The sequence below is a fragment of the Lissotriton helveticus genome, chromosome 2_1, assembly GCF_964261635.1.
Source record: "Lissotriton helveticus chromosome 2_1, aLisHel1.1, whole genome shotgun sequence".
Lineage (NCBI taxonomy): Eukaryota > Metazoa > Chordata > Amphibia > Caudata > Salamandridae > Lissotriton > Lissotriton helveticus.
Genome location: NC_136059.1, coordinates 1,147,141,437 through 1,147,213,525, shown reverse-complemented (window position 1 = coordinate 1,147,213,525; position 72,089 = coordinate 1,147,141,437). Strand labels below are relative to the sequence as shown.

Sequence of the window (72,089 nt, the reverse complement as noted above, 5' to 3'; positions counted from 1 at the left end):
AATTCTGAAATCACATTCTGGCAGGAACAATTTCACTTTCTTTAGTAAAGCTAGATGGTTTCAGGCAATCCTGGATTCCTTGAGGGTGAAGTCAGTGTCCAGGGTGAATACCAGTGAGTTGGCTCTGGGCGAGGTTTGGGTTTCAATTCATACAGGTTCAGGTTACTCTGTCACAATTGGGCTACTTCTTGCTTGCTGTGGCAAATAGCATGGATGCTGTCTCAGTCATGGTGAGTTTCCAGGTATTGATGTGGTCCAGACAGTGTTTGAGATGTTCAATGTCTGGAACAGAGACTTTCAAGTAGAGTTGTGTGCCATTGATGTTTTGGTGAGTTTGATGCTTTTCTTGGTGAAGCAAATCTCAAGTGACTCTGTTACATTCTCTTGTTTTAATGTCTTCTACTGTTTCTTTAATTCTGGTGGAATGTTGGTGACTCCACTGTGTATACATAGAAATGTAAAGTTCAGTTGGAGCTGGACTTTTCTGCCAGTGACATCTTAGGGTCTAATCTGTTAATAAACTACAGAACCAAACTTGTTTCCTGTTCATCTTACTTGCAAAAGTGGCGACGAGGGAGAAAACAACCCATTTGACCCTTTGATGTCTTCATTCTCCTTTAAAAAAAAAAAAAAAAAAAAAAAAAAAAATTTTATCTACAAAGAAAACGAGAACCAAAGAAACAATTCTACAACAAACAAAGCAAGATCTCCAGAACGATTTCCAGAAAAAGCAGCATCTCATACAGTGAGTTGTGTCTAAAATTTTTATTATTAACTTGTCATTTCGACTTTCACTGGAAAACGCTTGTAAATTCCGAAAAACAGCGTTTATCTAAACTATTATTTTGAGTTCCTTTGAAAGCGTTTATAATTGGTGAAAAACGACGTTTCTCAAGACATTGCCTCGTTTTAAAAATTATGTTGTTTTAATGTCTTCTACTGTTTCTTTAATTCTGGTGGAATGTTGGTGACTCCACTGTGTATACATAGAAATGTAAAGTTCAGTTGGAGCTGGACTTTTCTGCCAGTGACATCTTAGGGTCTAATCTGTTAATAAACTACAGAACCAAACTTGTTTCCTGTTCATCTTACTTGCAAAAGACTCCATATAGAGTTTGACAGTGGCACGTGTGCAGTGGGGTGAATGTACGAAGAGGAAGGGTTCCGGGCCAACCTAGATAGGAATACACACAGCAAAGTCATCATAGAATGGAAAGGGAAGAGGAGCTAGGAAAAGTAAAGAGAGAAAGTGAAGAAAGATTGAGGGAAAGGAGGACAGACTAGAAAGAAATAAAAGAAGTTAAAGGACAAATTGATCTGTTTCATTCCTATGGGCCTACAGGCCCATAGGAATGAATGGTAATGTATTCGCAGATTATGATTACCAAATTGGTAATTGAAAATTGCAAATGCAAAGCAAGGGTGTCAGGGGGCATAAGGCCCCACTGAAGCACCTCAAAAAAAGATGTAAGTGTACACATGTGCAGTACACACATGCCCTAAGGGTATGTGTGCGCTGCATGCCACTTTGAATAATGCACTTTTGTGCATTTTTCAAAGCATGCGCAATTCAGGGGCGTAACACGGGCTCCCGCAGCCCACGCGGTGCGGGAGGGCCAGAAGCTCCAGGGGGCCCCCTCGGCACTGCACTCTGTCCGGAGAGCTCCTAATTGAGCCCGGAGGGGGGCCCTCTACATACCTTGCAGGGAGGCCCCCTCAATTTTCGTTACGCCAGTGGCTCAAATTACCATCAACTTGAAGTTGATGATAATTAGCGTTTCCCAAATGCACCATTTGCATTTAGGAAAGGGTACATCCATCGGCATTAGGGATTCGCAAATTGTGATTACCTAAATTGCAAACAGAAAAGGGTACATGCATCAGAAAAGGCCTTTTTCCATTTGCAAACGAGCCGATTCTGTGAATCGGCCAGTTTGCGAACGGAAAAATGCTTGATGTATGTGCCCCTCAGTCTCTCCCACCTGCACTCCTATGTCAGAGGCTATGAAAACATATGGATATTGCAACTAATTCTAGTCTTTAGTGCATCATCGCTTGCTCTGCTGTTGAATAGAGAGGGTTACATTTAAGGCACTTTGCGTAGCCCATAAACTTCTACAGGGGAAAGGGCCACCTATCCTTGAGGATATGGTCCAATCCTATAAGGCCCCCCGCTCTCTCCGCTCTGACCATCAACATCTGCTGCAGGTCATGAGGGTGAGGAAAGAAAGAACTGGCGGAAGAAGATTCTCTATAAAGGTGGCCACCCTGTGGAATTCCCTCCCTCTGTATTTGCGCTCGGAAGCTAGTTTTTTACGGTTTCGTAAACTCTTAAAAACTTTTTTGTTCCCTGCCTGATTTCTTGTGCTGGTGTGACGCTGTTTTGTTCTGGATGAGCGCGGGGATGCCTAATGGTAACCAGGCGCTATATTAAAACTCGTAATAATAATAATAATAATAATAATATATCTGCCCAGTGGCAGCTAACCAATGATTTTCAGTACAGTAGGCCAACTCTTTTTACTCTCACACTTTCCCAAGGGTTATTGTATGTACAATCCTCCTGACACAGTTAAGGATTGGAATTTTCACTCAAAGCTTGGTCTTGCATACAAAAGTTAAAAGTTGAGGGTGGGTTAGGACTTAGTAATTAGTGATCTGAGCTCTGTCCGAAGATCTAGTCTTCTGGTGCTAAAGCTGCGTGAAGTGTCCCTGAAAGGTAGGGCAGTGGCACAGAGTGACAGCTAGAAGTCATAGCCATTTACGGTGTAGCAGAAATCCAGGAGAGGGTAAGGGTCTACTTGTCTCTGGCTGCAACCATGCAGGATACATGTGTAAATGTCTACGCACTGTAGAAGGAACTATGTTCACCCTTGGCACATTGGCTCTGTAGAATTGGACAATTGTGCTACAAATGCAAAGATGATCAATGTATCTGCAAATTGTTTTTAGCAGACGTAAGTGAAGTCTGGAAAGAGTGGTGAAAAATACATGAATAGAGACTTGTAGAGTCAATCAACTATGGTGACACTTTATTTAATAGAAAAGACCTTATACAGCACAGTTTTGGGACAAGCAAAATGATATTAAATATGATCAGGTAAAAGAAGAAAAAGAGACAGTGAGGCAGAGGTTATGAGACAGAGAAAGGTGGAAAGAGAGGTTTGTCACACAAATTATGCATGCAGGCTTACTATTATATATCAAAGTAATAGGCAAAAAACGATTCTGTAACAGCAACGTTTCCCACATAGAAATACATTTATTGCACCACATATATCAATGCACCATCAGCTGTATAATATGCATATTTTACCATAAATAAATGTGTTTCTAGCTGAAACTGATTAATTTTTTTTTAAGCTTGTGTGCAATAATTTTCAAAAACTGATCACATAGCTGCTTATGTAATATGTGCTTCTTGGTGCAGATAGTGTAAAGAAAGTGTAACTCTAAGCATTAATCACACTGAATGGTTCAGAGGGGGCGGTAGAGAAAAGCCCCTCCAAAAGTTTGCACTCAGCAATACCATTGCGTTCATATCAGAAGCAATACTATTCAAAATCATGGTTTTGGCCCTGAATTGCAACAGGAGCCTTTATCAATAGATGCAATACTTGAACACTGCAGAGCTCTAACAGTTCCTAATTGTATGCATGATTATTTCACCCAGTCTAGCTTCTTCTGTTGTATGATGGTACTTGTAGTCCTGAATTTATATATGAGAATGAGTACTTCCACTATACATTAAAAGGATACAACAAGCCACTGATGAGTACTGTGAGCAAATAGAGGAACAAGGCCAAAGAAAGAGTTTCTTTATAAGGCCACCACGGCTTGCAATATCCTGAAACATATCACAAAGGGTATTTTATTCCTTATAATACACAATCATACCATCAACACTTCCACAAACTACTAAAGTCCTTGTTGCCTTGCTCTTTTATATGAATAAAGTAGTTTGATTGCAGACATGAAAAATAAATAACATAGGTCAATTAAAAGAATGCTGTAGCTCGGAATGTTAAGAAACATGAAGAGAGGTTTTATCTTTTCTGTAATGACAGAAAGAATGCACAAAATAAACATGTTGTCATAAATATCTCCTTTCTGCCGATCATTGGTCATTTTAGAAAAACATATCAAAAGAATTGAAAGTCAATCCTCATTTTCCCTCCTTAAATTACAGTGGTAATTATTCTCTGGTATCTCTCTTTCACCTATGCTGCAGGCTCTCGAAGAGTAATTATGACCTCATAACTTAACTGTATTAACTTATTACATCTTAGAAGCTACATCATTTTCTTATTACAGGTAACTGGAGATATTACAACCAACTGTAATAAGAAAGTTAAAGACTGATTTTTATACAGGTATTGTAGGTACTCATGTATTAAAATTGAATAAAGAAGCCTACAAACACCTGATGGCAAAAAACATTGGACTGGATAAGCTACTAATCCATAGAAATGTGACTTGTGAACGATTTGACCTGTTAGATAGAATATGCTCTGTGCTCACTTTCTGCTGGATGGCTTTTTTTAACACAATAGCATCTTCTGCTCCAATTCTCCCAGAGTCTGACTGCATACCTTAGCATAAGAGGAACATGTCCTATACTTACTTCAAGCTTCAGCTTCTCTGCATTGTAAGAACACAACTTGGGCTAAGTGTGAGTGTAGATCATGAGGTGTCAGGGCTTCAGTGCCAAAGTGCTGAAGTCTCTTAGCTTCCAGCTGCATTTGCCATTTTTGGACAGAGTGAAAACCAAGCTCACTGGACACACTACCTCAGCATGCCAGAAAATGGAAGGATTATTTAATATACTGTTGTCCTAGTACAAGCTGGAAGCCTAACATCTTTTTCCTAGATAATATTATTTTTCTTAGTTTGTCTGAGGAACCCCTTTCTTTCTCTCCACTAGAGCTACCAACACTTACTTATCTTTCCCTTTGAAAATTTCCAGACTTGTTTTTGTTAGCAATACATGTGTACATTGTGCCAGAAACTGAGGTGGGTGAGCTTCTGAGGGCTTGAATCCTGCTTCAGCCTGACATCCACCAGCACACTCGAGCCAAAAATGAGGCAAGCTTTTATGGGGCTTCTGCTTGATGTCCATGCTCTCACTTTCATGCACCTCCCTTGCCCCCCATCCATCCCGACCTGTGCTGCAGATGAGATGCTTGTCATGGTTGTTTACTTCCTCCTGGGGGAGGAGATAAATTCAAATGGACTGATAATTAACTTCCCATATAGCACATGAAAGTGCTGCATGGGGACGCCTTATGAAAGTGGTTTCTTAAATCGTTTGACCACAAAACGGTTTCTACTTTACAATTGATTCCCAGGTTGTGTTTTTCTCCGAAAATAACACTCAAGGAGCATGTAAAAGGTTTTGCTTTGTGTGAGATTATTCCCTCCATAGTCTTATCTGTAATTGTGAGAAAGTGGAATATTAGTTGGGGTGGTTGTGAGACTCCACTAAGTCATAATATTACTATTCTGTATCAGGTCCTACTAGGTTTTTTTTTTTTTTTATAAAAGTTGTTTTTATTGTATTTGAAAGGAAGAACAGATTTAGATAAAAGACAGAAAGAAAAACAGGCGGCAATATTGCAGCAGTACAAGCATTAGTCTTGCAAATATGTCCGACGTACCCAGTGGAAGCCTCGAGCTACAGCTAACCGCACAAAGCGGAGTCCGGTAAAATAAGGACGGCTAAGGGTTTCAACCGCCAGACGATCCTCAATGTCTCTGCTGAGTTTCCCATGAGGAAGGGCAATCCAGTTACACTAAATACCTCGGGGGATTCCCGGGTAGGCAAGTTCCTCCCTCTGTCATGCAGTGCCGCAACTAATACAGAACTCCCCCCAACTATGTCCCCTTCCCATCTCCCCGTTGTCCCTCCTCCCCCCCCCCCCCAGGTGGTGGCGCCAACTCACAGTCTCTCTCTTCGCTACGCATCACTCGGGTAGTTAGACCTGGAAAAGGTGGAGTGCTCGTAAGGCCGATGGACAGACAGCAGATGGCCAACCATTTGATAAGAACTTGACTAATGGCCCCCACCGGAACATAAAGTTCTTAAAGTTGCCCAAGAAGATGTCCGCCATTCTCTCCATGCTCATCAATCTCCATAACTTCGCGTGCCATAGCGACATAGCCGGGGCCGTCGGTCTCTTCCATGCCGCAGCCAGTGTGAGCTTAGCCGCTCCCAAACATAGCCACATAATCTGTTTGTCTGCTTTCGTCTGATGCTCCAATAACGGATCTCGGAGACCCAAGATAACAAAGGATAGGGAGTCCGGGATCGGGTATCCCAACATGTCTTTGATATGAGATAAAATTTCGGTCCAAAAAGGACGGATGACTGGACAGTCCCACCAGATGTGGCGAAAGTCACCCAGTAAGCCACAGCCCCTCCAGCAGTGATCCGAGGTCGCCGGGAATATGCGATGGAGTTTTGAGGGGTAGAGGTACCAATCAAACATAGTTTTGAAATGGGCGTCTCGTAGATCCGTTGAGTGATTGTGGGTTTTAATGTCCCGCCAGAGACCTTTCCATTCACCTTCCGCTATGTCCCTACCCAGCTGACTTTCCCAGTTGTCCAGATAGCGGGGACGAGGGGAGACCACTGTGCCAAGCAAGAGCTTATATAAAAAGGAGATCGTTCCCTTCATCGTGGCGGTCCGTAAAATAAAGGCCTCGAAAGGTGAGGGTGGTCTCGTAGCCGCCTCTCTCAGACCGGGCGAGGTCGCCCAATGGATCAGCTGGGCATAACGGAAGTGTTCCGTGGGTGGCAGGCCATAGTCCTGCATGCAATTAGCGAATGTGAGGGGCTCCGTGCCATGGAATAGATGCGTAAGGGCCCTACAGCCGCCCTCCCTCCAAGCCCGAAATGGCCCCTCCTGCAGCGCCGGCGGGAAAGCCGGGTTGAAGTGCAAAGGAGTGAAGGGGGAGGGGAACGACATCCAGCGCTCGTCTCCCGACACCGTGTCCCACACCTTTAGAACAGTGCCTGTGGGCGTGCTGACGTAAGCGTTCCTAGGCCTGTCTGGCTTGGGCTTCCAAGCCAGGTCCCAGATCGACCTCCCAGCCACACTCCTATCCATGTGCAGCCAGTGTTTTTCAGATTCCTGCTGCGACCACTCCACCAAGACCCGCAGTTGTGCGGCCTTATAGTACAGGTGCATATCCGGGAGGCCCACTCCTCCCTCCTCCTTCGGGCGCCTCAGAGTCGTATAGGAGAGGCGTGCCCGTCCACCCTGCCAGATGAACTTCAGCAGGAGGGTCTTCAGCCGTCGGAAGAAATCCATCTCCATTGGTATGGGGAGGGCTTGGAAAAGGTACAGAAATTTAGGGAGGAGGACCATCTTGATGGCATGGATCCTGCCCAGCCAGGTAATGTATTTCGGCTTCCATCGATCCAGTTCCCCCCTCACAGCCGATAACATAGGCGGAAAGTTCGCTGCAAACAGGGAGCTAATAGAAGGTGTCAATCGGACCCCCAAATAGAGGAGGGAGGCCGACGCCCATGCCAACGGTGTAAGCGGTCGCAATCGCTCCAACTCAGCCGGCGGGAGTGTCAAGTTCAAGATATAGGATTTATCAAAATTAACTTTGAATCCGGCCACCTCTTCAAAGCTGGACAGTAGAGTTTGAATGTGCGGCAGAGATTGCCCCGTGTCCCCCACAGAGAGTAGCACATCGTCCGCAAAAAGGGAGATTTTATGTTGTTCCCCCGAGAAGGGGAGTCCCTTTATCAGCTCCTGCTCACGCAGCGCGATGGCCAGAGGTTCGATGCTTAAGGCAAAGAGCAGAGGCGAAAGAGGGCAGCCCTGTCTCGTACCCCTGGTGTGAGCGAAGCTGGCGGAGCGATGTCCATTAACCATCACCCTGGAGCAAGGAGTGCTATAGTTCGCGCGGATCATGGTAATGAATTGGTGCGAAAATCCAAAGGCCTCCAAAGTACGGAACATGAAGTTCCAGTCCACCCGATCGAAGGCCTTTTCCGCATCCAACCCCACCAGCACTGCTGGGAGACGGAACCTCGAGGCCTTCTCAATGAGGTGAATCACCCTCCTCAGGTTGTCATGCGTTTGGCGTCCCTTAATAAACCCTGATTGATCTGGGTGAATGATGGCCGGCATCAGATCCCGAAGCCTACGTGCAAGAATAGCGGAGTATAGCTTAGCATCTATGTTGAGTAGAGATATCGGGCGGTAGGACGAGCAGTGGGATAGGTCCTTCCCCGGTTTAGGAATCACGTAAATCATAGCCTCGGCCATGGAACCCGTGGTGCGACCCGTGACTGCCATTTCGTTGAAGAGGGGTACCAAAAATTCGCAAAGCTCTGTAGCGAAGGATTTGTAGAATAACGCCTTGTAGCCATCCGGACCGGGAGCTTTGTGAAGCTTAAGGTCCCTGATAGCCTCCAACACCCCCTCTCTAGAGATGGGGGCCGCAAGCAGTTCGTTCCACTCTTTCGACACTCGTGGAATGGGGAGGTCAGCCAGAAAGCGGGCCTGAGCTGCTCGGTCTAGGGAGTCACCCTTATACAGTGTCTCATAGAACCGGCCAAAGAGGTGTGCCTTATCTGCATCACTGTGGCGGAGCGATCCCGAAGAGTCCAAGATGCCACCTATATACTCCCTTTCCCTTTTATCACGCAGTTGACGAGCCAGATGTCTGCCTATTTTGTTCCCCTGAGAATAGGAGAGGCGCCGAAGCCGAAGCAGGGTGAACTCCGCTCGATTGGCATAGTGGGCCTTTAACTTACCCTGCACTGCAGTCAGTGGTCTCACAGTGAACCTAGAAGGGTTAACTTTGTGGGCCTGCTCTAAGGTAGCCAGTTTCGCCTCCAATTCCTCCCGCTCCTTCCGCCTCAACTTATTGAGGTTGGCGTTAAGGTGAAGGCACGTGCCCCTTATGGAGGCCTTACATGCATCCCAGGTATTAAAGAGGGAGGTGTCCGATGCCGGATTGAGAGTCCGGAACTCCCCTATTGCCTTGCGCAGCTCCTTGCAGGAGACGTCATCCCTGACAAGGGCCGGTGGGAAATACCATTTCTTCACTCCATCCCCCCTTGAGGGCCAGCGTAGTCCTAGTACCAGCAGGCTATGGTCCGATACAGATAGAGGGAAAATGCTAGAATCTCAGATATCCCCTTGAAGGGCCTGGCTCACAAAAATATGGTCAAGCCTGGAGTAGGAGTGATGAACATGGGAGAAGAACGTGTAGTCGCGCGATTGGGGTGCAGAAATCTCCAGCAATCAACCAAGCCAAGTTCACCAATCATACTCTGATTCTCAGAGGAAAACACACCAGCACCCGCCCTCTGCGCCCGTGAGCTGTCTAGATCTCTGTCCCAGACCATATTAAAATCCCCCAAAAGCACTATAAGGCCTTCGGCAAAGTCCCCCGCCTTGTCAAGCATGTCTCGGAGAAAGGTATTCTGCCCCGAGTTGGGGACATACACCACCACAAAGGTACAGGTCACTCCACCAAGCACTCCTTTGACCATAAGCCACCTCCCTTCCTTGTCACCGCTAATCCCCAAAGGTTGAAAATGTAGAGACGCTCGAAAGAGAAGCGCTACCCCTCTATGTTTAGTGGATGCAGAGGACCTATAGATTAGCGGGAAATGCCTATGGCGCAGCCGGAGTTCATCTTTAGGCGCCAGGTGGGTCTCCTGGAGTCCCACAATATCCAGGTGATGATCAGTAAGATATTTCCAAACTTTTTGGCGCATCTGAGGTGAGTTAAGCCCTTAGACATTCCATGTCCCAATACTAAGCGGCATCATGGAAAGTTAGAACCCACCCCTGCTTATTCAAGGCGAGTGCCATCCCACTCCTCCAGCGCCTAGGAAACATACCCGCCCGGCCCAGTGTCCCCACCTCCACCGGTCTGCGCCGAACTCTGTACCCCTTTCAGTGTCCGAAACCTCAAGGCCAGCCACAACTTCCACCCAGTCAACAGTCCCACCCATAGACCCGACAGCCAAGAGCCCCAAGAACACAGTAGCAGTGTGAGAAAAGCATACCATACATTCATACCAGGCGCCACCACCACCCAGCCCACCCAACCCCTTCCCGCCAAGCCCCCCACAACACCCCCAGCGCCCCTCCCCCCAAGTCAAACCCCAACTCAAAAACAAACAGATATACTTAGCAGTCCCAACGAATCGTCCCAGATCAGTGCAGCGCACAGAGTAGTCACTGGGAAGGGGGCGGGAGACTCCATGCGGGACTCCCAAGGCCTCGGTCCGGGGTGTCTTCTCACAAAGTACCACCATACCCACGGAACCTGAGTGCACGAGCCCCTCCGGCGCCCGCAGGCCAGCAGCCCACAATTCAGGCCGCTCCGGAGCTCTGCTGCGAAGTCGTCAATGTCGCTGAAGCAACGGAGGCCACCGCATCTCCCCTCTCCTGTAGGCTGGTCGCTCGATCAGGCCGCCCGCGATCTGACGCCGATCCCACTCTGTGCCAAGAGGAGGATCGATGTCTCCTTCTCGTCGAAGGGCTGCCTGCCCTTGAGGCCGGGGACTCATCCTCGATGCCCAGGAGCTCCTTTGCCACCTGTAGGGAGCGGATCTGTGCCAGCTTATTCTGCCATCGGAAAACTATGCGGAAGGGATGGCCCCATGAGTAAGGAATGTTGTGATTCCGCAGAAACGCCGTTACTGGCCTAAACTCTCGTCTTTTCTGAAGAGTCGTCGCCGCCAGGTCCTGATAGAGCTGCGGGCGGTGCTCCCGGAATTGCAGTGTCGGAACATCTCGCGCTTCCCTGAGAATTCTCTCCTTTAGCTGAAAATCATGGACACAAACGAGGATATCAGGGGGCGGTCCTCCTCCCCTCCGCGGCAGACCAACTCTATGGACTCGATCCATCCGAATCTCATGCACGTCCTCATCGCCCAGGATCTGAAGGAATAGCTCTTGCACATAGCCACGTAGATCACCCACTTCGCCATCCCACGGCATCGCTTGTATACGAATGTTATTTCTCCTAGAACGGTTCTCTAAATCTTCCGCGTGGGATTGCAGGTCTAAGTTCTGTTCAGTGAGCCGCAGCACGTCCTGCTGCAATTAGTGGACGTCATTCGCCATGCTGAGATCGTGATCCTCCAGCGTGGCCACTCTCTCCCCAATGCCGTCCATGTCTCGCCGTACCTCCCGAAGATCAGACGTCAGTTGCGCCCGGAGGTCCGAGATATCCTTCTTGATGGATTTAAAGAGGTCAGTCATGAAAGCTTTGGTGACCGGAGCCTCATCGTCAGACCTTTTGGGAGAGGCGCTAGGGCCAGGGGACGCCGGTTGTTGGGTGGTCTTCGGCTGGCCGTCTTTACCGTTCTTCCCCTTGCGCAAAACGGTAGACATTGCGGCCCCCTTTGATTTCCTGGGAGACACCACGGACGGCGCCCTCCCGCAGCAGTACAGAACCTCGCCAAAGTCCCTGCCACGTGCCCAGGTCGTGTGCCCAGAGCTCCAACTGTTGCTCCTAATCGTCTCAGTGAGGTAGGTAGACTAGGTCCAGTGGAGGCAGCCCACACAGCTCCAGCCCCTACACCAATGCCAAGGGAGTTGTCGCAATGCTGCGAAAAAGTCGAAAGTCTAGGGGACTGACCTTCCCCTGCGGCCCACACCACAAGCGGGCACTCCGACCAGCCAGGCCTCTCTCCAGTGACGTCCACTCCGTTCCACTCTGCGGACCGGACCCGCTCACCCCCGTGCTCTAGCAAAGTCTCATCCCCTAAGCTGGAGGGGGGGGGAGAGGAACCAAACTTGTGCCAAAAAGTCTCCTTTGCGGTGCCAATCGCTCCCACCCGGGGCAGATGTCTATCCTCACAGTCCACACGGCTCCCTCTTCCTTGCGTACCTGCAACGTGCACCGGCTCCCTTCTCCCTCCGAGGCCGTCCCAGCTTCAATCTACGGTCCGGGCCGCTGTGTAGAGGCGCGGGTCTCGGAAGCAGCGCAGACCGCCTCCCGAACTAGGCCTCAATCCACGGCCTCGAGCAGTCCGCTGGCCGCGCTGCAGCACCAGTTGTTCGCGGGCGATAAGCCCCGCCTCCTCCTAGGGCTCAGGGTCAGGGCGTCAACCAGGCTCTTCCTCGCCGCCGCCTGGCCCCCGCAGCGCCTTACAGCAATGTCCAGGTGCTTCCGCCTGCCACCGTCCGCCGAACACCACCAGAACTCCCCGCACTGCCGTCCCGTGCCACAGCTCGCAGTGCCGCACAGGCCTCGGGCACCGCCGCCGGTTCCGGTCCCGCGAACCCGGGCTCAGGGATCGTCGGGATTCGCACCACAGCTGGCCACCTCACCAAGAAGGCTCCAGAGCGACCAAAAGCCCCAGGGGGACGCCCGGGGCTAACGCTGGACAAAGCTTTGTAGGGCCCGGCACCGGAGGGGACTAGAAGCACGTCCTACTCCGTCGCCATCTTGGCCACGCCCCCCTACTAGGTTTTTTTAATCAAACCTTAGCTCAGTCCTTGGTAGCTGTGGCACACAGCAGTCAGGCTAAATCATTGGAAAAATATGTGTAAAGCCTTTATCAATACCAAAACAGTTGATAAGTAAGAGACACAAAACAATAAAAATCCAACTTAAATTCTTTTTTAAGGATTTTTTATCTTCAAATAGACAGCAAAACAAATAAAATCTGATGAAGGGAATGGGTGTAATGATTTTTTGCAAGATTTTCATATATTACTGCATTTCTTTGCAAAACGTTTCGTAAATCACTGCTCTTCACTCTTAGTTGTAGTCTATGCACCTCGAAAGTGAGGGTCTGGGCCAAAGGCAGAATTTCAGGCCAGCCGCGATGGAGCGTGGGCCGGATGCAGTGGCCGGGTTGGTCCCGTTCAAGTTTTTACTTTCACATTTAGAAACGTTTCTAGGTTTTTTTTGTCAACATGCTCATTGGTAGGGTCCTCCGCAGCTTGGTTCTAGTGTTGATTTTGACAGAAAAGTGAAATACAGTGTCCTGGTAGAAGCCTTGGTTCTTGAAAGGAGTTCAAGATTACCTACAAACTGGCATAGTAGAAGGAGTATATGAGCCTCTGATTCTGTGTCCAAAAACCGTTCTCTTTTCCTTTAAGCTCACAAGTTGCAGGTATGATGGAAGAAAAGTACACTATAGGACAAGCCAATGGTCCCGGACCTGGTGGACACCTCTTGGGGTTGAACTCAATCTCATGGAGTGCACCAGTGGAGGTCAGGGAAAGTCTAGTGGTAAGTGATCAGCCGGGTCCATTGCAGGCGAAGAATGTCTTTTGCTTTTATGTCCCTGAAGCGTAAGAAGAAGGCTAGCCAGATACACCTTGGAGTCTACTCATTGGTCCTAGGTACGAGTGGGGTCTAGCCCCGTGGGGTCTATCTATCCACAAAGTCATCAACAGGAGCAGCCCTTCTCTTTCTAAACTCCTGTCTCGGTTCAATAGGTGCAGTCCTTCTTAGCGCATTCTTTCTTTCTGAGGTCCACAGCTTCGGCAGGAGCAGTCCTTTTCTTGTTCTTTCCGAGTACCAGACTGTCCTGAAGCTGGAAGCAGTGGTGCCACTTTTATGCCAATTTCGAGTTTGAGGGTGAGGAGGACTCCCTAACCAATGAGGGTAAATTTCCCATGGGGCAACCCTACCTACTCGTACATCACATCCATGGAATGAAACAATCCCACAATGCATCTCTCTGCACAAATCCCAGATGTCAGAGCTGTGGGCACAACCCTGAGGTGTTTCCAGTACAACGAGCCACTCCTCCTGGAAAACCAGTTTTGCAATGGGTTTCCCCCTCTGGAAGAGATGCCACCTTGTCTACCTACACAAAGGAGAAGGCGAGCTAGAGAGTAACTTGTATTTGCCTATCAGAGACGGCTGCCTCTTTGAACCTGGGCCATCTGCGGCCACAGCCCTCAAACCATGCTATATGGTGGAGTTCACACCTTTCCCACTAACTGACCTTTTGTTCCCCTTTCTTTGGAGCCATTAACATCTCCTAGCAGGAGGGCAGCAGGTGACAACTGCTGTAACTAATGATAAAGGGCTACAAGAATTTTGGGTTAAGAAACTGGTGACTTTCTAAAGTTACTTAATATTAACAGTTACTTTAAATCTGACTTCACCGCCTTGTCCAATTTAATTTAATAATTAATTTAATACCTCAAAGTACTATATTTGGTGGCCCCCAAATGTAAGTTAGCTCTTAGTGGGTGGGTTAGTATAACCCTATGTTAGCCAGTGGGACTACCAGCCTTGTTTTAGTGAAAATGACAATTCTGAGTTTTCATTGTGAGGACATATAAAACATTAAAAAAAGCATGGCCTTCTTTTTAATATTTAGCACCTGGCATTATGGGCTTCTAAGGCCTTCCCTGGGGATGACTCATAAATACCAACAAGCATTGGCAAAGGCAATAGGTCATGCCTTTGTGAGAGCTATTGGCTTTGCCAATGTCTTTAAGCCATGTCGTAAAGCAAAATGGCTGCTGTGCAGTATGGCTAAACGTTCATTTGTAAAAAATAACTAGAAGAGCTTTGTTTACCTTTCTGTTTCATAGAGCTTTTTAAAAATATTTTTTATAGCACTTTTGTGTACAACTTTTAGCCATGCTGCACAGTAGGCATCCCTAATTAGGTTGATCCAGGATTTGAAGTACAAAGGAAACAAAGATTTACCCTCGATTACTGTTAAAGGGGAAAGCCAAATTCAAATACAGGGCTCCAAGTCCCACGCATGTGAAACAAGCTACTAGATAACATCCATGAGTGCAGTGCTCACAGAGGCGAGCCTCACAGAGGTGACACAGAGGATATATTCATTCTGTCCTATAGGTCTTTACTTGAATAGCTCACTCAGTTCATTTTATTTTCTGTGCATTCTGTAGTTTGTTGTCCTGTTTATCCCACTATAAAAACCAACCTTCAAGTCCCAGTATGCTAAGACTATGCCTGGAATGGATGAATGAATCCTACTTGGACCTGACAGCTTGGGAGCTATGCTTTAAACATGCATAAACATGCCAGAAGGCAAACAGCAGTCCCAAATGAAGGGCTTGAAGAAGCCTTTATACCACACACTCCTCAAAGGTGATAATACTTTGGTTGAACCAAAAGGGCCTCTCATATTTACGTGGGCGGAGGGCAGTTACAAATATGGGCTGCAACGCCTTGTTGCACTCCTCCCTCTCCCGCACATGGCTATACCCTGCCATGACACTCATCCCCCAGCAGAAGGAATGTGGGCGCAGCACTCAGCAAGGGAAAAAACAGGAGAAAACGAATGACAGAAAGAAGGCCTCCTACATTAAGTCTGGGTTGCAGCCAGAAGGAACATAACCTTAAGTCAATTGCGTACTCGATGACAGAAAAGAAGAGTATTATACAGCAGTGAGGGTATTTCCAAACTTTTTCAGTGAGCACTGAATTAACAAGCATTGGCATAGCCAAAAGGCCTCGCCTTTGGGACCTTACACGTTTTTAGCCATGCAGCACATTACCAGACTACCTAATGCATCACAAACGTAATACTGTACGTGCTGTGTAGATTGTAATTGCATTTATATAGCGCTTACTACCCCTGATGAGGCATTGAAGCGGTGTACGCTGGGCAGCACGCTGATCCGGAACCCAAGACTAATGGTTAGTTTAGTGTTATTAGTTACTGTTCGTTATTGGGATTAGTCTTGGGCACTCAAAGCAAATCATTCCATGCATTCATTTCAGTTTTTTGGGTGGACTAAAGTAATAGTCGTTGGTTCTGATCATTAGATAAGCATAAGTTGTTGGATTGCTTACAGTCCCCTGCTGGCACGGTTAGGTCTCATGGTTTTACAGACGGACAACCCCTGGATAGGTGGCTAGACAGGTCAAAAGATGGCAAAGTGAATGGATGGCTGGGTAGATGGATGGACAGGTGGAAAGAAGACAGAGTAAGGGTATGATAGATGAATGGGTAAAAAGATGAGTGAACGGATGGTAAAGTCGATGGACAAATGGATGGATGGGTGGATGGCAGAGTGGATGAATGCATGATTTCTGGATGGGTGGTTGGCAGAATGAAGGATGGATCGATGGATCGATTGGTGGATGGATGGATGGATCATGGAAGGGTGAATGGATGATTAGCAGAATGGATCGATGGATTTGGTACACTGCATGCTAATGGATATCCTGTGAGTAGGTGCAGGTTGCACCTGCGAAATGTTGGTTTTAAATTATACAAGCAGTAGTGCAATCTGGCCCTTTAATTACAAGTTCTATATCACAAAAACATTGCACTAGTGCAAAACATGAGAGCAAACCTAATTAACACAATGTTGCTACATGTTTAATGCAAAGCAGAACAAGAAAGGTTTTTGTACCAGAATTGCTATGCATATGTCAAACGTTATTGCATGTAAAGCAATTCAGTTGTTTAATTCTGAATTTAACAAAGAAATCTTAGTCAACAATTATGTAAAAAAATTATTTAACTGGTTCTGCATTATTGTTTTTACCAGTGTAATAAAAAACAGAACAAACTGATTTTGCAACAACATTAGGGTACGCTTTTACATTTGAAGAGAGCAGGATGTTTAAAAAAGCAATAACATTTGTTTGTTTCCTATTCAGTAAATGCTGCTGCTCGATTAACCTGTTATGACACAGCCTTGTCCCAGTCCACAGAGTGGCAATTTTAAAGTACTGAGTTGAAGCCCATGATATCCCACTGTACAAAGCTTGCTTCTATTTTTATTTATTTATTTATTTATAAAGTTTTATATAGCGCGAACTTGATCCCGAAGGGCTCATATCTACTCTACTACACCCTCTCTACTAATCTCTACTATTCTCTACTACTCACTTTATACTACACACTCTCTACTACACACTCACTACTCTCTACTACACACTCTCTACTACACACTCTACTACACACTCTCTACTACACTCTACTATACACTCTCTACTACTCACTCTCTACTACTCTACTACAAACTCTCTACTACACTCCCTACTACTCTCTACTACACACTCACTACTACATACTCACTACTACACACTCACTACTCTACTACACACTCTCTACTACTCTACTATTTTCTACTACTCACTCTATACTACACACTCTCTACTACACAATCTCTAGTACACACTCTCTACTACTCACTCTCTACTACTCACTCCCTACTATACACTCTCTACTATACACTACTACTCTACTACACACTCTCTACTACTCACTCTACTACGCTCTACTACACACTCTCTACTGCACACGCACTACTACACACTCACTACTCTACTCACTCTCTACTACTTACACACTACTACTCACTCTCTATTACACACTCTACTACTCTACTACTCACTCTCTACTACTCACTCTACTACTCTCTACTACACTCTACTACACACTACTAGACACTCACTACTCTCTACTACACACTCTCTACTATTCTCTACTATACACTCTATACTACACACTCTATACTACACTCTCTACTACACACTCTCTACTACTCTCTACTACTCACTCTCTACTACTCTCCAATACTCTATAATACACACTCTATACTACACACTCTCTACTACACACTCTACTGCACATGCACTACTACACACTCACTAATCTCTACTATTCTCTACTACTCATTCTATACTACACACTCACTACTCTCTACTACCCACTTTCTACTACTCTCTCTACTGCTCTACTACACACTATCTACTACTCTACTACACACTCTCTACTACTCTCTACTACACACTCACTACTGCACACTCACTACTACACACTCTCTACTCTACTACACACTCTCTACTACGCTCTACTATTCTCTACTACTCACTCTATACTACACACTCTCTAGTACACACTCACTACTCTCTACTACACACTCTCTACTACTCTCTCTACTACACACTCTCTACTACACACTCCCTACTACTCACTCTCTACTACTCTCTACTACACACTCTCTACTACACTCTACTACTCACTCTCTACTACTCACTATCTACTACAAACTCTCAACTACACACTCACTACTACATACTCACTACTACACAATCACTACTACACACTCACTACTCTACTACACACTCTCTACTATTCTCTACTACTCACTCTATACTACACACTCTCAACTACACACTCTCTACTCTCTACTACACACTCTACTACACACTCTCTACTACTCTCTACAACTCACTCACTCACTCTCTATTACACATGGGGGTGGGGTCGCACACTACTCACACACCGGCGGTGTCGCCCCTAAGAACTCTGGTCAATGTAGTAAAGTGTTCGCGATGCATCATCTTTCTCTTCTACTATCTTCGCTGTCTTCGCCATCCCTGGACACGTGTTTCGGGGTATTACCCCTCATCAGCAGGGATAGGCCGTGTACTGGGGTTGCCGATGGCTGCCAATATCTGCCAGGTATAGTACCACTCAGGCGCGTAGATGCGGGATCCCAGGCTCGTCAGCCCGCTGCTCAAGGGAGCTTTAAAGTTACAAATGGGGGTGGGGTCGCACACTACTCACACACCGGCGGTGTCGCCCCTAAGAACTCTGGTCAATGTAGTAAAGTGTTCGCGATGCATCATCTTTCTCTTCTGCTATCTTCGCTGTCTTCGCCATCCCTGGACACGTGTTTCGGGGTATTACCCCTCATCAGCAGGGATAGGCCGTGTACTGGGGTTGCCGATGGCTGCCAATATCTGCCAGGTATAGTACCACTCAGGCGCGTAGGTGCGGGATCCCAGGCTCGTCAGCCCGCTGCTCAAGGGAGCTTTAAAGTTACAAATGGGGGTGGGGTCGCACACTACTCACACACCGGCGGTGTCGCCCCTAAGAACTCTGGTCAATGTAGTAACGTGTTCGCGATGCATCATCTTTCTCTTCTGCTATCTTCGCTGTCTTCGCCATCCCTGGACACGTGTTTCGGGGTATTACCCCTCATCAGCAGGGATAGGCCGTGTACTGGGGTTGCCTATGGCTGCCAATATCTGCCAGGTATAGTACCACTCAGGCGCGTAGGTGCGGGATCCCAGGCTCGTCAGCCCGCTGCTCAAGGGAGCTTTAAAGTTACAAATGGGGGTGGGGTCGCACACTACTCACACACCGGCGGTGTCGCCCCTAAGAACTCTGGTCAATGTAGTAAAGTGTTCGCGATGCATCATCTTTCTCTTCTGCTATCTTCGCTGTCTTCGCCATCCCTGGACACGTGTTTCGGGGTATTACCCCTCATCAGCAGGGATAGGCCGTGTACTGGGGTTGCCGATGGCTGCCAATATCTGCCAGGTATAGTACCACTCAGGCGCGTAGGTGCGGGATCCCAGGCTCGTCAACCCGCTGCTCAAGGGAGCTTTAAAGTTACAAATGGGGGTGGGGTCGCACACTACTCACACACCGGCGGTGTCGCCCCTAAGAACTCTGGTCAATGTAGTAAAGTGTTCGCGATGCATCATCTTTCTCTTCTGCTATCTTCGCTGTCTTCGCCATCCCTGGACACGTGTTTCGGGGTATTACCCCTCATCAGCAGGGATAGGCCGTGTACTGGGGTTGCCGATGGCTGCCAATATCTGCCAGGTATAGTACCACTCAGGCGCGTAGGTGCGGGATCCCAGGCTCGTCAGCCCGCTGCTCAAGGGAGCTTTAAAGTTACAAATGGGGGTGGGTTCGCACACTACTCACACACCGGCGGTGTCGCCCCTAAGAACTCTGGTCAATGTAGTAAAGTGTTCGCGATGCATCATCTTTCTCTTCTGCTATCTTCGCTGTCTTCGCCATCCCTGGACACGTGTTTCGGGGTATTACCCCTCATCAGCAGGGATAGGCCGTGTACTGGGGTTGCCGATGGCTGCCAATATCTGCCAGGTATAGTACCACTCAGGCGCGTAGGTGCGGGATCCCAGGCTCGTCAGCCCGCTGCTCAAGGGAGCTTTAAAGTTACAAATGGGGGTGGGGTCGCACACTACTCACACACCGGCGGTGTCGCCCCTAAGAACTCTGGTCAATGTAGTAAAGTGTTCGCGATGCATCATCTTTCTCTTCTGCTATCTTCGCTGTCTTCGCCATCCCTGGACACGTGTTTCGGGGTATTACCCCTCATCAGCAGGGATAGGCCGTGTACTGGGGTTGCCGATGGCTGCCAATATCTGCCAGGTATAGTACCACTCAGGCGCGTAGGTGCGGGATCCCAGGCTCGTCAGCCCGCTGCTCAAGGGAGCTTTAAAGTTACAAATGGGGGTGGGGTCGCACACTACTCACACACCGGCGGTGTCGCCCCTAAGAACTCTGGTCAATGTAGTAAAGTGTTCGCGATGCATCATCTTTCTCTTCTGCTATCTTCGCTGTCTTCGCCATCCCTGGACACGTGTTTCGGGGTATTACCCCTCATCAGCAGGGATAGGCCGGGTACTGGGGCTGCCGATGGCTGCCAATATCTGCCAGGTATAGTACCACTCAGGCGCGTAGGTGCGGGATCCCAGGCTTGTCAGCCCGCTGCTCAAGGGAGCTTTAAAGTTACAAATGGGGGTGGGGTCGCACACTACTCACACACCGGCGGTGTCGCCCCTAAGAACTCTGGTCAATGTAGTAAAGTGTTCGCGATGCATCATCTTTCTCTTCTGCTATCTTCGCTGTCTTCGCCATCCCTGTACACGTGTTTCGGGGTATTACCCCTCATCAGCAGGGATAGGCCGTGTACTGGGGTTGCCGATGGCTGCCAATATCTGCCAGGTATAGTACCACTCAGGCGCGTAGGTGCGGGATCCCAGGCTCGTCAGCCCGCTGCTCAAGGGAGCTTTAAAGTTACAAATGGGGGTGGGGTCGCACACTACTCACACACCGGCGGTGTCGCCCCTAAGAACTCTGGTCAATGTAGTAAAGTGTTCGCGATGCATCATCTTTCTCTTCTGCTATCTTCGCTGTCTTCGCCATCCCTGGACACGTGTTTCGGGGTATTACCCCTCATCAGCAGGGATAGACCGTGTACTGGGGTTGCCGATGGCTGCCAATATCTGCCAGGTATAGTACCACTCAGGCGCGTAGGTGCGGGATCCCAGGCTCGTCAGCCCGCTGCTCAAGGGAGCTTTAAAGTTACAAATGGGGGTGGGGTCGCACACTACTCACACACCGGCGGTGTCGCCCCTAAGAACTCTGGTCAATGTAGTAAAGTGTTCGCGATGCATCATCTTTCTCTTCTGCTATCTTTGCTGTCTTCGCCATCCCTGGACACGTGTTTCGGGGTATTACCCCTCATCAGCAGGGATAGGCCGTGTACTGGGGTTGCCGATGGCTGCCAATATCTGCCAGGTATAGTACCACTCAGGCGCGTAGGTGTGGGATCCCAGGCTCGTCAGCCCGCTGCTCAAGGGAGCTTTAAAGTTACAAATGGGAGTGGGGTCGCACACTACTCACACACCGGCGGTGTCGCCCCTAAGAACTCTGGTCAACGTAGTAAAGTGTTCTCGATGCATCATCTTTCTCTTCTGCTATCTTCGCTGTCTTCGCCATCCCTGGACGCGTGTTTCGGGGTATTACCCCTCATCAGCAGGGATAGGCCGTGTACTGGGGTTGCCGATGGCTGCCAATATCTGCCAGGTATAGTACCACTCAGGCGCGTAGGTGCGGGATCCCAGGCTCGTCAGCCCGCTGCTCAAGGGAGCTTTAAAGTTACAAATGGGGGTGGGGGTCGCACACTACTCACACACCGGCGGTGTCGCCCCTAAGAACTCTGGTCAATGTAGTAAAGTGTTCGCGATGCATCATCTTTCTCTTCTGCTATCTTCGCTGTCTTCGCCATCCCTGGACACGTGTTTCGGGGTATTACCCCTCATCAGCAGGGATAGGCCGTGTACTGGGGTTGCCGATGGCTGCCAATATCTGCCAGGTATAGTACCACTCAGGCGCGTAGGTGCGGGATCCCAGGCTCGTCAGCCCGCTGCTCAAGGGAGCTTTAAAGTTACAAATGGGGGTGGGGTCGCACACTACTCACACACCGGCGGTGTCGCCCCTAAGAACTCTGGTCAATGTAGTAAAGTGTTCGCGAGGCATCATCTTTCTCTTCTGCTATCTTCGCTGTCTTCGCCATCCCTGGACACGTGTTTCGGGGTATTACCCCTCATCAGCAGGGATAGGCCGTGTACTGGGGTTGCCGATGGCTGCCAATATCTGCCAGGTATAGTACCACTCAGGCGCGTAGGTGCGGGATCCCAGGCTCGTCAGCCCGCTGCTCAAGGGAGCTTTAAAGTTACAAATGGGGGTGGGGTCGCACACTACTCACACACCGGCGGTGTCGCCCCTAAGAACTCTGGTCAATGTAGTAAAGTGTTCGCGATGCATCATCTTTCTCTTCTGCTATCTTCGCTGTCTTCGCCATCCCTGGACACGTGTTTCGGGGTATTACCCCTCATCAGCAGGGATAGGCCGTGTACTGGGGTTGCCGATGGCTGCCAATATCTGCCAGGTATAGTACCACTCAGGCGCGTAGGTGCGGGATCCCAGGCTCGTCAGCCCGCTGCTCAAGGGAGCTTTAAAGTTACAAATGGGGGTGGGGTCGCACACTACTCACACACCGGCGGTGTCGCCCCTAAGAACTCTGGTCAATGTAGTAAAGTGTTCGCGATGCATCATCTTTCTCTTCTGCTATCTTCGCTGTCTTCGCCATCCCTGGACACGTGTTTCGGGGTATTACCCCTCATCAGCAGGGATAGGCCGTGTACTGGGGTTGCCGATGGCTGCCAATATCTGCCAGGTATAGTACCACTCAGGCGCGTAGGTGCGGGATCCCAGGCTCGTCAGCCCGCTGCTCAAGGGAGCTTTAAAGTTACAAATGGGGGTGGGGTCGCACACTACTCACACACCGGCGGTGTCGCCCCTAAGAACTCTGGTCAATGTAGTAAAGTGTTCGCGATGCATCATCTTTCTCTTCTGCTATCTTCCCTGTCTTCGCCATCCCTGGACACGTGTTTCGGGGTATTACCCCTCATCAGCAGGGATAGGCCGTGTACTGGGGTTGCCGATGGCTGCCAATATCTGCCAGGTATAGTACCACTCAGGCGCGTAGGTGCGGGATCCCAGGCTCGTCAGCCCGCTGCTCAAGGGAGCTTTAAAGTTACAAATGGGGGTGGGGTCGCACACTACTCACACACCGGCGGTGTCGCCCCTAAGAACTCTGGTCAATGTAGTAAAGTGTTCGCGATGCATCATCTTTCTCTTCTGCTATCTTCGCTGTCTTCGCCATCCCTGGACACGTGTTTCGGGGTTTTACCCCTCATCAGCAGGGATAGGCCGTGTACTGGGGTTGCCGATGGCTGCCAATATCTGCCAGGTATAGTACCACTCAGGCGCGTAGGTGCGGGATCCCAGGCTCGTCAGCCCGCTGCTCAAGGGAGCTTTAAAGTTACAAATGGGGGTGGGGTCGCACACTACTCACACACCGGCGGTGTCGCCCCTAAGAACTCTGGTCAATGTAGTAAAGTGTTCGCGATGCATCATCTTTCTCTTCTGCTATCTTCGCTGTCTTCGCCATCCCTGGACACGTGTTTCGGGGTATTACCCCTCATCAGCAGGGATAGGCCGGGTACTGGGGCTGCCGATGGCTGCCAATATCTGCCAGGTATAGTACCACTCAGGCGCGTAGGTGCGGGATCCCAGGCTTGTCAGCCCGCTGCTCAAGGGAGCTTTAAAGTTACAAATGGGGGTGGGGTCGCACACTACTCACACACCGGCGGTGTCGCCCCTAAGAACTCTGGTCAATGTAGTAAAGTGTTCGCGATGCATCATCTTTCTCTTCTGCTATCTTCGCTGTCTTCGCCATCCCTGTACACGTGTTTCGGGGTATTACCCCTCATCAGCAGGGATAGGCCGTGTACTGGGGTTGCCGATGGCTGCCAATATCTGCCAGGTATAGTACCACTCAGGCGCATAGGTGCGGGATCCCAGGCTCGTCAGCCCGCTGCTCAAGGGAGCTTTAAAGTTACAAATGGGGGTGGGGTCGCACACTACTCACACACCGGCGGTGTCGCCCCTAAGAACTCTGGTCAATGTAGTAAAGTGTTTGCGATGCATCATCTTTCTCTTCTGCTATCTTCGCTGTCTTCGCCATCCCTGGACACGTGTTTCGGGGTATTACCCCTCATCAGCAGGGATAGGCCGTGTACTGGGGTTGCCGATGGCTGCCAATATCTGCCAGGTATAGTACCACTCAGGCGCGTAGGTGCGGGATCCCAGGCTCGTCAGCCCGCTGCTCAAGGGAGCTTTAAAGTTACAAATGGGGGTGGGGTCGCACACTACTCACACACCGGCGGTGTCGCCCCTAAGAACTCTGGTCAATGTAGTAAAGTGTTCGCGATGCATCATCTTTCTCTTCTGCTATCTTTGCTGTCTTCGCCATCCCTGGACACGTGTTTCGGGGTATTACCCCTCATCAGCAGGGATAGGCCGTGTACTGGGGTTGCCGATGGCTGCCAATATCTGCCAGGTATAGTACCACTCAGGCGCGTAGGTGTGGGATCCCAGGCTCGTCAGCCCGCTGCTCAAGGGAGCTTTAAAGTTACAAATGGGGGTGGGGTCGCACACTACTCACACACCGGCGGTGTCGCCCCTAAGAACTCTGGTCAACGTAGTAAAGTGTTCTCGATGCATCATCTTTCTCTTCTGCTATCTTCGCTGTCTTCGCCATCCCTGGACGCGTGTTTCGGGGTATTACCCCTCATCAGCAGGGATAGGCCGTGTACTGGGGTTGCCGATGGCTGCCAATATCTGCCAGGTATAGTACCACTCAGGCGCGTAGGTGCGGGATCCCAGGCTCGTCAGCCCGCTGCTCAAGGGAGCTTTAAAGTTACAAATGGGGGTGGGGGTCGCACACTACTCACACACCGGCGGTGTCGCCCCTAAGAACTCTGGTCAATGTAGTAAAGTGTTCGCGATGCATCATCTTTCTCTTCTGCTATCTTCGCTGTCTTCGCCATCCCTGGACACGTGTTTCGGGGTATTACCCCTCATCAGCAGGGATAGGCCGTGTACTGGGGTTGCCGATGGCTGCCAATATCTGCCAGGTATAGTACCACTCAGGCGCGTAGGTGCGGGATCCCAGGCTCGTCAGCCCGCTGCTCAAGGGAGCTTTAAAGTTACAAATGGGGGTGGGGTCGCACACTACTCACACACCGGCGGTGTCGCCCCTAAGAACTCTGGTCAATGTAGTAAAGTGTTCGCGAGGCATCATCTTTCTCTTCTGCTATCTTCGCTGTCTTCGCCATCCCTGGACACGTGTTTCGGGGTATTACCCCTCATCAGCAGGGATAGGCCGTGTACTGGGGTTGCCGATGGCTGCCAATATCTGCCAGGTATAGTACCACTCAGGCGCGTAGGTGCGGGATCCCAGGCTCGTCAGCCCGCTGCTCAAGGGAGCTTTAAAGTTACAAATGGGGGTGGGGTCGCACACTACTCACACACCGGCGGTGTCGCCCCTAAGAACTCTGGTCAATGTAGTAAAGTGTTCGCGATGCATCATCTTTCTCTTCTGCTATCTTCGCTGTCTTCGCCATCCCTGGACACGTGTTTCGGGGTATTACCCCTCATCAGCAGGGATAGGCCGTGTACTGGGGTTGCCGATGGCTGCCAATATCTGCCAGGTATAGTACCACTCAGGCGCGTAGGTGCGGGATCCCAGGCTCGTCAGCCCGCTGCTCAAGGGAGCTTTAAAGTTACAAATGGGGGTGGGGTCGCACACTACTCACACACCGGCGGTGTCGCCCCTAAGAACTCTGGTCAATGTAGTAAAGTGTTCGCGATGCATCATCTTTCTTTTCTGCTATCTTCGCTGTCTTCGCCATCCCTGGACACGTGTTTCGGGGTATTACCCCTCATCAGCAGGGATAGGCTGTGTACTGGGGTTGCCGATGGCTGCCAATATCTGCCAGGTATAGTACCACTCAGGCGCGTAGGTGCGGGATCCCAGGCTCGTCAGCCCGTTGCTCAAGGGAGCTTTAAAGTTACAAATGGGGGTGGGGTCGCACACTACTCACACTCCGGCGGTGTCGCCCCTAAGAACTCTGGTCAATGTAGTAAAGTGTTCGCGATGCATCATCTTTCTCTTCTGCTATCTTCGCTGTCTTCGCCATCCCTGGACACGTGTTTCGGGGTATTACCCCTCATCAGCAGGGATAGGCCGTGTACTGGGGTTGCCGATGGCTGCCAATATCTGCCAGGTATAGTACCACTCAGGCGCGTAGGTGTGGGATCCCAGGCTCGTCAGCCCGCTGCTCAAGGGAGCTTTAAAGTTACAAATGGGAGTGGGGTCGCACACTACTCACACACCGGCGGTGTCGCCCCTAAGAACTCTGGTCAACGTAGTAAAGTGTTCTCGATGCATCATCTTTCTCTTCTGCTATCTTCGCTGTCTTCGCCATCCCTGGACGCGTGTTTCGGGGTATTACCCCTCATCAGCAGGGATAGGCCGTGTACTGGGGTTGCCGATGGCTGCCAATATCTGCCAGGTATAGTACCACTCAGGCGCGTAGGTGCGGGATCCCAGGCTCGTCAGCCCGCTGCTCAAGGGAGCTTTAAAGTTACAAATGGGGGTGGGGGTCGCACACTACTCACACACCGGCGGTGTCGCCCCTAAGAACTCTGGTCAATGTAGTAAAGTGTTCGCGATGCATCATCTTTCTCTTCTGCTATCTTCGCTGTCTTCGCCATCCCTGGACACGTGTTTCGGGGTATTACCCCTCATCAGCAGGGATAGGCCGTGTACTGGGGTTGCCGATGGCTGCCAATATCTGCCAGGTATAGTACCACTCAGGCGCGTAGGTGCGGGATCCCAGGCTCGTCAGCCCGCTGCTCAAGGGAGCTTTAAAGTTACAAATGGGGGTGGGGTCGCACACTACTCACACACCGGCGGTGTCGCCCCTAAGAACTCTGGTCAATGTAGTAAAGTGTTCGCGAGGCATCATCTTTCTCTTCTGCTATCTTCGCTGTCTTCGCCATCCCTGGACACGTGTTTCGGGGTATTACCCCTCATCAGCAGGGATAGGCCGTGTACTGGGGTTGCCGATGGCTGCCAATATCTGCCAGGTATAGTACCACTCAGGCGCGTAGGTGCGGGATCCCAGGCTCGTCAGCCCGCTGCTCAAGGGAGCTTTAAAGTTACAAATGGGGGTGGGGTCGCACACTACTCACACACCGGCGGTGTCGCCCCTAAGAACTCTGGTCAATGTAGTAAAGTGTTCGCGATGCATCATCTTTCTCTTCTGCTATCTTCGCTGTCTTCGCCATCCCTGGACACGTGTTTCGGGGTATTACCCCTCATCAGCAGGGATAGGCCGTGTACTGGGGTTGCCGATGGCTGCCAATATCTGCCAGGTATAGTACCACTCAGGCGCGTAGGTGCGGGATCCCAGGCTCGTCAGCCCGCTGCTCAAGGGAGCTTTAAAGTTACAAATGGGGGTGGGGTCGCACACTACTCACACACCGGCGGTGTCGCCCCTAAGAACTCTGGTCAATGTAGTAAAGTGTTCGCGATGCATCATCTTTCTCTTCTGCTATCTTCGCTGTCTTCGCCATCCCTGGACACGTGTTTCGGGGTATTACCCCTCATCAGCAGGGATAGGCCGTGTACTGGGGTTGCCGATGGCTGCCAATATCTGCCAGGTATAGTACCACTCAGGCGCGTAGGTGCGGGATCCCAGGCTCGTCAGCCCGCTGCTCAAGGGAGCTTTAAAGTTACAAATGGGGGTGGGGTCGCACACTACTCACACACCGGCGGTGTCGCCCCTAAGAACTCTGGTCAATGTAGTAAAGTGTTCGCGATGCATCATCTTTCTCTTCTGCTATCTTCCCTGTCTTCGCCATCCCTGGACACGTGTTTCGGGGTATTACCCCTCATCAGCAGGGATAGGCCGTGTACTGGGGTTGCCGATGGCTGCCAATATCTGCCAGGTATAGTACCACTCAGGCGCGTAGGTGCGGGATCCCAGGCTCGTCAGCCCGCTGCTCAAGGGAGCTTTAAAGTTACAAATGGGGGTGGGGTCGCACACTACTCACACACCGGCGGTGTCGCCCCTAAGAACTCTGGTCAATGTAGTAAAGTGTTCGCGATGCATCATCTTTCTCTTCTGCTATCTTCGCTGTCTTCGCCATCCCTGGACACGTGTTTCGGGGTTTTACCCCTCATCAGCAGGGATAGGCCGTGTACTGGGGTTGCCGATGGCTGCCAATATCTGCCAGGTATAGTACCACTCAGGCGCGTAGGTGCGGGATCCCAGGCTCGTCAGCCCGCTGCTCAAGGGAGCTTTAAAGTTACAAATGGGGGTGGGGTCGCACACTACTCACACACCGGCGGTGTCGCCCCTAAGAACTCTGGTCAATGTAGTAAAGTGTTCGCGATGCATCATCTTTCTCTTCTGCTATCTTCGCTGTCTTCGCCATCCCTGGACACGTGTTTCGGGGTATTACCCCTCATCAGCAGGGATAGGCCGGGTACTGGGGCTGCCGATGGCTGCCAATATCTGCCAGGTATAGTACCACTCAGGCGCGTAGGTGCGGGATCCCAGGCTTGTCAGCCCGCTGCTCAAGGGAGCTTTAAAGTTACAAATGGGGGTGGGGTCGCACACTACTCACACACCGGCGGTGTCGCCCCTAAGAACTCTGGTCAATGTAGTAAAGTGTTCGCGATGCATCATCTTTCTCTTCTGCTATCTTCGCTGTCTTCGCCATCCCTGTACACGTGTTTCGGGGTATTACCCCTCATCAGCAGGGATAGGCCGTGTACTGGGGTTGCCGATGGCTGCCAATATCTGCCAGGTATAGTACCACTCAGGCGCATAGGTGCGGGATCCCAGGCTCGTCAGCCCGCTGCTCAAGGGAGCTTTAAAGTTACAAATGGGGGTGGGGTCGCACACTACTCACACACCGGCGGTGTCGCCCCTAAGAACTCTGGTCAATGTAGTAAAGTGTTTGCGATGCATCATCTTTCTCTTCTGCTATCTTCGCTGTCTTCGCCATCCCTGGACACGTGTTTCGGGGTATTACCCCTCATCAGCAGGGATAGGCCGTGTACTGGGGTTGCCGATGGCTGCCAATATCTGCCAGGTATAGTACCACTCAGGCGCGTAGGTGCGGGATCCCAGGCTCGTCAGCCCGCTGCTCAAGGGAGCTTTAAAGTTACAAATGGGGGTGGGGTCGCACACTACTCACACACCGGCGGTGTCGCCCCTAAGAACTCTGGTCAATGTAGTAAAGTGTTCGCGATGCATCATCTTTCTCTTCTGCTATCTTTGCTGTCTTCGCCATCCCTGGACACGTGTTTCGGGGTATTACCCCTCATCAGCAGGGATAGGCCGTGTACTGGGGTTGCCGATGGCTGCCAATATCTGCCAGGTATAGTACCACTCAGGCGCGTAGGTGTGGGATCCCAGGCTCGTCAGCCCGCTGCTCAAGGGAGCTTTAAAGTTACAAATGGGGGTGGGGTCGCACACTACTCACACACCGGCGGTGTCGCCCCTAAGAACTCTGGTCAACGTAGTAAAGTGTTCTCGATGCATCATCTTTCTCTTCTGCTATCTTCGCTGTCTTCGCCATCCCTGGACGCGTGTTTCGGGGTATTACCCCTCATCAGCAGGGATAGGCCGTGTACTGGGGTTGCCGATGGCTGCCAATATCTGCCAGGTATAGTACCACTCAGGCGCGTAGGTGCGGGATCCCAGGCTCGTCAGCCCGCTGCTCAAGGGAGCTTTAAAGTTACAAATGGGGGTGGGGGTCGCACACTACTCACACACCGGCGGTGTCGCCCCTAAGAACTCTGGTCAATGTAGTAAAGTGTTCGCGATGCATCATCTTTCTCTTCTGCTATCTTCGCTGTCTTCGCCATCCCTGGACACGTGTTTCGGGGTATTACCCCTCATCAGCAGGGATAGGCCGTGTACTGGGGTTGCCGATGGCTGCCAATATCTGCCAGGTATAGTACCACTCAGGCGCGTAGGTGCGGGATCCCAGGCTCGTCAGCCCGCTGCTCAAGGGAGCTTTAAAGTTACAAATGGGGGTGGGGTCGCACACTACTCACACACCGGCGGTGTCGCCCCTAAGAACTCTGGTCAATGTAGTAAAGTGTTCGCGAGGCATCATCTTTCTCTTCTGCTATCTTCGCTGTCTTCGCCATCCCTGGACACGTGTTTCGGGGTATTACCCCTCATCAGCAGGGATAGGCCGTGTACTGGGGTTGCCGATGGCTGCCAATATCTGCCAGGTATAGTACCACTCAGGCGCGTAGGTGCGGGATCCCAGGCTCGTCAGCCCGCTGCTCAAGGGAGCTTTAAAGTTACAAATGGGGGTGGGGTCGCACACTACTCACACACCGGCGGTGTCGCCCCTAAGAACTCTGGTCAATGTAGTAAAGTGTTCGCGATGCATCATCTTTCTCTTCTGCTATCTTCGCTGTCTTCGCCATCCCTGGACACGTGTTTCGGGGTATTACCCCTCATCAGCAGGGATAGGCCGTGTACTGGGGTTGCCGATGGCTGCCAATATCTGCCAGGTATAGTACCACTCAGGCGCGTAGGTGCGGGATCCCAGGCTCGTCAGCCCGCTGCTCAAGGGAGCTTTAAAGTTACAAATGGGGGTGGGGTCGCACACTACTCACACACCGGCGGTGTCGCCCCTAAGAACTCTGGTCAATGTAGTAAAGTGTTCGCGATGCATCATCTTTCTTTTCTGCTATCTTCGCTGTCTTCGCCATCCCTGGACACGTGTTTCGGGGTATTACCCCTCATCAGCAGGGATAGGCTGTGTACTGGGGTTGCCGATGGCTGCCAATATCTGCCAGGTATAGTACCACTCAGGCGCGTAGGTGCGGGATCCCAGGCTCGTCAGCCCGTTGCTCAAGGGAGCTTTAAAGTTACAAATGGGGGTGGGGTCGCACACTACTCACACTCCGGCGGTGTCGCCCCTAAGAACTCTGGTCAATGTAGTAAAGTGTTCGCGATGCATCATCTTTCTCTTCTGCTATCTTCGCTGTCTTCGCCATCCCTGGACACGTGTTTCGGGGAATTACCCCTCATCAGCAGGGATAGGCCGTGTACTGGGGTTGCCGATGGCTGCCAATATCTGCCAGGTATAGTACCACTCAGGCGCGTAGGTGCGGGATCCCAGGCTCGTCAGCCCGCTGCTCAAGGGAGCTTTAAAGTTACAAATGGGGGTGGGGTCGCACACTACTCACACACCGGCGGTGTCGCCCCTAAGAACTCTGGTCAATGTAGTAAAGTGTTCGCGATGCATCATCTTTCTCTTCTGCTATCTTCGCTGTCTTCGCCATCCCTGGACACGTGTTTCGGGGTATTACCCCTCATCAGCAGGGATAGGCCGTGTACTGGGGTTGCCGATGGCTGCCAATATCTGCCAGGGATAGTACCACTCAGGCGCGTAGGTGCGGGATCCCAGGCTCGTCAGCCCGCTGCTCAAGGGAGCTTTAAAGTTACAAATGGGGGTGGGGTCGCACACTACTCACACACCGGCGGTGTCGCCCCTAAGAACTCTGGTCAATGTAGTAAAGTGTTCGCGATGCATCATCTTTCTCTTCTGCTATCTTCGCTGTCTTTGCCATTCCTGGACACGTGTTTCGGGGTATTACCCCTCATCAGCAGGGATAGGCCGTGTACTGGGGTTGCCGATGGCTGCCAATATCTGCCAGGTATAGTACCACTCAGGCGCGTAGGTGTGGGATCCCAGGCTCGTCAGCCCGCTGCTCAAGGGAGCTTTAAAGTTACAAATGGGGGTGGGGTCGCACACTACTCACACACCGGCGGTGTCGCCCCTAAGAACTCTGGTCAATGTAGTAAAGTGTTCGCGATGCATCATCTTTCTCTTCTGCTATCTTCGCTGTCTTCGCCATCCCTGGACACGTGTTTCGGGGTATTACCCCTCATCAGCAGGGATAGGCCGTGTACTGGGGTTGCCGATGGCTGCCAATATCTGCCAGGTATAGTACCACTCAGGCGCGTAGGTGCGGGATCCCAGGCTCGTCAGCCCGCTGCTCAAGGGAGCTTTAAAGTTACAAATGGGGGTGGGGTCGCACACTACTCACACACCGGCGGTGTCGCCCCTAAGAACTCTGGTCAATGTAGTAAAGTGTTCGCGATGCATCATCTTTCTCTTCTGCTATCTTCGCTGTCTTCGCCATCCCTGGACACGTGTTTCGGGGTATTACCCCTCATCAGCAGGGATAGGCCGTGTACTGGGGTTGCCGATGGCTGCCAATATCTGCCAGGTATAGTACCACTCAGGCGCGTAGGTGCGGGATCCCAGGCTCGTCAGCCCGCTGCTCAAGGGAGCTTTAAAGTTACAAATGGGGGTGGGGTCGCACACTACTCACACACCGGCGGTGTCGCCCCTAAGAACTCTGGTCAATGTAGTAAAGTGTTTGCGATGCATCATCTTTCTCTTCTGCTATCTTCGCTGTCTTCGCCATCCCTGGACACGTGTTTCGGGGTATTACCCCTCATCAGCAGGGATAGGCCGTGTACTGGGGTTGCCGATGGCTGCCAATATCTGCCAGGTATAGTACCACTCAGGCGCGTAGGTGCGGAATCCCAGGCTCGTCAGCCCGCTGCTCAAGGGAGCTTTAAAGTTACAAATGGGGTGGGCTCGCACACTACTCACACACCGGCGGTGTCGCCCCTAAGAACTCTGGTCAATGTAGTAAAGTGTTCGCGATGCATCATCTTTCTCTTCTGCTATCTTCGCTGTCTTCGCCATCCCTGGACACGTGTTTCGGGGTATTACCCCTCATCAGCAGGGATAGGCCGTGTACTGGGGTTGCCGATGGCTGCCAATATCTGCCAGGTATAGTACCACTCAGGCGCGTAGGTGCGGGATCCCAGGCTCATCAGCCCGCTGCTCAAGGGAGCTTTAAAGTTACAAATGGGGGTGGGGTCGCACACTACTCACACACCGGCGGTGCCGCCCCTAAGAACTCTGGTCAATGTAGTAAAGTGTTCGTTATGCATCATCTTTCTCTTCTGCTATCTTTGCTGTCTTCGCCATCCCTGGACACGTGTTTCGGAGTATTACCCCTCATCAGCAGGGATAGGCCGTGTACTGGGGTTGCCGATGGCTGCCAATATCTGCCAGGTATAGTACCACTCAGGCGCGTAGGTGCGGGATCCCAGGCTTGTCAGCCCGCTGCTCAAGGGAGCTTTAAAGTTACAAATGGGGGTGGGGTCGCACACTACTCACACACCGGCGGTGTCGCCCCTAAGAACTCTGGTCAATGTAGTAAAGTGTTCGCGATGCATCATCTTTCTCTTCTGCTATCTTCGCTGTCTTCGCCATCCCTGGACACGTGTTTCGGGGTATTACCCCTCATCAGCAGGGATAGGCCGTGTACTGGGGTTGCCGATGGCTGCCAATATCTGCCAGGTATAGTACCACTCAGGCGCGTAGGTGCGGGATCCCAGGCTCGTCAGCCCGCTGCTCAAGGGAGCTTTAAAGTTACAAATGGGGGTGGGGTCGCACACTACTCACACACCGGCGGTGTCGCCCCTAAGAACTCTGGTCAATGTAGTAAAGTGTTCGCGAGGCATCATCTTTCTCTTCTGCTATCTTCGCTGTCTTCGCCATCCCTGGACACGTGTTTCGGGGTATTACCCCTCATCAGCAGGGATAGGCCGTGTACTGGGGTTGCCGATGGCTGCCAATATCTGCCAGGTATAGTACCACTCAGGCGCGTAGGTGCGGGATCCCAGGCTCGTCAGCCCGCTGCTCAAGGGAGCTTTAAAGTTACAAATGGGGGTGGGGTCGCACACTACTCACACACCGGCGGTGTCGCCCCTAAGAACTCTGGTCAATGTAGTAAAGTGTTCGCGATGCATCATCTTTCTCTTCTGCTATCTTCGCTGTCTTCGCCATCCCTGGACACGTGTTTCGGGGTATTACCCCTCATCAGCAGGGATAGGCCGTGTACTGGGGTTGCCGATGGCATCCAATATCTGCCAGGTATAGTACCACTCAGGCGCGTAGGTGCGGGATCCCAGGCTCGTCAGCCCGCTGCTCAAGGGAGCTTTAAAGTTACAAATGGGGGTGGGGTCGCACACTACTCACACACCGGCGGTGTCGCCCCTAAGAACTCTGGTCAATGTAGTAAAGTGTTTGCGATGCATCATCTTTCTCTTCTGCTATCTTCGCTGTCTTCGCCATCCCTGGACACGTGTTTCGGGGTATTACCCCTCATCAGCAGGGATAGGCCGTGTACTGGGGTTGCCGATGGCTGCCAATATCTGCCAGGTATAGTACCACTCAGGCGCGTAGGTGCGGGATCCCAGGCTCGTCAGCCCGCTGCTCAAGGGAGCTTTAAAGTTACAAATGGGGGTGCGGTCGCACACTACTCACACACCGGCGGTGTCGCCCCTAAGAACTCTGGTCAATGTAGTAAAGTGTTCGCGATGCATCATCTTTCTCTTCTGCTATCTTCGCTGTCTTCGCCATCCCTGGACACGTGTTTAGGGGTATTACCCCTCATCAGCAGGGATAGGCCGTGTACTGGGGTTGCCGATGGCTGCCAATATCTGCCAGGTATAGTACCACTCAGGCGCGTAGGTGCGGGATCCCAGGCTCGTCAGCCCGCTGCTCAAGGGAGCTTTAAAGTTACAAATGGGGGTGGGGTCGCACACTACTCACACACCGGCGGTGTCGCCCCTAAGAACTCTGGTCAATGTAGTAAAGTGTTCGCGAGGCATCATCTTTCTCTTCTGCTATCTTCGCTGTCTTCGCCATCCCTGGACACGTGTTTCGGGGTATTACCCCTCATCAGCAGGGATAGGCCGTGTACTGGGGTTGCCGATGGCTGCCAATATCTGCCAGGTATAGTACCACTCAGGCGCGTAGGTGCGGGATCCCAGGCTCGTCAGCCCGCTGCTCAAGGGAGCTTTAAAGTTACAAATGGGGGTGGGGTCGCACACTACTCACACACCGGCGGTGTCGCCCCTAAGAACTCTGGTCAATGTAGTAAAGTGTTCGCGATGCATCATCTTTCTCTTCTGCTATCTTCGCTGTCTTCGCCATCCCTGGACACGTGTTTCGGGGTATTACCCCTCATCAGCAGGGATAGGCCGTGTACTGGGGTTGCCGATGGCTGCCAATATCTGCCAGGTATAGTACCACTCAGGCGCGTAGGTGCGGGATCCCAGGCTCGTCAGCCCGCTGCTCAAGGGAGCTTTAAAGTTACAAATGGGGGTGGGGTCGCACACTACTCACACACCGGCGGTGTCGCCCCTAAGAACTCTGGTCAATGTAGTAAAGTGTTCGCGATGCATCATCTTTCTCTTCTGCTATCTTTGCTGTCTTCGCCATCCCTGGACACGTGTTTCGGAGTATTACCCCTCATCAGCAGGGATAGGCCGTGTACTGGGGTTGCCGATGGCTGCCAATATCTGCCAGGTATAGTACCACTCAGGCGCGTAGGTGCGGGATCCAAGGCTCGTCAGCCCGCTGCTCAAGGGAGCTTTAAAGTTACAAATGGGGGTGGGGTCGCACACTACTCACACACCGGCGGTGTCGCCCCTAAGAACTCTGGTCAATGTAGTAAAGTGTTCGCGATGCATCATCTTTCTCTTCTGCTATCTTCGCTGTCTTCGCCATCCCTGGACACGTGTTTCGGGGTATTACCCCTCATCAGCAGGGATAGGCCGTGTACTGGGGTTGCCGATGCCTGCCAATATCTGCCAGGTATAGTACCACTCAGGCGCGTAGGTGCGGGATCCCAGGCTCGTCAGCCCGCTGCTCAAGGGAGCTTTAAAGTTACAAATGGGGGTGGGGTCGCACACTACTCACACACCGGCGGTGTCGCCCCTAAGAACTCTGGTCAATGTAGTAAAGTGTTCGCGATGCATCATCTTTCTCTTCTGCTATCTTCGCTGTCTTCGCCATCCCTGGACACGTGTTTCGGGGTATTACCCCTCATCAGCAGGGATAGGCCGTGTACTGGGGTTGCCGATGGCTGCCAATATCTGCCAGGTATAGTACCACTCAGGCGCGTAGGTGCGGGATCCCAGGCTCGTCAGCCCGCTGCTCAAGGGAGCTTTAAAGTTACAAATGGGGGTGGGGTCGCACACTACTCACACACCGGCGGTGTCGCCCCTAAGAACTCTGGTCAATGTAGTAAAGTGTTCGCGATGCATCATCTTTCTCTTCTGCTATCTTCGCTGTCTTCGCCATCCCTGGACACGTGTTTCGGGGTATTACCCCTCATCAGCAGGGATAGGCCGTGTACTGGGGTTGCCGATGGCTGCCAATATCTGCCAGGTATAGTACCACTCAGGCGCGTAGGTGCGGGATCCCAGGCTCGTCAGCCCGCTGCTCAAGGGAGCTTTAAAGTTACAAATGGGGGTGGGGTCGCACACTACTCACACACCGGCGGTGTCGCCCCTAAGAACTCTGGTCAATGTAGTAAAGTGTTCGCGATGCATCATCTTTCTCTTCTGCTATCTTCGCTGTCTTCGCCATCCCTGGACACGTGTTTCGGGGTATTACCCCTCATCAGCAGGGATAGGCCGTGTACTGGGGTTGCCGATGGCTGCCAATATCTGCCAGGTATAGTACCACTCAGGCGCGTAGGTGCGGGATCCCAGGCTCGTCAGCCCGCTGCTCAAGGGAGCTTTAAAGTTACAAATGGGGGTGGGGTCGCACACTACTCACACACCGGCGGTGTCGCCCCTAAGAACTCTGGTCAATGTAGTAAAGTGTTCGCGATGCATCATCTTTCTCTTCTGCTATCTTCGCTGTCTTCGCCATCCCTGGACACGTGTTTCGGGGTATTACCCCTCATCAGCAGGGATAGGCCGTGTACTGGGGTTGCCGATGGCTGCCAATATCTGCCAGGTATAGTACCACTCAGGCGCGTAGGTGCGGGATCCCAGGCTCGTCAGCCCGCTGCTCAAGGGAGCTTTAAAGTTACAAATGGGGGTGGGGTCGCACACTACTCACACACCGGCGGTGTCGCCCCTAAGAACTCTGGTCAATGTAGTAAAGTGTTCGCGATGCATCATCTTTCTCTTCTGCTATCTTCGCTGTCTTCGCCATCCCTGGACACGCGTTTCGGGGTATTACCCCTCATCAGCAGGGATAGGCCGTGTACTGGGGTTGCCGATGGCTGCCAATATCTGCCAGGTATAGTACCACTCAGGCGCGTAGGTGCGGGATCCCAGGCTCGTCAGCCCGCTGCTCAAGGTGGCTTTAAAGTTACAAATGGGGGTGGGGTCGCACACTACTCACACACCGGCGGTGTCGCCCCTTTGAACTCTGGTCAATGTAGTAAAGTATTCGCGATGCATCATCTTTCTCTTCTGCTATCTTCGCTGTCTTCGCCATCCCTGGACACGTGTTTCGGGGTATTACCCCTCATCAGCAGGGATAGGCCGTGTACTGGGGTTGCCGATGGCTGCCAATATCTGCCAGGTATAGTACCACTCAGGCGCGTAGGTGCGGGATCCCAGGCTCGTCAGCCCGCTGCTCAAGGGAGCTTTAAAGTTACAAATGGGGGTGGGGTCGCACACTACTCACACACCGGCGGTGTCGCCCCTAAGAACTCTGGTCAATGTAGTAAAGTGTTCGCGATGCATCATCTTTCTCTTCTGCTATCTTCGCTGTCTTCGCCATCCCTGGACACGTGTTTCGGGGTATTACCCCTCATCAGCAGGGATAGGCCGTGTACTGGGGTTGCCGATGGCTGCCAATATCTGCCAGGTATAGTACCACTCAGGCGCGTAGGTGCGGGATCCCAGGCTCGTCAGCCCGCTGCTCAAGGGAGCTTTAAAGTTACAAATGGGGGTGGGGTCGCACACTACTCACACACCGGCGGTGTCGTCCCTAAGAACTCTGGTCAATGTAGTAAAGTGTTCGCGATGCATCATCTTTCTCTTCTGCTATCTTCGCTGTCTTCGCCATCCCTGGACACGTGTTTCGGGGTATTACCCCTCCTCAGCAGGGATAGGCCGTGTACTGGGGTTGCCAATGGCTGCCAATATCTGCCAGGTATAGTACCACTCAGGCGCGTAGGTGCGGGATCCCAGGCTCGTCAGCCCGCTGCTCAAGGGAGCTTTAAAGTTACAAATGGGGGTGGGGTCGCACACTACTCACACACCGGCGGTGTCGCCCCTAAGAACTCTGGTCAATGTAGTAAAGTGTTTGCGATGCATCATCTTTCTCTTCTGCTATCTTCGCTGTCTTCGCCATCCCTGGACACGTGTTTCGGGGTATTACCCCTCATCAGCAGGGATAGGCCGTGTACTGGGGTTGCCGATGGCTGCCAATATCTGCCAGGTATAGTACCACTCAGGCGCGTAGGTGCGGGATCCCAGGCTCGTCAGCCCGCTGCTCAAGGGAGCTTTAAAGTTACAAATGGGGGTGGGGTCGCACACTACTCACACACCGGCGGTGTCACCCCTAAGAACTCTGGTCAATGTAGTAAAGTGTTCGCGATGCATCATCTTTCTCTTCTGCTATCTTCGCCATCCCTGGACACGTGTTTCGGGGTATTACCCCTCATCAGCAGGGATAGGCCGTGTACTGGGGTTGCCGATGGCTGCCAATATCTGCCAGGTATAGTACCACTCAGGCGCGTAGGTGCGGGATCCCAGGCTCGTCAGCCCGCTGCTCAAGGGAGCTTTAAAGTTACAAATGGGGGTGGGGTCGCACACTACTCACACACCGGCGGTGTCGCCCCTAAGAACTCTGGTCAATGTAGTAAAGTGTTCGCGATGCATCATCTTTCTCTTCTGCTATCTTCGCTGTCTTCGCCATCCCTGGACACGTGTTTCGGGGTATTACCCCTCATCAGCAGGGATAGGCCGTGTACTGGGGTTGCCGATGGCTGCCAATATCTGCCAGGTATAGTACCACTCAGGCGCGTAGGTGCGGGATCCCAGGCTCATCAGCCCGCTGCTCAAGGGAGCTTTAAAGTTACAAATGGGGGTGGGGTCGCACACTACTCACACACCGGCGGTGTCGCCCCTAAGAACTCTGGTCAATGTAGTAAAGTGTTCGCGATGCATAATCTTTCTCTTCTGCTATCTTCGCTGTCTTCGCCATCCCTGGACACGTGTTTCGGGGTATTACCCCTCATCAGCAGGGATAGGCCGTGTACTGGGGTTGCCGATGGCTGCCAATATCTGCCAGGTATAGTACCACTCAGGCGCGTAGGTGCGGGATCCCAGGCTCGTCAGCCCGCTGCTCAAGGGAGCTTTAAAGTTACAAATGGGGGTGGGGTCGCACACTACTCACACACCGGCGGTGTCGCCCCTAAGAACTCTGGTCAATGTAGTAAAGTGTTCGCGATGCATCATCTTTCTCTTCTGCTATCTTCGCTGTCTTCGCCATCCCTGGACACGTGTTTCGGGGTATTACCCCTCATCAGCAGGGATAGGCCGTGTACTGGGGTTGCCGATGGCTGCCAATATCTGCCAGGTATAGTACCACTCAGGCGCGTAGGTGCGGGATCCCAGGCTCGTCAGCCCGCTGCTCAAGGGAGCTTTAAAGTTACAAATGGGGGTGGGGTCGCACACTACTCACACACCGGCGGTGTCGCCCCTAAGAACTCTGGTCAATGTAGTAAAGTGTTCGCGATGTATCATCTTTCTCTTCTGCTATCTTCGCTGTCTTCGCCATCCCTGGACACGTGTTTCGGGGTATTACCCCTCATCAGCAGGGATAGGCCGTGTACTGGGGTTGCCGATGGCTGCCAATATCTGCCAGGTATAGTACCACTCAGGCGCGTAGGTGCGGGATCCCAGGCTCGTCAGCCCGCTGCTCAAGGGAGCTTTAAAGTTACAAATGGGGGTGGGGTCGCACACTACTCACACACCGGCGGTGTCGCCCCTAAGAACTCTGGTCAATGTAGTAAAGTGTTCGCGATGCATCATCTTTCTCTTCTGCTATCTTCGCTGTCTTCGCCATCCCTGGACACGTGTTTCGGGGTATTACCCCTCATCAGCAGGGATAGGCCGTGTACTGGGGTTGCCGATGGCTGCCAATATCTGCCAGGTATAGTACCACTCAGGCGCGTAGGTGCGGGATCCCAGGCTCGTCAGCCCGCTGCTCAAGGGAGCTTTAAAGTTACAAATGGGGGTGGGGTCGCACACTACTCACACACCGGCGGTGTCGCCCCTAAGAACTCTGGTCAATGTAGTAAAGTGTTCGCGATGCATCATCTTTCTCTTCTGCTATCTTCGCTGTCTTCGCCATCCCTGGACACGTGTTTCGGGGTATTACCCCTCATCAGCAGGGATAGGCCGTGTACTGGGGTTGCCGATGGCTGCCAATATCTGCCAGGTATAGTACCACTCTATACTACACACTCTCTACTACACACTCTACTGCACATGCACTACTACACACTCACTAATCTCTACTATTCTCTACTACTCATTCTATACTACACACTCACTACTCTCTACTACGCACTCTCTACTACTCTCTCTACTGCTCTACTACACACTATCTACTACTCTACTACACACTCTCTACTACTCTCTACTACACACTCACTACTGCACACTTACTACTACACACTCTCTACTCTACTACACACTCTCTACTACGCTCTACTATTCTCTACTACTCACTCTATACTACACACTCTCTAGTACACACTCACTACTCTCTACTACACACTCTCTACTACTCTCTCTACTACACACTCTCTACTACACACTCCCTACTACTCACTCGCTACTACTCACTACTACACACTCTCTACTACACTCTACTACTCACTCTCTACTACTCACTATCTACTACAAACTCTCAACTACACACTCACTACTACATACTCACTACTACACAATCACTACTACACACTCACTACTCTACTACACACTCTCTACTATTCTCTACTACTCACTCTATACTACACACTCTCAACTACACACTCACTACTCTCTACTACACACTCTCTACTACACACTCTCTACTACTCTCTACAACTCACTCTATACTCACTCTCTACTACTCTCTATTACACACTCTCTACTGCACTCTCTACTACACTCTACTACACACTCTCTACTACTCACTCTCTACTACGCACTACTACTCACTCTCTACTACTCACTCTCTACTACACACTCTTTACTACACATTCTCTACTACTCTACTACACACTCTCTACTACTCACTCTACTACTCTCTACTATGTTATATGTTATATGTGTATTTATTACGCGCACAACTACTCCTGAGTATCCTGGCGCGGAGCAAAACCACAAAGAAGCCAAGACAAAAACAGCATAACATAACATTTTTTAGTAAGCTTTATTAAAAAGGTGAGTTTTGAGGAGCTTTTTAAAGCTGCTAAGATCTCTGGTATCCCTGAGGGTGAATGGGAGGGAGTTCCAGAGGGTAGCCGATTTGACCGAAAAAGATTGGCCGCCCAATCTGGTTCGCCGGAAGCGAGGGATTACCAACCGGCATTGAGAAGCCGACCTGAGGTGTCGACTAGGGACATGGAAAGTCACTCTTTTCCTGAGATAGGCGGGGCCAGTATCATGTAAGGCTCGGTGCGTGAGAACCAGAGCCTTAAATTGAACTCTTTGGGCCACCGGCAACCAGTGGAGTGTGGCCATTTGTTGTCTTATGCTACTGCGGCTGGAGATGCCTAGCAGAAGTCTCGCGGCTGCATTTTGGATGAGCTGCAACTTGTTAACCAAAAAGGAGGGTGAGCCCAGATAAAGAGAGTTGGCATAATCCAGGCGGGACAGTATGAGGGCTCTAGCAACCGTTTCTTTGGCCGACTGGGGCAGTAGAGGGAAGAATCTGCCCAAAGATTTAAGGGTCCCAAAGCAGGCACCCGTCAGTCTTTTAATCTGCTCTGAGAACCTCAAATCTTCATTGATCTAAATGCCTAGATTCTTGGCTGGGCCACCTTCAGAGAGGGGACGGGGGAAATCAGGAGGCCAAACTAGTTCAATGAATTGGTTTGGAAATTGGCCATATAGTAGGATCTCCGATTTTCCCTTGTTGCATTTAAGTTTGGCACAGGCCAACCAGGTAAATACGGCCGCCAGGCACTTTTGTGCTGCAGCCGTTTCTAGTGTCGAGTTACCCCAGGTGAACAGGAGCTGGGTGTCATCAGCGTAAGCCATAATTTTTGCACCCAGCTCCTCAGCCAGGTAGATCAGCGGGTCATATAAATGTTGAAAAGAAGTGGGCTCAGTGTTGAGCCCTGTGGGACCCCGGTCTGAACAAGCCTGGCCGAAGAGGAGTATGGGGGCATCCAGACTTGCTGGTAATGGGAGTCCAGGAAAGACTCCAGCCAAGACCACACAGCCCCGGTGAGGCCGATATCAGTAAGGCAGGCCAAGAGGAGTTGGCGAGGAACCGTATCAAAGGCTGCAGAGAGGTCCAATAAAATTAGCGCCGCTCTGCCACCCTTGTCTGTGCACTCCCTAATGGCTTCCACCACCTCCACCAAGGCTGTCTCCGTACTGAAGGAGGCCCTGAAGCCCGACTGGGCCGGGTGAAGTGCCCCAGACTCTTCCACAAAGGCGTTCAACTGCCGAAAAACAACCTTTTCGCAGACTTTCGCCAATGCCGGGAGCAGGGAAATGGGGCGGTAATTGGCTGCGATGAGGGGGTCTGCTGATGGCTTCTTCAGGAGAGGCAAAAGTTTAGCTTGCTTCCACTGCTTAGGTACCACTGCCAATTGCATTGACCAGTTTACCATAGCAGTGACCTCTGACCCTGTCCTTGCAGCCTTGTTCAACTCGGTGAACAAGGCTGCAAGGACAGCCAAAACGTGTTCGGGTCAGGCCGGAATAAATTAATTTTGAGCCAGCTACACTTGGCGTCGTGGTCATCTTTTGGAAACAACAAGGATAACGCGCAGTGCATTTTACGGACCTGCTCCAGTGGGGTCTGAATAACAACGCGACTCTCGTGGAAGGCAGCGGTTCATACACAGGAGAACGGAACAAATATAAATATATATATGCATTTATATATATGTATACGCGTATATATACATATATATATATATAAACATGGAATCCTTATTGGCACCCAAAAATCCTAATGATGTGGATGATAGTGATACCCCTCGCTTGATAATGCCATTTAGCAAGCAGGAGAGAAAGATCAAATCGATCATCAAAATTAATTGGCCCATCGTTATGACTAATGGAGTTTTAGACAGCAGATTGCCTGATACCCCGACCATAACTTACAGGAGGGCGAGGAGCATGCGCAACAGATTAGTGAGAGCAAATCCAGAATTAGGTAGTGGCAGTACCTGGCTAAAATCCAAAGATGGGTTTTACAAATGCTCAACTTGTCGGGCGTGCAAATTTGGGACCAATACAACCCATTATGATACTCCTTTCTCCAATTTTCAGGCTGCGATCAAAGGCAACTACAGTTGTCGTACTGAGTATGCTGTGTATGCCCAGGCGTGCACCTGTGGCTTGCGTTATGTGGGTAGCACCAAGCTGCAGGTGCACATCAGGATTTTGCAGCATCTAAGGGCAATCGTAAATAATGATAATACCTATCCGGTTGCACGACATTTCAGAATTACACACAATAATAATCTAGCATGCCTTAGTTACTTTGTGATCGACGCAGTGGCCCCCCCCTTAGAAGGGGTGGCAATAGAGAAAAAATGTTAAGGAGAAAGGAGACAGGTTACATAGTAGAACTTGATAGTAAACATCCTAATAGGTTAAATACAACAGAAGATTTGCATAATTTCTTATAATATCAACTTAAGATCAATATTAAGTTCCTGAAGCCTCACTGAAACTGATATTCCTTATACGAATTGAATAACGAATGTTATAAGGACCTGATGAAATGTTTGTGAAATCTTATATGAGATTTACACACATGGATTATTTTCTAGTGATGAATTTCCCGATATGACCAGACAATGTATATTCTTTTTTTTTTGTTAAACCACTTGTGAATTAATGTATATACACTCTTTTGTGAGGGTTAGTGTTTGACGGTTTTTTATGTTTTTTATTAAATACTATTTAGTAGAAGATGGACCTTTTAAGGTATAAGGTTGTGGTTATCACAGAGTAAAACACGTTTAGTATATACACATACCACATTGACTCATGGATGTATATTGTAAATAATTGTGTGTAAAGATTTGATATAATAGAAGTATAGATCATGGATATTGCAATTTGGTTTAAGTAATCATGAAGTGAAAGGTGCTAATGTAAATTCAATGTCTTGGCAATAATTAATGCATTGGCTCTAAAAATCTGCATACACAAACGGAACATTTTTTAAATACTACTTAAGTCAATGGAATAGGATGCACACATCAAAATGGTTTAATTAATCTTGATGAAAAAGAGTAATTGCATCTTATTATGTTTGAGCATCTTTATAAGAGTTCAACGATGAGTCGAGCAAATTGCATTAAGCAGTTATAATTAATTGTCACTTTTGATTTTAAATATATGGATGCATTTTAGGTGTACATATTTTTACATATGTATTTATTGCTTATCATAGGTTTTTATTGCACCAGCCACTATTATTTTTATCTTTACTACCATTTATGCGGTCTAAAAATAATGTATTTATGAAGGATATATTGCATATTGCTATTCTTTGATCAGACAATATAATTTGTATCATGTATTTACACAGCTACAATTTTACGTTTTAAGTAGTAATATTTAAAACTGTTAAACATTTGAGAAGTAGAGCGCTGTAAATAGTATTCTTTCTATGTCCATAAGTGTGGTCATGTGACTCACAGAAGGAGGTGGCACACAAAATAAACTTTAAAAAGAAGGGCTGACGCGGTGCTCGTTGTGTGAACAAGAGCACTTGATGCTCGAAACGCATCATCTAGAAAGGTTGGAATAATAAAAACATGTCCTTGCCTGAAGCCGTGGGGTCCGCCTCTTCATTTCGCCCGTGTGGAGGTTTTGAAGATCGTTGTGTTGATATATAAACATATATATACATCTGCATATGTATATCAATACATGCATACATAGACATATTTGCATACATATGCATGTTATGTACATAAAAGTTCGAAAAACACTAATAAAAGCAAAGCTAAAAAAAAACTAATTACAAACAGAATTGCTTTAACTTAAACAAGGGCGAGACCTATTGCAGTTTCACTGCTTGTTTCCCTTTTGGTTTTGAGACCTGTAGTTGTGTTATTGTAAAAGAACAAAAGGGAGCTTGGTAACAGGTGCTGCCAAATAAAGTGACAAAAGATGGTTGCCTCTGTGTCCTTATTCGAATTGAAACTCTTCTTCTCAATAGTCAGGAAAGTTTACATTTGTAGGTATTATACAGATAATACATGCCAACATTTAAGGACCAGGAAGTGGGAGATTTAAAAGAAAAAATCGGGAGAATGAAAATTCCCCATTGATTTCTGATGTAGAAAATGCAATTTCAGGCGGGAGACAGCTAAAATAAAGCCATTTTTGGCTTTTAAAATCGGTAGTCTCCCGCCTGAATCGGGTCTGTTGGCATGTATGCTCAGATATATGCAACAGTTTGAATATTAATTAATACTCTATTGAAAGATGGCGCCTGCGGGATCAAAAACAGGTCTTGTCCTTCGTCTATCATCGACAAGGTCGCAGTAGAAAGTGATTTGACTGGAGGTGAAAACGTCGTCCTTCTGCAAAGAAATAAAGGAAGGACAGTAACGTAAAATGATGTTTGGTACACGCTTGTAAACATAGTAGGCATTTTTCCACCAGAGTACTGAAGTGAAACTCGCTTCAAACGTCGCCCAATTGAACAAGTCACTAAATATATTTTTTCCAGCAACATAAATGCCTTTGTATTCGAAATGAGGAACCATGAAGATAACGCTTGCGTATGTATGATCACACAGTTCTGTAGTATTGAGATAGAATACTTATCAACATACACAATTGAAAAACTATCATGTCTGATTTTATTGGAAAGTCCTGAAAAAAGCGTAAGTTATTTCATCGTACAGGAGCAGCTGTTATCGTCAAACGTGTTGGTGTAATTCCAAGATGGCTGCCTTGTTAATTCCCATTATTACGGGTGGCCGCGTAGTCTTCTCGCTGTCGCTGACACTCGAACGGTTCAACTCTGACTTCGGTTAGACTGCTCGGTGCCTGCTTGTTTTGGGGAAGCCACTAATATGCCGGGCTATACCCCGGACGAGAAGCTGCGGCTGGATCAGCTGCGAACGCTTCGACGCCGCTGGCTGAAAGACCAGGAGCTGAGTCCGCGAGAGCCTGCACTACCCCCCAAGAAGCCATGGCCCGTTGAAGCCTTCTGGCAGCGATTTTTGGAGCCCCGCACTTTCTGGAGGTTATCTGTAAGTGACTCATGTTGGGACCATTAATAGCTCGAGATGATTGGGGGGTGCACCTGGTTAATAAGGGACGGTCCAATCCATCATTCTTACCGTGTGCCTACTTGACCATCTGGTAACTTAGCACTTAAGCAAGACTCGGAATGTCTTGGTGTGCAGCCTTAGGTAAACCGTATTTATGCCAAGATCTCATGTGGGTTTCGGTATACTGAACAGTATATAGCAGTGTGATATTTTAATAATGGCTTCTCTAGAAATGATTTTTATGGGAGCCACCACCAAAGAGCAATCATTAAGAGTATGACTGTATTTGTGTTTGTGTGTATGTATATGTGTATATATATATATATATATATGCTTCATTTCCGCCTTCCTAATTGTGATATATTCTGAAATGTTCGCACAGTTAATTTACAGGCATTTACATTTTGTTTTGTACTATAAAAAAGCCTTTCCTTTCACACCCCCAGATTGTCCGTTAAATCCTCTCACTTTAAAGTCAGAGAAAGAAAAGTAAACACCAAGCTCTCTTGGAAGACAGAGCCTGACATTTGACCTCTGTCTTAGAATGCACAGCAAATGTGACGAGATCAGAACAAAATTTAAAGGCCCGTTTACCGAAAGTGAGCACTCATGGATGAATGCCGTAACTAGGCTGTGCTCCAAGTAAGGGACAAAGTCATGCTGGACAGTCTAAAACAAATAAAGCCAGCAAATAGAAAGCAAGAGCATGTGTGTTGCAAGCCACAAAGCCCGGGTAAATAATGGGCGGATTGCATTTTTAGGTCTACTTTCAGAATGTCCCCAAAGTAGTCGTTAGTAACCAGATAGCAACTCTGTCTGGTAGGCTTCGACCTAACATACAAGTTAAGGGCAGGTCGAAAGGTAGCTCAATCCCAGAGTAAAATATTTTCATCCTCATCCTGGACTCCCTTTTTTTTCAAGAGATGCTTTATTAACTGTGAAGTTATTAGAAGTTCGATCTCACAAGTTTAATGCAATCATTGTTTTTAGTTGTATTGTGGAGTAATCAATATATGTTTGTGTATATCTTTGTTTCAGATGTTCAAGGCCTACAATGCTGGTGTGTTTACTTTAACTCGATTGCTTATACCTGCCTGGATTGTTCACTACTATGTGAAGTACCATATAATGGTAAGTAGGTTACTGATATTTTTGAGGTTGTATTTTTAATATAAGCATATCTAGATTAATTATCACTTCTATTAAAACAGGTATCTCCAAATATTTCTGTAGTGAAAGCTACTGCTGATCAGTGAAAATCACTACGCGCTACTGAAGGCAAAGCCACACGTGCATTGTTACCATGCACCCCAACGCCTAGCTTCATTAACTTTAAACCTAATATCCATAGAGTTAGAAACAATACTTTGAATACTTTGACTAGGGGCAAACATTAAGACGTAATTGGCTTAATTGAAAGTGGAGAAAAACAGTAAGACTTAATATTTCTCTTCACTTTAAATGTCTCCCATTTAAAAAAATGACTTTTTTACCTACAGATATAACATAGTGTCTACTGGCCTCTTGGAGCAAGAGTCCTCCTTTTTAGGTCTCGCCTGTCAATGCGCATGCACATTGAGCAGAGCGAGACTATAGGGGCTTAAACAGAGCTTACCTAGACTGGCGATTTGATGCAGTGCATGTGTACTTTTAACTTAATGCGCAAGCGCAATTAGTTAAAATGCGCGTGCACAGCATCAAATCGTCAGCTTGGTGCCGCCAGTAGCTCTTCCCGCTCCGCCCCCTGCTGCATCAAAGGCTTTGCGCTCTGCCTCAGCCCAGCCATTCTCCTCCCCTAATTACCCCCTGCTGCATCAAAGGCTTTTTCACGGCCGGCCGTGCTTTCAGTTTCACGGCCGGCCGGCCGTGTCTCCTTTTCTTTTTTCATTAATTGAATGCGCTCACAGCTGCAAAGGTCTGCGCCCTCCGTCACTGGTAATCTCCCCATCTCTTGCCCACAACAAATGGATAACCAAAATGTATAAAACCGCCTCATGAGTGCTGCAAAGCCCACGGCCCCCCTCCCCTCCGACAAACTTTAAGAAATCCAGGAATGCGGCTGATTTCATCTGTCGTTAAGAGCCCGCAGCTTCTCAGAACCAGCTTGCTTTTTTTTTAGTCATGCCATAAGTATGCATGCGCTATATCCACTTCCACCACCACCACCGCATCCACCATCACCACATCCACCGCATCCACCGCATCCACCACCACCGCATCCACCACCACATCCACCATCACCTCCACATCCACCATGACATCCACCGCCACATCCACCACCACATGCACCACCACCGCATCCACCACATCCACCACCACATCCACCAACACATCCACCACCACTTCTACCACCACCGCATCCACCACCACATCCACCACCACCATCACCTCCACATCCACCATGACATCCACCACATTCACCACCACCACATCCACAACCACCACATCCACCACCACCCCATCCACCACCACATCCACCACACCCACCACCACATCAACCACCACATCCACCACATCCACCACCACTTGCACCACCGCCACATCCACCACCACTACATCCACCACCCCATCCATCACCACCGCATCCACCACCACCTCCACCATCACCGCATCCACCACCACCACATCCACCATCACCTCCACATCCACCATGACATCCACCGCCACATCCACCACCACCACATCCACCACATCCACCACCACATCCACCACCACTTCTACCACCACCGCATCCACCACCACAACATCCACCACATCCACCACCACATCCACCATCACCTCCACATCCACCATGACATCCACCACATTCACCACCACCACATCCACAACCACCACATCCACCACCACCCCATCCACCACCACATCCACCACACCCACCACCACATCAACCACCACATCCACCACCACTTGCACCACCGCCACATCCACCACCACATCCACCACCACCACCCCATCCACCACCACCGCATCCACCACCACCTCCACCATCACCACATCCACCATCACCACATCCACCGCTTCCACCACCACATCAACCTCCACATCCACATCCACCGCCACATGCACCACCACCACATCCACCACATGCACCACCACCGCATCCACCACCGCATCCACCACCGCATCCACCACCGCATCCACCACCACATCCACCACCACCACCACATCCACCACCGCATCCACCACCGCCGCATCCACCACCACATCCACCACACCCACCACCACACCCACCACCACCACATCCACCACCGCATCCACCACCACATTCACCACATCCACCACCACATTCACCACATCCACCACCGCATCCACCACCACCACCACATCCACCACCGCATCCACCACCGCCGCATCCACCACCACATCCACCACACCCACCACCACATCCACCACACCCACCACCACCACATCCACCACCACATCCACCGCATCCACCACCACATTCACCACATCCACCACCACATCCAACACATCCACCACCACCGCATCCACCACCACCACATCCACCGCATCCACCATCACCACATCCACCGCATCCACCATCACCTCCACATCCACAATCACATCCACCGCCACATCCACCGCCACATCCACCGCCACATCCACCACACCCACCACCACCACATCCACCACCACCACGTCTACCACATTCACCACATCCACATCCACTTCCACATCCACCGCATCTACCACCACCACATCCACCACCACCACCGCATCCACCACCGCATCCACCACCGCATCCACCACCGCATCCACCACCACCGCATCCACCACCACCGCATCCACCACATCCACCATCACCTCCACATCCACCGTCACATCCACCACCACATGCATCCACCACCACATCCACCACATGCATCCACCACCACATCCACCACCGCATCCACCACCACATCCTCCACCACCACCACATCCAACACATCCACCACCACTTCCACCACCACCGCATCCACATCCACCGCATCCACATCCACCACCACATCCACCACCGCATCCACCACCGCATCCACCACCGCATCCACCACCACATCCACCACCACCACCACATCCAACACATCCAACACATCCACCACCACTTCCACCACCACCGCATCCACATCCACCACATCCACCACATCCACCATCACCTCCACCATCACCTCCACCATGACATCCATCACCACATCCACCACATGCACCACCACCACATCCTCCACACCCACCACATCCACCACCACCACATCCACCGCATCCACCACATCCACATCCACCACCACTTCCACATCCACCGCATCCACCACCACCACATCCACCTCCACCACCACATCCACCATCACCTCCACCACCACATCCACCATCACCTCCACATCCACCATCACCTCCACCACCACGTCCACCATCACCTCCACCACCACATCCACCACCACTACATCCACCACCACCACCGCATCCACCACCGCATCCACCACCGCATCCACCACCGCATCCACCACCACATCCACCACCACATCCACCGCCACATCCACCGCATCCACCACCACCACCACATCCACCACCACCACATCCACCACCACCACCACCACATCCACCACCACCACCACATCTACCATCACCACCACATCTACCATCACCTCCACCACCACATCCACCACCACATACACCGCCACATACACCGCCACATACACCGCCACATCCACAGCTACATCCACCACCACATCCACCACACCCACCACCACCACATCCACCACACCCACCACCACTACATCCACCACACCCACCACCACTACATCCACCACCACCACAGCATCCACCATCACCACATCCACTGCATACACCACCACCACATCCGCCGCCACCACATCCGCCGCCACCACATCCGCCGCCACCACATCCGCCACCACCACATCCGCCACCACCACATCCGCCACCACCACATCCGCCACCACCACATCCACCACCACCACATCCGCCACCACCACATCCGCCACATGCACCACCACCGCATCCACCACCACATTATTTACAAAATTAAAAGCCATTGTTATTTGTAATATCAATACATCTAAGTCACGTAAATACAACACACATTGCATTACAAATGCTATAGGTGTCACATTTGCGAAAGTTAAAACTATTGACATTGTAACTGACAAAGCTATTAATTTTGCTATTTCAAAACCAACACATAAATAAAAAAAGTGTCATTTACAATACCAATCGCTCAAACTTTCCTAATGCGGGACCTATTGCATTTCCAATGCTTGTTATACATGTGGCTCTTTGAAATTGGAGAAAATTAAAAAATGAGGATGAACTTGATCATTAAGGTCACTTTTCATTTTCTCCCATTTAAAAGCATTGAGAAGCAAAATTTTGTTCTTGCGCTCCAATATTGAGTTGACAAGGACTTTTATTTAAGAGTTAAAAACCATCAGTGCTTCAGTTCTTTACCTCTTTGCCCCAGCTTGGGTCATAAATCAGACTGAGCACTGCTCATTATCAGGCCCTACCATCTGCAGCCTGGTGATAGTAGTGTAAAATAAACACAGCCTTCCCTTAACTTGAAAAGGAAAATGTGACTGTGTGCTTATTTAACAAGCATTGGCCTAGCCAAGGGGTCTCACTTTTTGAATCTTATAGGTTTTTAGCAAAGCATTAGATTATCCTGTGTGCTACAACATTTAGTGTTATATCTTGTGTCACTGGTGAAGGGTCAGTCACACCTGTGCTTTTCCATTCTATATATTGTTCATTGAAATGGTATTTATGCCTTTATAGGGTAAGTTTGTAATGGAGAGAGAGAGACGTTTCCCTGGAGAATGTTGTGGAAATCCTCTCCTGCAATTGTAGAACTTGGTGATGCGATCAAATGATATTGTAGTGGTGTTCTAAGGAAGGCTTTCAGTTGAAGAAGCTGGTGGTTACTGTGAAGCTGTATACATGTACTTGTGAATAAAGAATCTTCTGTGAGTGTGGTTACTACAAATTTGCACAGGGGCCAGAGTTCTGAATAACCTCCACCCCAGGAAAAGCAGTTTAAGAAGAATTCTGATGATGAAATTTGGTTTACAAACCATGAGTTACATATATATTAATATTTTATCCTAAAACGGAGAGCTCAAGGAAAGACTATTTGCATAGACTTGAGGGACTTGAACAAGAATATATGGGTCAACCGTCAGCCACTTCCCAATATCACAGAGATGTTGAGTGTGAAGGGAGCTGGAAAAATATTCAGTGTTTTAGATATGTCTATGGCCTACCACCAAGTGAATTTGCTTCAGGAATTACGTCCTCTGACTTCCTTTGTGACACCTCTAGGGACCTTTCATTATTGTCGAATGCAATTCGGCCTGGCATCGGCCTCTGCAGTGTTCCAGGGGATTATGCAAAATATTTTTCAGGGGATGGAAAGGGGTTTGTGTTTCCAGGACGACATTATGGCTGTGGGTAGGTCTTTTGAAGATCATGATGAATTGCAGTGTGGAGTGCTGAGGAGGATCGCGGAACATTGATTGACTATAAAAAAACAAAAAATGTCAACTGAGAAGGGAACACGTGAATTATTTGGGGCTTGAGATATCTGCAGGTGGAATTAGACCCCAAAAAAGTATTGTGAAAGCAATAATTAAAGCTCTTGGCCTTGCTGAGTATTGCTCTAAATTTGTATCTAATTTTTCTGATGTTGTAGAACGTATGAGAGTATTGGTAAAGAATGGAGTGCTGTTCGAATGGAGTACGGCTTGTCAGACAGTATTTAATTATATTAAGGCCTCGCTGGTTCGTGCGCCTACTTTGGGTCACTTCGATGTTAAGAAAAAGACCACAGTGATGACTGACGCATGGAATGTGGGGTTGGGTGCTGTGTTGAACCAGAGTGTTGATGATGAAGAGAAAGTGAGTGGTTATGCATCGCGTCATTTGCAGGGTGCAGAAAGGTCGTATTCTGCTATTGAAAAGGAAGCGTTAGATTGTGAATGAATCATTTTAGATTTAACCTATGGGGTTTGCCTTTCACACTTAGGTCGGATCACAAGCCCTTATTGCATATTTTCAAAGGCGGCAAGGGTCTTGAAGGAAATGTAACTCCACGTATTTCCGATTGGCTGTTATCTGTGATGGATTTGAATTTTGCGATTGAATTTGTCAGGTGTAAAAGAAATGTGATAGCTGTTTATCGCGTTTGCCAGTTGATGTAGAGGAGGATGTTTCTCTCATGTCTGAAGTGGGTTAGTTGACAACTCTTGTTGATGGGGAATTGGCTTTGACGCGTGAGGAGTGGATGGAAGCATTGAGTGCAGATGAGGAATACAGAGTTGAAGGACGTGAAAAGTAGCAAAATGCTTCCGTTTTGAGTGAATGATTGAGGCAGTACGTTAAGGTGAAGGATCAGTTGAGCAGTCCAGCAGATAAGGTTTTGAAGTGCAACCTCATAGTTCTGCCCAAGGCACTGAGAGGTAGACTGATTAAGATTGTACATGTAGGACACTTGGGGAGGAGTATGAGTAAAAGGAGATTGAGGCAGTGTTTTTGGTGGCTTGAAATGGATAGGGTGGTGGAGGAGGTTGTTAAAGATTGTTATGCTTGTAGCAACAGTGACAAGAGCAGGGTGGTTCTTCAGCCTCCTTCAGGGTGTGTGAAGGCACCTGATCGACCCTGGGAGAAATTGGCTATGGATTTCCTGGTTCCTATAGAAAGATTGGGGGTCAGGAATAGATTATTAATTGTTTTAGTGGATTACGATAGTAAATGGTTTGTGGTCAGGTCTGTGGAGCACATTTCGTCCATGCAGGTTATTGAGTTTATAAAAGAGGCATTCTTGGAGGAAGGAATACCTAAGACATTAGACACCGATAATGGAATACGACTGGTTTCCACAGTTTTGATAAAGTTGCTTGCAAAGTTTGGAATCCAGCATAATTGAGTGGCAATGTTTAGGCCACAGGCTAATGGATTGGTTGAAAGGGTCAACCGTATCATTGCGGAAAACATTAAATTATCCCTGGGTAACGGATTAGCGTGGAAAGAGGAACTGGACAAAATTATGTGGGCCCATAGAGTGACGCCTCATTCTGTCACTGGAGTTTCTCCATTTGTTGCCCTTAAAGGCAGAGAACCGGCAACCAAAGAGTCTACTGTGTGGTTTGTAAAAGAAAAATCAAGTTTGGGTGGATCGGGAATGCATGAGTGAGAAAGTCACATGAACGCAACAAGGCAGATTATGATAAGAGAAAGGGAGTGAAGATTGTTGGAGTGAAATGTGGTGATTGGGTTGCTACGAGGAAAATGGGTTTTATTAAGAAGGGAGGGAGCAAGTTCTCTCAGCCGCAAAGAGTGTTTAAAGTAATGTAACCCATTGTCAAATTAGACGATGGAAAGGAATGGAGTGTGGGTAACTTGTGTAAAGTTAATGCTCCAAATTTTACTGAATGAAATGTAGTTGAAATGCAACTCTTTGTATTGGAGGGGGGGGGGGGTGGGGGGGGGGGGAAGATGTGTGGAAATCCTTTCCGGCAATTGTAGAACTTGGTGATGCGATTGAATGATATTGTAGTGGTGTTCTAAGTAAGGCTTTCAGTTGAAGAAACTGAAGGTTACTATGAAGTGAAGCTGTATACATGTACTTGTGAATAAAGAAGCTCCTACCTACTAACTACTATGAGTGTAGTTACTACACATTTTTTTTAAAGTAAATTGTTTTCACACTCCTTCTGTGGCAGACAAAAATGAAATGGGTTGCCTTTATGAAAGTAAAACTGTTACTAATTGCATAAGAAACCAACATTTGCAATGCAATAGGTCTTACTTATTTTAGCGTTAGCGCTATTGCCGTTGTAATGAAAATGTTTTTTTTACTTTTGTGTTACGTATGTGATAGTTGTATGTTTTAGAATTAATCTGAAAAGAAGCGTTTTGATGGTTGGATTTGGTGCATCTGTATTTTGCATAAAACAGATTTTAATTATTTAAGGTACTTTTGCAGTCAACTTGTCCAACTGTAGTTGGTTTGATTTAAACAAGATCCTGTGTATCAAATCCTGTGCAAGAATCGACTCACAAATTTACACTAACAAGTATACTTCTGAAGTGTGGTACCTACCCAATTGAAGCATGCAGATATTACAGGAATTAATGGCTGTGCTGCGCATGTCCTTAAAACATCCTCTTCTCCAGTTGAAAGGCCTTCCAAGCCCCCTAAGTGGACCTTCTGTTTTAATGTCATATGGAAGTACCTTAATATGATCATCTTAATAAGCACATCAATCAGACAACGAAATTAACACATCTTCATCTTTTACTGTCTCTGTTACCAAATCCCCACTTACCATCTGAAATATCAAGAAACGTTAATAACTTTATGCATTCCTTTACTAGGTTCGCTTTTTCCTGCTATTTATTCATATTTCCTGCTTCTGTCTTTGCTAGTTTAAAAATATTTTTTTTATCGGTAACCTCAGACAGTATTATATAACGAGGGCTGAACACGACTCTCCATGCTTACCAGGGCTGGAGGCGCAGACTGACAGGGTAATAACCTAAGCCGAAATGCACTGTTGTCCAGGGTGCAGAGACCTCTATACCAGTCTGAATACACATGTGCAGTGCCACCCGGTGACCAGCGTGATCTGGTCTGCCCCCAGCCAATGGGGCACGTCACTCCTGCCACCAGGCAAGCCACCATTTTAGAGTGGGGCTCTACATACGGTTGTTCAAAATCTGAATTTTTTTTTAAACTAAGCATTGCCAATGCAACTACTCTAAGGCAAATAAAACAGTAAGAAAAGAAATGCTAGAGATTTTAAGCTGCGACGGGCAGGACTGTATAGCGGGCACTGAAGATTTGCAGTGGTCTCCTGTCTTCAGAAGCGAGTTGGGGAAGGTCATGGCACTCGGGAACAGATACTAGGTATCATGCTGCCTTATAAGCAGGAACAAGCAGTGACCTCGGAGGGGTGGTTGGGGCGGGCAAGCATTGTTGTGGGAGGGATGAGGTGGTGTGGGGAACAGAAGTGTAAAAGCACATGTAACAGTGGCAGTCCTCCTGGGAAGATCCAAAAGTCTGAAAGAAGGGATTACTAAGCGTATCCTCCAATCAAAACCCAGCATTTACAAAGGACAGTAAGGGGAGGCAATTGAAAAGATGGGTGGTTCTTAAAGTCCATATTCTAGGAACAGCATGCCTTGCAGAGTAGTGCATGCACTGCTGAGGCTCGGCTAAAAAGCAGTACGTTTAAGGTTCAATTTAGTGCAAAGTTTCGTTAAGTCTATTTGTAAAGCACTGTAGTGTGAGTGTAGCCCTTTAAAACATCTTAGCAAAGGGAAAGCTTATCAGCAATGCCCATCTCATTTCTGAAGCAAGCACCAGGATGGAGTCGGAGCTGGACTAAAAGTAGAATACTTGCTGTCTTTGTTTTGTAATCGACCTGCTTGAATCCGGGAGGCAGTGCTTTAGCATATCAGTAAATATTATCACCCTAATAACCTGCATTTGGTGTTTTTGTAAGGCACAAAGCCATTAAGTTAATTTGTCAAAAGCACAGGATGTTATGCCACTAAGGGAGCCAAAACCCCAGTTCACAAGAATGTATGGCAGACTCAGTAGCGATAAAGTCACATTTTCAATTACTTACGCAGAGCTTCTATGGATGGGTCCTGGAGGAGGACATGACATCAGTGCTCCCGGGTCTACCAATCAATCTTAACACGCACTTTTCCCCATGCCTGCCCTGGTGCTGATAGAAACCCTCGGCAGTAGCACGCCACCACAATAGACATAAGACAATGGCAGACAGACCCTGTCGGAGAACTACCAGACACTAGAGCACACTGCATTCTTCTCAAGAGTTGAGTTGAGGGACAGCCATGTTCGGGACAAGAAAGTTATGACAGGCAATTTTAGGGCACAGCCAGTCTAAACTCCGTTCCTGTACCTTAAAGTTTTTACACAACACGATACTTGACCAACAACCTGCACTTGTGTTGCACACTCTTCTAAGAAATGAGGCACAGGTACAACGAAACAACACCTAACCATGTCAGTTTAAATTATATAAAAAAATCAATTTCTCGTAACATGCTAGTGCCAGAACGGCTCACTGCCAACAATACAGCAAAAGGAACACACTCTGCGTACATAATGCAATGAGTGATGTGATAACGATAGTCCTGCCCTTTGACTTACTGTATTAAATGAAAAGTGTGTTTTTCAAAAAAATGGCCACTAAAACTGTATCCTTATCTACAGCATCTGCAAAAGTATGGTATTTGTTAAAATGTTTGTCTAGTGAGAGGCAGGAGACTTATTTTTTAGATGGCTTTAGTTAAATATCTTCTAGCCATTTTCTGCAGTTTTATATATTGCGCAATCCCAAGGAAATTGGAGTGCTTTCCATAAGAACCAGATTACATTACACAAGGTGAATAGTGCAAATACATTCATGTGGTTGGGGAAGTGTGTTACTGTTGTGGCTCGAAAATGAGCTACGAAAAGTCTCTTAAAAAAACAAGCATTGAAAATGCAATAGGTCTCGCAATAACGCGAGTCTGAACTATTAGCATTGTAAATGATTATGCCCTTTATTTTTGCGTTCTGGTTTTTGGAACATAAATAAAAGGCTTTGCCATTTACAAGGCCTATAGCTTAAATTTGCGTTAAAACGAGACCTATTGCATTGCAATGGTGGTGGTGCTGCTGAGTTTTCTCTGAATCTGCACCCACAATCTGCACCCGTGTGTGAGTGGCGTTGCGTGTGTGAGTGGCGTTGCGTGTGTGAGTGGCGTTGCGTGTGTGAGTGGCGTTGCGTGTGTGAGTGGCGTTGCGTGTCTGAGTGGCGTTGCGTGTGTGAGTGGCGTTGCGTGTGTGAGTGGCGTTGCGTGTGTGAGTGGCGTTGCGTGGGTGAGTTGTGTTGCTTGGGTGAGTGGTGTTGCTTGGGTGAGTGGTGTTGCGTGGGTGAGTGGCGTTGCGTGGATGAGTGGCGTTGCGTGGATGAGTGGGGTTGCGTGGATGAGTATGAGTGGGGTTGCGTGGATGAGTGGCGTTGCGTGTGTGAGTGGTGTTGCTTGGGTGAGTGGCGTTGCGTGGGTGAGTGTGGTGTTGCGTGGATGATAGTGGGCTTGCGTGGGTTTGAGTGGCGTTGTGTGTCTGTGTGTTGCTGTGTGGGTGAAAGTGGCACAGAGCCTTTGATGTGACATTTCAGGTGCAGAGCATGAGATTGATGCAAGGAGCAGGCATGGGAAACAAAACCTTCCTGATGTGAGAGACGATAACGGGTGCATATGCATAGGAGGAGAATACAGGTATATGGCATGTGAAGATATCAGGTGGAAAGATTGGGTAGGGAAGATAATAGGTTCAGGGCTTGCAAGGCATGAGTAGAGTAAAGCATGACAAAATGGTGCAAGGCATGAAAAGAAACTAATGCCAGGTGTGGAAATTGAGGAGTAAAAATAACGATACGGCATGAGATGTCCAGCAAGAGAATATAAAATGTGTGCCAAATTCAGGTGGCATGGGTAGGTAATCTAGTTCAAGCAACTGTGATATAAGTGACATCACAGGCTTTGGTGTGCAAGGCTAGCAAAGGGCCGTCACTGATGTAAGGCTTAGGAAGAGAACATAAAACGTCGAAAACAAGGACAGCGAACAAGATAGCTGTCTGACCGTAGCTGATCTGAAAGTTGCCTTGTTTGCTATGATTACAAGTGCAAAGAATGTCCCGAGAAGGTAGGGAGTGCAAGGCATGATACAGGAAATTATGTGTGCCTTAAACCATGGTAATGTAAGCAAACTGATACAAGTTGATCGGCCGGGAAGCGGCCAGGAAACACAAGTACGGCCGGCCACATAATTAGGGGAGGAGAAGCCGCACAGCACACGCTGGGAGAAGCCCTTTGATGTGCTGTGCGGTCGCGATGCGCGCTCTGTGCTGGGGGAGGGAGGAGGGCCATTAGGAACAGGAACAGATGGCCATGAAAGTGTATGGGCCAAATGCGCGTGCCTGTACGTGCACTCGAAGAAAACGCCACGGAAAAAAACGGTGGTTTGACTATCCGATGGAGCACTTGAATTCTCCCCCATTTCCCATTGCTTCGCAATGGAAAAGGACGAGACCTAAAGAGTTCTCACAAAGTGTAATAAATAAAATGAAGAGGAAGAGCACATGTAACAAAGGCATTCATCTTGGGAAGTTACAAAAGGAGGGACTACTAAGCATATTAGGCAAAGAAAAGCAGGCATTTACAAAGGACAGTAAAAGGAGCCAGTTAAAAAGATGAGCGTTGTTTGAAGCCCATATTGTAGATACGGCATGTATTGTATTGTATGCGGAATTTCTAAAGCACAACTGTCACTCCAAAGGAGCGTCTTGGCACTGTGCAGATATAGGAGAAAGAAGGTACAGGGTAGTCCGAGTGGCCTGGAGGGACCGGAAGGAATTAAATAAGCGAGAAGCATAGAGTCAGGGGCTCCGAAAATCCAAGTTTTTAGGGATTTCCTGAAAGAAGCTTCAGATTGAATGAGATTAAGTTGACTGGGTAGTGAATTCCATGCTTTTGCCCCTTGGACAGTTACTGATCTACCTCCTCTAGTTTTAAGTTTGAAGGAGGCAGGTTTTAAGAGATTGGCTGAGGTAGATCTAAGAGTACGTAGAGTGATATAGAGCAAGAATCTAGATCTTGGGTACAAGGGTCCAGTGTCCTGAAAGCTCTAAAAGTGATTACAAGTATCTTGAAGAGCACACTTTTGTGTATAGGTAACCAATGCAACATTTTTAAAGCTGCAGATGCAGAGGAGCGACGTGGCAACCTGATCACCAGACGGGCTGCTGCATGTTGAACGGTCTGAAGTTTTTTTAGGATAGTGTTATTGGTGCCTGTATTGAGGCTATTGCAGTAGTCAAGCCTAGAAGTTATAAGAGCTGCTGTGAAAGTCTTTCTTGCGGTGACTGGGAGAAGGTCTCAAAGAGACCATGCGCATGTGCTGCCTAGGCGAGACCTAAAAATGAACTCAAGGCTGTGAGCTATTCTGAAGGCGTCTGCAAGATACTGGTGGCTTGCGATCACTGGTTGCAAACACCTGATCTAACATCTCTATTTATTGTGCTGTTGTTACCAATGAACTATTATCTAGTTATTTGGACTTTTGTCTTCGTTGTTGTCAAGCAATATTGTTTTTAGGCATTCTAAATCAGTTTTTTGTAATCTTTCTATGAATAAGGTCTGTGTATTAAACTTCAACTCATGACTTCATGAATATTCTGTTATACACAAGGGGGAAAAAAGTCCTACGCACCAAAGTGTTTTCTCCCTTTCAAATAGATGCACCCTTTATTATTTTTTCCAAAATATGGTTAAGTAAAATAAATGTTGGGAAAACTTCCCATGGTTATGGCTTTGATTTGGCTCTCTCCCGCATATGCCTATCCACACATATGGGGTACCATTGTAGTAAGAGAATTGTTAATGAAGTATGGTATGACACTTGAGGTTGACAATATGTTTCACTCTTTTATGGTCCACAACTGTGAGAAAATTGTCTTTGTGCTATAATTTTATATGTGCAGGATGTTAGGTCTATGATAAAGTGGGGCGATCAGCACAGTCCGTACCTAACTGGATTTGCCGGGGTCTCTAGTTTAGTTGTTGAATGGAGGGGCCTTGGAAGCTTCACTAAGAAGTATTTGTATGTCAGTTGACATGGGTTATTATCATTTTGCTATATTGATTAAAGAGGCTAGAAAAGACGAAATTTGAAGAGACCGCTTATAAGGTCAGGCTAACCAATATTTGAAAGCTGGAACAGAAAGGTGATTAGATTCCTAAATGCAAAATATAGTTTTTGCACATGAAACAGGTGTCTAGGAAGTATGAGGAAGTAGATTCCCAAAACAAAACTTACTTGTTAAGTTAAAGGAGCAGGACATATTCTTATCACAGGTATACTCCTGGAAATCTATATCATAGTGCTGCCAATGTAATTGAAGAACATTGTGTTACTCTAATGTCAAAGGCAGCTCTGAATCAAAAACAATGACAATATTGGCAAATACTTTAGCAGCTAGACTAATGAAAGCAATCATCCCATCAGTCTATTCTGAGGAATGTAGGTTTTTGCACAGAATATTGATAATGCATAATGCTAAGAGGCTAGTCTTTCTGCCAGAGGTTGAGGGCAGTCAGTGCAGCACAGAATATTGAAATGTGTTCACTTTGGGAGCCTGGTAGCACATGACCAGAATACTTGAGAGGACTGTGAAGGCATACTGTGGCCATTGTATAGCACTGCACTCCAACATTTGTAAAGCATGGTAGAATGTGTACCACAAAGCATAAAATAAGGCATGTCATTTACCTCTCCTTCATATTTCCCATGCTACAGTTTTCTTGTCATCCATTCAAAGAAACCTTGATACTCCGTGTTTTCTTTCAACTGGGTGAAAAGTGAAATTGTGTTACTGACCTCGCTATCAGCTTGCAGTATGCCCCAGTTAGATATTTGTGGCGCATACTAACTACCCTGAGGCGCGGAGCTGTGCTATGAGAATACTTAGTGATTACTTGAGAGAGTCCATACACTTAAATATGTGCCAGAGGATCTTGCTTTCATTGTATGTAAGCATTCCACAGTTGTATACCACAGTATCTGTGTTTCATAACCCACTTCCCAGTTCAAACTCTAAAGTCCTATTTCCATAATTACAATAGCTATGAATAACAAAGCTCTCCTTGCTGCACATGTATGTATATGGTATTTCTATAGTACAAACTTAGCCAAAAAGCAGCTGTGCCCTGTACAAGATCAATGTACTTTTAATATGGCAGACGAGGGAACCGTCATTGGCATTCCTCTCTATTATGATAGGTGGAGGCATTAGTTTTGGCTGCGTGATTACTCATTGTGACAACTCACGGCTCGGAGCAAAGAGCTTTTCAGTTAAAGAAACGTGTTGAAGAAATGTGTGGTTTGTTTTCATCACTGCCTTTGGTTGTATTATAATGGGGTAAGTTTAGGGAACCTTCTGGACATCAGAGTGATCCTGCCAGTTTTAAGGGGGTGTGGTCATTGACCCTTTGAATATGACACAATATTTGAATATGGTGTAAGAATGTAGAGGTAGCCAGTGAAGCACTATCATGATTGGGATATTGAGCTTGCTTTGTCATTGACGAAGCAATCTGCTGCTTGTAGGGCAGCCTTTGTGCGAGAGAGAGGATTCCCGGGTTTGCCTATAGTTTTTCCTGTTGGAGAAAGAGGCTTAACATTTCTGTTCTTGTCGTCTATTTATTTTTCTGGGTGTCATCCAGGTATGATAGTGCCTGGTTGTGTTTTACTGGTAATGTGGGTCCTCCATGGAAGGTGGTTGTGAGGGCCAAAGCTCAGTAGTTTGGTACTTCTCATGCATTTTGGTGAAAACCCTTCAAGTGTGTGCAACAGCTATCATGGAAGGCTGGATGATGAATCGCAGATTTTAGAGATAATCAATCGACACTGTAAATGAGTTCCATTTAGATTGTCTATGTATGTGTGTTGGGTTGAACAGATGTGCTGTGGCATGCCGAGTCCTAGATGCATACAACCTCTCAAAGCACAGGTGGAAAACTGGGTTTAATGGGCATATGCAGCAATAAATGAATATAATCCTCTACTAGATATTATGAACTCCTATGAGGGGATAGATTGAGGAAAAACGTATTAACATGGCAGACTTTTTAGGCACTGGGTCAGCAGGCTGCCTGACCAGTTCAGAATTCGGATTCTCTGAAAACCAATGCTGTGGTTCTGGCACAGGAGGCAAGGGGAAGTGACGGAGGCAAGCTGAGGTACCAGCGATGGAAGCCATCTTGGAAGCTGCCTGTGCTGAAACTGTAGATGAGGTCTATGAAACAGTGTTTTCTGCTTGGACACAAGCCCAGTCTTCCCAGATACATTCCCATCAGTATGGTATATGTGTGAGTGGAAGACGCTATTGTCTTATACATGCGCTGATATTCATGAAAGACTGCATCATCAGGTTTTCTCTACTGTTATCCATGGTTTGGTATGGTCAAGCCTGGAAGCTGGCAGGAGTCAGTTGCTGGTTCCAAGCTGTCCACAACGTTGGTCCGACAATCCCTTCATCGCTGGTGGCCAGTAAATTATAGTAAGGCTGCTCCTTCTACCTCCTTTGAATCCTAGCAGTGGGCAAAGTTTCCTTTAGTGGATATCCGAACATCGAACATAGACTTAACCCTGCAGAATCTAATGTGGACACCCCTAGTCTAGGGTGATATCTGAGAGCCAGGTTTATACTTCGACGTTAATGAGTAAAGTAAAAAATGTTTGAAGGGTGTGCTTTATCTTCTGGACATTAATGTTTTGTTAAATGTGAAGCAATACATGAGGCAGCTGAAGGCATTGGCTCACAATACTTTAGGAGATGTTTGAATTTCACTGACCGCTTTGTGTATGTCTTTGCTGGTAGAATGCACTGGGGCCTTCTGTTCATGTTGGTTATGAACGAAGATGATGGCACTGTAATGGACTGGTTGTAACATTTTGTACACTAGAATTACCCATGGGTATCCATTCTGCTGCACACAGGCATTGTGTACCTTCCAATTCATGCCTTTGACCTTGCAGTGTTTGACGATATTGAGATGAAGTAGAAATAAATGGCTGTGATCAGCGCAATGTGAAGACTCAGAATATAGTGGGGTAATATCACAAAGTTTGTTTTCTTCAAAGAAAAATGCTTATGCTCAAACTTCCACTCTGGTTAAAATTCCAAGGAATCATCAGTATTTGAATATTACCGAGCTCATTTTGTTACACAAAAGCAGGCTTGCTTTTCTTGCTTGCTTCTAGTGCACATCATCACAGATTTGTTGCTGGTTTGAAAATGGGTAAATGGCATTGTTTTTGTGTTTTATTCTAATATTTATATATATTCTTTTTATTTTAGGAAAGACCATATGGCATTGTTGGCCTGAAGCCCAGATTATTCCCAGTAAGTAAAAAAAAAAAACACAGGCAACTAAAGTGTGTTACCTTTTCTTCCAATAAAATCATATGCTCTTTCTCTTGTGTTGCTCCAAACATATGGAACACTATTCCCAAAAATCTCAGACAAGTTTCTTCCTATTTGCTTTCAGAAACGGGATGAAAGAATGCCTCCTGCAAAATTACCTCATTACAATTTAACTCCTTGCTCTAAAGCTCTACCTTATTATGCCCACACCTTGCTCTCCCTTTACCTCTGTTTTCGTTCTCCATGTTATACAAGACTAAACCCCCTTTTTAGCACTGGCTAATATATCCTTCTATCAAAGTTACCAAAGACAGTAGGTCTTGCTTTTAAAAGCAGCGTGCTAACCTATTGGCTTTGCCGGTGCCTTTGTTTGTTTATTTGATAGTGCCTGACAGCTGCAACGTGCTGTTAAGCCCTGTGCTTTCTATTTTATTGTTCTGAAGTGATTTTCCACAATAATTGAACAGGCAAGTAAAGACAGCCAGAGTGGATGCCAGTGCATTATGATGCATGCATCATGTGATTTTTAAAAAAATATTTTTTATTTTTTTCCTTTCATGAGACAATGAAAATAGTTTAATTCAAAGGTAGCTGTTGTGTGGTTGCATGTGCACCATGCATGAGTCATGACTCTCCAGAGCCATTTTGTTGGGGTTTTCTTTTTCTTTACCATTCCAGCGTGGTTGACAGCAATTTTAGAATAGTAAAAGGAAGGGAACGGGAGTGCAAAGCTCTATAGCTTATTGCACTGCAATGCCATAAAAAACGTGGTGATATGAGCTAGGGAGTGCCAGGAGGCAATGGATGAGCTGGTGACGGGTATATAGTGTGTGAGGGCCCTACGGGTACTAAAACAAATGAATGTCGGTGTGTTTGTGAACTAGATCATATCCACACTGATGGACAACCTTGTTTGAATATGCTGAAAGCTAATTAAATCACAGTAGCCAGTGGCTCGAAGGGGCTGCCCAAAAGCTCTTTTCTTTATATGCATCTGTATGTATTTGGATGTTATGTGGCGTTTGTTCCATGATAACAATAGCTCTGGTCAGACAGCTACAGCTATTGGTAGTCAAAACATAAAAATAGGAACTGATATATTGAAACCCACACATTGGCAATGCAGTCATCATTTACTTATTAGTGAGGTCTTCTCCATGCATGTAAGAAAATGGAGTTTCTTTTTTACACCGTGCATTTAGAACTCTATGTAAGGCACTGCTACCCCCTCCCTGAAACATGAAGACACTTGGGCGTACAAAGAGAAAGGGGGAATTAAAGTGGCATAGAGCTGTAGATGGAGAAGTTATAGCATCATAGAGACTGGCAGGAAGACTACTACAAATATGGACTGATGGGAATAAATTAATAGAAACAATCGTTGGCAAAGCCAGTAAATCTCATTTACTCTGATAGTGGTTGTTTGTTTTTAACTTTCCATTTTAAAATGGCTGTTGGACTTGTTGGAATCGTAAAGGAAAACAACCAAAATGGCTGTGAATGCAACGTAATGCATGTGTGCATATAGCCGACATCTTGGAATGGTTTGGACTGTTTTACTTTACCATTCTATCATGGCGGATGCTCATTTTAGAAGGGCCGAAATAAAAATACAACTATTAAGTGTGCAGCAGCTCAAAAATGTATGTGACAGCCCCATCAGTTCTTTGCAGCTACCACTTCACTCTCCTCCACCCCACTCCACTCTAACCCACCCACTTCACTCTACCCCACCCCACTACAACCTCATTCCACTCTCCCCCCAATCTACCACATTTATCTCTCCCCAAATCTACCCCACTCCACTCTCCCCCACTCCACTCTCCCCAATCTACCCCTCTCGACCCCAAACTACTACACCCTCCCATGATCTACCCCATTTCACCCAATCCACTCTCCCAAAATCAACTCTACTCTCCAACAATCTACCCCGCTTCACTTAATCCCCTCAATCTGCCCAATTCCAATCTAACCCACTCCAGTCTATCTCATTCAACCTCAGCCCAATCTACACAACTCCACTCCAACATACCACACCCAACTCCCGTCTACTCCTCTCCACCCCAGTCTACCCCCTTCACCCCAATATACACCAGGACACACAAATCCACCCCACTCCAATCTACACACACTACCTCATTAAGTGTACCCCACCCAGGTCTACCCCAATCGACATCACTTCATTCTGACCCACACCACTTTAATCTACCCCACTCCACTCTAATCCAGACTTCTCCACTCCAATCTACCCCATTCCAATCTATCCAAATCTACTCCACTACAATCTATCCCATTGCAATCTGCCCCACCCCAATCTACCTTTTCCAACTGTATATCTACTCTAATCCACTCTCCCACAGTCTGACCCAATCCACTCCACTCTCTCCCCCCCCCCCCCAATCCTCTCAATCTCCCTGTTAGAACTGGCGGTCTCTAGTTGGCAGCGGTAGGTACCACTGTCCAAATAGGGACCCTTGCTTCTAGTCAGGGTAAGGAGGAAACACTCTGAGATAACCCCTGCTCACCACCTTGGTAGCTTGGCATGAGCAGTCAAGGCTTATCAAAGGCAATGTGTAAAGTATTTGTACCAACACTCACAGTAATACAGTGAAAACACCACAAACTGACTCCACAACAGTTTAGAAAAATAAAGGTATTTAATCTAAACTACACAAGAACAAAACGACAAAAATCCAACATACACAGTTCAAGAATATGGTTTCAAAAGAGTTCTTAAAGTTGCAATAAAATAATCCACAGTTGCGTCACGTTTAGCCAACAGTACCTTTAAATGCGACAAAGTTCCAAAACAGAAGCTGGTGCGGTGGAAAACAAGCAATGCGTCACTCCTGAGACCTTGGGGAGGCGATGCAACAACCCCGCTGGATGTAGCGGGCGCGTTGCGGTGACTCCGGTCTCTATGGGGAGGGATGCGATACCTTGTATGGATTCCGGTGCGGAGGTTCTGTAGGGAAAAAGCTCGCAAAGGCACGATGCGATGATCTTTGGGGCCGCAACTATCTCCGGGGCAACGATGCGTGGACCAGCGGTGATCTTCCTCTCGCAGCTCCTCGATGCGATGGCTCTGCGACGACACTTGCAGCGACGTGATGCGGTCCGCAAGCCAGCGGTGCGACGACCGGCTCTGCGACGATACTCGCAGCGATGGTAATCTTCCCGCACCGGAGCGTCCCACAAACGAAGGATGCAATGACTCTGGCAGCGGCAACAGGCGCTGCGACGATCTCAGCCTTCGTAGCGGCGGGAATTTCCTCGCCCTGATGGGGATGCGCTCCGCGAGTGATGCGACAAAACTTGCAGAAAGTCTTTAAAATATTGGTTTCCAGCTTCCCAACTCATGTACAACTTCCAGAGGCACCACAACTGGCCCAAGCACTCTAGGAAGGACAGAACTCTCTCAGCAGAGTTCAGAGAAGCTGGAGGTGAAGTCCTTTTTGTTCCTGGGACTTCTTAACAGGGAGCCAGCTCTTCTCAGGACCTTGGAGATTCCTTCAAGCAAGGGGACACAGCACAAAGCAAAGTCCTTCCCTTCTCCTTGGCAGCAAAGCAACAGCAGGTCAGTCCAGCAGAGCAACAGCAGGACAGTCTTCCTTCTTCAGTTTCAGCTTTCTCTTTGGCAGAGGTTCCTTCTTGAATCCAGGATGATCTAATTTTCTGTAGTCGGGGGTCCTGTACTTATACCCCTAAAAGTCTTTGATCCCTTTGTGCAGGAGGGCTCTGAGCCCGGTCTGACCCAGTTCTGGGTGTTCTTGAGCACTTTGTTTTCCTGGCCTCTCCTTTCCGGGAGAGGGGCAGGGTCGTCAGCCACCCAGCAGGAGGTGGAGCCAGCATTGTAGAAGGCAGGCACAGCCCTATTCAGACCCAGGTGCTATCCTCTCCCACCACTCAAGATGCAGATGCAGTCATTCAGCCTAGGGCTGACTCAGCCAGTCTCCTGGGGGCTCCCAGCCTCTGTCACTCTCAAACCAGACAGTCAATTCACAAACAGGCCAAGGCACACAAAGGTCAGACAAGACAACAGCAACTTTCTAAAAGTGCTGTTCTCAAACACAGGACTTAAAAGCAACCTTTCCTAAAAGAAGTGTTATTAAATTCTGAGTTCAGGGATACCAGACTTTTATGTCCTATCTTGCTCCAATGGGAAGATATGCTGGTAGCCACTGTAGCCAGCATTCCCCATGAAAGCCTATGGGGCAAGATAGCCTTACAATAGTGAAAAACGAAAATGGCTGTAATTCACTACCACAGCATGTCACCTGCACAAGTACATGCTCTACCTTTCACATACACTGCACCCTGCCCAGGGGGGTACCTTGGGCCTTCCATAGGGGTGACCAATACGTACAGAAAGGGAAGGGATAGGCCTGGCCAGTGGGGACACTGACCAGGAGGACATGGTAGTTCACAGACTGCACACAGACACTGTGGTGGCAGGCCTGAGACCATTTCAGGGCTACTCATGTGGGTGGCACAATCAGTGCTGCAGGCCCACTAGTACCATTTGTTATGACCAACCCTGGCACACTCAGTGCACTTTACTAGTGACTTCTTGGTGACACAAATATGTCAATCATCATAACAATTTACACAGGGAGCACTTGCACTTTGACACTGAACAGCAGTGGCAAAGTGCCCAAAGCATCTAAACCAGCAAAAACGAAATCCAGCACAGCATCAAAATACAGGAGGTAGAGGCGAAAAGTTAGGGGGAAACCACGCCAAAGATGCCAGGTCTAACACTACCCAACTCCAATCAATCCCACTCCACTTTGTTTACCCCACTCCACTCTCCCCGCTCCAATCTACCCCACTCTAATCTACCCCATTCTACCACACTCCACTTTACTCCAACCCAGTCCCCGTCAATCCACTCCACTCAATCCACCCACTGCACTCTAATCTACCCAACTCTGTCCCCAATGTACCCCATTCCACTCTACCCCTCTACCCTACCCCGCTCCAATCTACTCCACTCTAATCTACCCCACTCTACCCCACTCCACTTCACTCTAACCCACTCCACCCCAGTCTCTGTCAATCCACCCACCCCATTTCAATCTACACAACTCAGCCCTCTTCAACCCACTGTAGTCTATCCCACCCCATTTCAATCTATCCCCCGCTTCAGTGTACTCCACTCTAATTTACCCCAATCTATTCAATTCTACTCTGCCCCACTCTACTATACCCTAGTCTACTCTATCCCGGTCTACTTCTATACCCCACCCATTAACTTTTAGGCAAGCTGAACCGCAGCAGCACTGGTGTACAACATGGCTAAAACACATTTTCAAAGCCAATAGCTCCTGATAAGCAAGACCCTCATGGTTTTGCCAATGCTTATTTTTTAAGGATTAGAAATTAAACACAATAAGGTTATTCTAATCACTCCCTTGAATATTGATATGAAGGCTCTGTAAAGTCAGTGGCCCTGAATGTATACTCAAAGATGATTTGCACATGATTTTTTCTACGGCCTTAAGCCGCAGGCTCCAAAATCATCATCATCAGTGGTGCATCCAATCGGAGAGGCAATTCTCACTCACTTTGCCACACATTTCCACAAACTGAATTAGACTGGTCAGTATTGGAAACAACCGACTTTCGAAAAGCTCTCTAATGTATAACAGAAAATATCCCAAACAAAAACTTGTTTGTAAACAGTACAAAAAATGCATCTATTTCAGGAAACACGCATAGTAGTTTACTATAGTTATAAGTTGTTATATAGTTATATATATTATATTATATATATTATATAGTTATATATATATATACATAGTTGCAATCACTGATTCTCCTGCCAGTAAATATGGTGTGATGTAACCATTTTCATAATGAGAATGAAGAAAATGGAATCTGAATCACAGACTTGTGTCCATTTCTCTTCTTTTGTTCTTTGTTATACCTAATAAAAATATTTAAAAAACATGTAATGTAGAAATTAAATGGAGTTTAGTTTAGTGACCTAGCTTTGTGTGTTCTCATTAACAAGTGACCCTACAATTTATCTGCGGATGTATAACGTGTTTTCTGTTTGTTTTTGTTTCTAGGGCGATACTCTGATTGAAACAGGGGAAGTCATTCCACCAATGAAAGAAGACGACCATGGACATCATTAGACCAGCCCTGGAACTGATCTTTCACATACTTACTGAATCTCTGTACTGACTAGAAAACCGCTATTTATCATTAAAGACAACTTTGCGAAAAATGTGTATTTTTTGTAACCTCAGTGTTTCCTTTGCACGTTTTTCAAGCTATCTAAAATTGACATCTCATAGGCCTTCTCTTCTGCTACAGAAATATACCACATAGATTGCAGGGATCCAACTAAACAGTTTATATTGGAAGGATGCGTTAACTGTGATGATAAATTGAGACGAAGTTAAGACGAACATAAATTGAAACGAGCTTTGGAAAAGCCGATAGTACTCCCCAGTGAAACCTATTGGGGTTGTCCTAGTTTTTTCCCCGATTTTGACTGACCTCGACATAACCCTATCCATGGTGGTTGTTTGGTGGGAAAAGTATTGGCAAAGCCAGTAGACTTCACTGAGACTTGTTGACTTTGCCAATGTTTGGTCTTGATTGGGATGTGGTGGTGCAGCCCCAAATACTCTATACACTCTCCACCTGTCATGCCTGTGGGAACATTCACAAACTACTGCTCATTGACGTCTGCACTGTATAGGTAACAGTTTGGCTCACTGGGAAGGTCGACTCCTCCCCCACACACTCCAGTGCAGAGGGAAACATTATGTCCCATCCTTCCAAATCTATATATATGCGGTGGCGGCTGTCTTGGAATTATTAAAGAAACATTTTAAAATGGCTATCCTCTGATGTAGTATTGGGTGGTCTCACAGTGTTAGTGGGCTGGTGTGGCAGGAGTTGATGGGAGGTTTTAATAACCGGGAGAATTGGAGGAAGAGAAAATAATCCCTCAGAGGTGCTGCAGTGCAATGTTTGACATTCGCACTCGGAGGATACGTCGCATCCAGTCAAAACAAAGTAAGAACAAAAATGCTACTGGTTCGGAAAAATGCATGTTTAGTAAGGCAAACCATTGAATAAAGGGCAGAGAAATAATATAAATAGGAAAACCATACAGTTATGAGTAAGGGGCTGGCTCAAGTCCACTGTATGTATGGTATTGTTCACAATAGGCTTTTCAAAACAGATCGCTAAAGCTGTATGGAGGCAAGACCAAAAAAAAGATTAAAGCAAATGGAAGGAAACTAGCCCACCAATTAGTTTATCACTTTCTTTCATATAAATTACTAGCTAGAGGGAGGCGTTTACTGTATATATAGATAATACTTCTCTGACTTGCCCAGAATAAAGATAATGATTGGAGTATACTCTGATGGTTCTTTTAGCTACAACTCTATAAATCTAGGTAAAACATAGGAAAAGACCAACAAAATCTGGAAGGAGTTACCTAGCCAGTGGAGTAGCCCTCACGATGGCCCCAGCAATATTTGTATCGGCGCCAAGCTGCAAGAGTAGAAATGGAGAAAAGGTCAGGAAAAAAGGAAAGTATAGTTTTCAAAGAGCAGTGCACGTGAACAGAAATCCTTTGAGTCTCTTTAAAGTTTCTTTTAATCCATTATCATCATTTCAAGTTATGCATTTCTCTAAAAAGAAGCAGCCAACGCGTTTCGTTCCAATTGGCAAACTGCCAGGAGAACTTCTTGAGGGCTGCAAATAAAGTAACACAAAACATATAAGACATACACAA

At 48.2% G+C, this 72,089-nt stretch overlaps 1 protein-coding gene across 1 annotated transcript; it reads left to right on the top strand.

The window, feature by feature from the left end:
- Window positions 1–46,043: 46,043 nt before the first annotated feature.
- Window positions 46,044–70,563, top strand: NDUFB6 (NADH:ubiquinone oxidoreductase subunit B6). Its single transcript, XM_078677444.1, has 4 exons — window positions 46,044–46,313; window positions 47,373–47,465; window positions 64,259–64,303; window positions 70,399–70,563. The coding sequence occupies exons 1-4, from the start codon at window positions 46,134–46,136 to the stop codon at window positions 70,465–70,467; spliced, it is 387 nt and encodes a 128-aa protein (XP_078533570.1). The 5' UTR covers window positions 46,044–46,133; the 3' UTR covers window positions 70,468–70,563.
- Window positions 70,564–72,089: the final 1,526 nt, after the last annotated feature.

What these genes read in the sequence shown, in the direction of transcription:
- NDUFB6 (XM_078677444.1), top strand. Translation starts at nt 46,134, where the DNA reads ATGCCGGGCTATACCCCGGACGAGAAGCTGCGGCTGGATCAGCTGCGA. An exon ending in ATGTGAAGTACCATATAATG is followed by an intron (nt 47,466 to 64,258) that starts GTAAGTAGGTTA and finishes TTTTTATTTTAG; the next exon opens with GAAAGACCATATGGCATTGT. An exon ending in TGAAGCCCAGATTATTCCCA is followed by an intron (nt 64,304 to 70,398) that starts GTAAGTAAAAAA and finishes TTTTGTTTCTAG; the next exon opens with GGCGATACTCTGATTGAAAC.